The sequence below is a fragment of the Cryptomeria japonica genome, chromosome 11, assembly GCF_030272615.1.
Source record: "Cryptomeria japonica chromosome 11, Sugi_1.0, whole genome shotgun sequence".
NCBI lineage: Eukaryota > Viridiplantae > Streptophyta > Pinopsida > Cupressales > Cupressaceae > Cryptomeria > Cryptomeria japonica.
Genome location: NC_081415.1, coordinates 336788422 through 336860510, shown reverse-complemented (window position 1 = coordinate 336860510; position 72089 = coordinate 336788422).

The following is a 72089-nucleotide window of genomic DNA, read 5'->3' as shown; positions in this document are numbered from 1 at the left end:
ATCACTTCTAGGATCAAATTTACCAACATACTCATCTCTTCTAATATTGCATTTGCTTCCAAATATTCTAAAGTTTTTAAGAGTAGGAGTATTACCAAACCATAGTTCATAAGGGGTCTTACCGTTTTCACCTTTGATGTGAACTCTGTTGAAAGTGTAAACCGTTGTATTTACTGCTTCTCTCTAGTACACATGAGGTAGATTTGCTTCCAATATCATGCTTCTAGCTGCTTCCAGAATAGTTATGTTCTTCCTTTCCACAATTCCATTCTGCTGAGGTGTTTGGGGTGCTGATAGTTGTCTTTTGATTCCATTCACTTCACAGAATGTATTAAATTCCTTAGATGTAAATTCTCCTCCTTGATAAGATCTTAAACATTTGATTTTCTTACCTGTTTCATTCTCTACCATTGCCTTGTATAACTTGAATTTGCCAAAAGCCTCTGATTTCTCCCTAAGAAAAGTAACCCAACACATTCTAGAATAATCATCAATAATTAGCTTAAAATATCTATCTCCCTGTAGACTTCTTGTTCTTGCCGGACCACACAAGTCATTATGAATTAAATCAAGAACATTATTGGATTTCTCAGAAATACTCTTAAAATTTGTTCTAACTTTCTTTCCCATTTGACATTCCTTACATACCAAATTATAAGGTTTCACAATCTTAGGCAAATCCCTTACTGCCTTAGTTGAACTGATCTTTATAATGCAATCAAAATTTACATGATAGAGTCTCTTATGCCATAACCAACTTTCATCAATATGTGCAATCAAACATGTCTTATCACTGTTATTCAAATGAAAGATATTACCTTTAGTCTGATTACTGGTTGCAATCTCCAATCTAGTTTTGTTCATGATTTTGCATTTTCCATTCTGTAATTGTAACTTAAAACCTTTTTCAACTAATTTACCAACACTCAAAATATTATGCTTCAAACCTTCAACATAATAAACATTGTCAGTATTGTGCTTACCATCCAAAGATATAATGCCTTTTCCTTTGATTAAACAAGCTTTATCATCGCCAAATCTTACTAGACCTCCATTATATTCTTGAAAAGATAAAAATTTACTTTTATCACCAGTCATATGATGTGAACATCCACTATTAATAATCCATTCATCTTTTTTCTCAATTTTAGCTGCCAGGACCTGCTCTATCGGTGGGATAGTAGGTGTCGATTGATCTTCTTTTATTACAACAAATGCCCATCCATTGTCTGTCGATTCTTAATCAAAATCATTTGTAACTCCGTCATCAGTATAGTAACATGATTTATCTCTATTCTTCTTAAATATGTATCTCTGATATTCAGGGTTAGGCTTATATGTTCTTTTAGCTTCCTCTCTCAATGTTGCATGTCTATCAGGACATCTAGATGCTATATGACCAACCTTATTGCAATTAAAACATTTAAAAGGTGCTTTATCTTCATACTTACTTCCAACTGGACCTTTAGGCATCTTCCTTGCAAATAGTGCTTCAAGTTCTTCCAGTTCTTCATTTTCCCTCCTGCTATCTTCAAGTTCTTTTGCATAAAGTGTTTTCCAATAAGATTTGTCAAATGATGATGACGATGTTGTAGATGATGATGCTCTGAAGGCTAAATCAGTCTTAACTGTAGCAATAGGACCAAATTCCTCAAGCTCAAATGCTGAGAGTTTTCCAACCAAGGTATCTCTAGATATTGATGTATTAGGCATTGTTCTCAATTAATTAATAAAAGTTACTTTCATTTTGTAAGCTAGTGGAAAATCTCTTAAAACTTTAGAAACAATTTCATCTTCACTTAAGGATCCTCCACAATATTTTATTCCTAAAACAATTTCATTAACTCTTTCCATAAAACTAGAAATTCTTTCATCTTCTTCCATTTTCAAATTTTCATACCTGACCCGGTAACATTCCAGTTTTGCAATTTTGACAGTGGTATCACCTTCATTTAATGTTTCCAATTTATCACAAATAGATATAACAGTAGATCGGTCTGATGATCCCATGATTTTCTGATTTGATAATGCACTCAAAAGTGCTTCTCTTGCTTTGCAATCATTGTCCATGTCCTTAGCCAATGTCGGTGAATTAGGTTGATTCATAGTAGGACCAACATAGCCATTCTTTGTTTTGTAGGGCTATAAAAGAAAACATTAATATTCCTCACAGAAATAACAAGCAATGGTTTTTTGCTGACATGAATGATATTGAGAAAGGTGTCCTTACTGAATGGAATTTGTTTCACAAGGTTTGCAAATCTGACAATAAGATTAGGAGAGAAAATGTTGTTTGGAGATTTCTCAATTACAATTGGGTCAAGATAAATTTTGATGGGGCTACTAAAGGCAACCCTGGGAAGTCAAGAGGAGGAGGAGTCATCATAAATTTTCAAGGTGTCTACATGGCCGTTGTTGCTTCTCCCTTTGGAATTTTAAATAATCATGTTGCCGAAGCTCAGGCCATGTTGAAAAGTCTCCAGCTTGCTCAGGGCTTCAAATTGAAAAAAAATATGGTTGGAAGGGGATTCCCTCAATATCATTCAGGATCTTAAAAGTACTAGCTCCTCCTCTTGGAATATATTAAATATTATTGAAAGTGCCAAAAAGCTTTTAAATGATTATGATAGTATTCTCATATCCCACACTCTAAGGGAAGGTAATAAGGTTGTGGAACTTTTAGATAATGAAGGGGTCTATTTAGAGGAGGATGCTAATTATATTGGAGAAGCCCAATGTAAAAATAATGTTCGGGAGCAATTATTATTTGATCATGTTAATGGTTCAAGTTAAAATCATAATTACCTCCTTGGGTCCGGATATCAAAAATAGAGATTGGGGTTATGCGAAGTGTCAGTTAATGATTTTTTTTAGGCATAGTTATTATGATCACTGGTGTGACGAGGCTTATCATAATAAGTGTTGGATCTTTGTGACCATTATTATTAACCTTTTTAAATTCAAGGAAGGCACTCTGTTTTGTGAACCCTGTATTTTTCTCAAGAGCCTGCACTTAAGTCTAGGTCTACAGATTGTTAGTTATACTGTTGAAGACTTCGACCTACATTTCAACATGGGAGGTAACCTAAACCAAAATGAGCCCTCTGGTTGTGAGAACAAGAAAAGTGAGCAGAAAGTGTGGAGGAGGCTCCATAGACATGGATTTATAGATTACATGGAAAAGTTGCATGGAAGCAAAAAATCGGTGTCTCAATTAGGCTTTGCTAAAGGCTGGAATAACAACAGAGTTACTTTGTTTGGGGAGACTTGGAAGATTGATGAGGATTTGGTTGCAGAGGTGATGAGATTATAAAAGGAGGGCACCAAGTTCTACAAAGATCAAAAGTTTGCTGCTGAAGCCATTAAAAACTTCCCAAAAACTGATGATGAGAAGGCTCGCCTTGCCAAGAAAGATAATGTCTCTTACTACCTCCCTCATCAGGTAAAGTCCTTCTGGCAGAAGATGCTTAGGGTTTTAATGGAATTCCTGACTATTGATGGTAGATTTACAAAAGTTTATAATTATCACTTTGCTATTCTTAACCATTTCCATCATGGGGTTAATATTTCTTTGCCATTATACTTGGCTTCCTCCCTAAATGAGAGCTTGGCAGACCATGCCAAAAAACCAAAATCTAATCCCATAGCTCATCAAGGGCTTATTATTCTCATTTATGAACACCTGAAGAAAAAAACTAGGGTTAGCGAGGATGGTCATCTGGTGACAAATGCTCATATCTCAGATGGTCATAATGATTCTGAGTCTGATGATGATTTGTCAAACGTTCCTACCCTAAAAAAAGGGAGGGTTGATACTGATAAAGTGGACACAGATATGGAAGCTGGAATGGAGGAGGAATAGGGGAAGGAGGCTGATAATGAAGTGGAGAGTGAGAATGCTAGAGAAGAGGAGGAGGGGTTAAGAGATGTTTATGTTGAAAAGCCTGATTCTAACCCTATGGTCTCGGATAGCAGGAATGTTGTCCAGAATTCCACGGAGGAAGCTAACCCTAAATTTGTGAGCTCTGAGCAGGGAAGGGATATGATGGATTCCATTTTGAATGTAGCTGAAAATTGTACTTTGGAATCTTTCAATTTTTAGAAATGGGTTGTTGAAAATATAACCAGTATTCAAAGTAAACAGAGAGATCTAGAGGATAAGATTCACAATTTGATTAAGGATACTAATTCTGGGAAAAAGAGTGCAAAGGTGGAAACCAATGAAGTTGAGGATGAAGTTGAGATGCAAGACTGGTCGGAAAAAGAACTTATAAAAGGTGATTTGAAACATTTGGAGGATGTGATCATAATTATCAAAGATAAGGCTGAGGCTGACAATGATACCATCATCAATCGGGTTGCTAGAACTAAGAAGGCTTTGAAGAATTTTATGAATCACAGTCTTAAGGTCTTGAGGATCTCGTCTCAAAATATGAATGCCCTGGTGGATTGTTTGCAAAGGAAACAATAGAATAAAGATATGGTTATCATTGATGATATCCTGACCTCCATCTCTACCCCCCAAATTTCCAGGCGAAGGACCAGGCAGATGACCTGTGATTTAGAGACAAAGAAGAAAGACATTCAGCTGAAGTAGGAAAACAAAGATCTGAGAGAAGCTACAAAGGCTATGATGTTGTTGGTTAAGAATGTAGAGGAGTCCATAAAAGTTTTTATTTGATATGTAATGTTGGTTTTTGGTTGTCAGTCTCTTGCTGGCTCTGTGTTGTTTTGTTTCTAGCTGCTGGGTTTTCTGCTGGTCTTTTTGCATCTTTTCTGTTTTTGTCATGTCTTCTCTTATTTCTTTAATGCTTATCCTTCATTATGTAAGCAGGTTTCAGGTCCCTTAAAACCTGATTTTCCTTAATAAAAAACATAGCCATTCTTTGTAACTTCCCATATGTATCTTCCAATGCAATTTAGATGTGTCTCCATTCTGATATTCCATATACCATAGTTAGTTCCATCAAGTTTTGGACTGTCCTTCCTGAAAATGTTCGTTGCCATAGGATCTCCTCAAGCTGTTAGACTTCTACAAAAAGAGGACTTTTCTCTGATACCAATTGTTAGGAACCAAAAGGACAACTAAGAGGGGGGTGAATCTGTTGTCAATGAATTTCGATCCAATTTTAAATTAATCCAACTTAATACTTAAACCAAACTTAATGTCGGTTAACAGATTAGTAGTTTATATCAATACCCATGAAACTAAATGCATCAAACAAAAAGAGAAACAATATCCACAATACATAACATGTATATTTTTTATGTATAAACTCTATAAGGGGAAAAACCACGATGGGAAACCTTACCCACAATCAGATGATAGTGCTGCAGATAGTATGTGTATACAAATGGGGCCTACACATGTAGAAAGGCCAACAACCTAGAGCACATTGTTCAAATGGGAGTCGCAATGACTACAATAGGATGGTTAAATCCTAGAATAATGTACTACTTCAAGGTGCATCTGTAATGCTGGATTTAGTATCGGTTTAAGCTCTGATAAACACCTTCAAACAGTCCTTGAACTTTCAAATGATGTTTTCTTGATTTGTTCTATGATCTACTCATATGATCTTCAATATTCGCACATACCATGATCATACCATACCACAATTCCACACTTCATCTCACAAATGAGATCTTACATTTATACAAAACCTAAGACCAAATGCTAAGGTTGGCTCACTAAGAATATTATATTTAAATCAATTACAAAATAAGTCTTGATGCGATACAACATGTCAGCTCAATACATTTACAACAATATCCAATCAATAAATCATCTCCATAATGTGTCATGCTGATCTAGAATAGATAACGTATACTGGTCCATAACCTAGATCAATCTGCCGATAATAGTAAATATGTCAACCCAATTAGACTAATAACCAAAACACCAAAACAAAGTATACAAACCAAGTTTTTGACATAATAAAGTGATCTCCAGATGATAACAAGTCATCATCAGTGTCGGTGAACCATATAACCTGTTGGTGAGCATATACCAGTGACTATGCATAAGTCACTGACCTTGCCAGTGAACACAATGTGTCAGTTCAATAGTAAACCAATATAACCATAGTGCCAAATCAACAATGTAGATCTCCAGAAGGATAAGTGTTAAAATCAATGACAAAACCAATGCAACACATCTATAATACCAACAAATACCCCTTAACAGGTTCTAGTAAGGGGTTTTATGACATAATAGGACCTATGATGACATAATAGGACCTATTACATCATCATAGATCCTATTATGTCATTATTAGTCCTATTATGACATATTACCCTTTAACAAGTCCTACTAAGGGGTATAATGTCACAATAGGTCCTCTTAAGGGGTCTTATGACATAATAGGACCTGTTATGACATGACAGGTCCTCTTAAGGGGTTTTATTGCATTGTAGGACCTATTATGATATAATAGGTCCTATTATGTGATAATTGATCCTATTATGTCATAATAGGTCCTACTAAGGGGTCTCATGTCATAATAGGTCCTAGTAAGAGGTATAATGTCATAATAGGTCCTCCTAAGGGGTCTTATGACATAATAGGACCTATTATGACATATCGTATTATGACATTATAGGTCCTATTATGTCATAATAGGTCCGGTTATGACATAATACCCCTTAACAAGTCCTACTAAGGTGTATAAATTCATAACAGGTCCTCTTAAGGGGTTTTATGACACAATATGACCTATGATGTCATAATAGGACCTATGATGACATAATAGGACCTCTTATGTCATCATAGGTCCTATTATGTCATAATCAGTCATATTTTGACATAATACCTTTCAATAAGTCCTACTAAGGGGTATAATGTAATAATAGGTCCTCTTAAGGGGTCTTATGGCATAATAGGACCTATTATGACATGACAAGTCCTTTTAAGGGGTCTTATGACATTATAGGACCTATTATGACATAATAGATCCTATTATATGACAATTGATCCTATTATGTCATAATAGGTCCTAGTAAGAAGTATAATGTCATAATAGGTCCTCTTAATAGGACCTATTATGACTTAATAGGCCATATTATGTCATACAATAGGACCTATTATGACACAATAGGACCTCTTATGACATTATAGGTCCCATTACGTCAAAATTTATAAGATCTTCTAAAATCTAGAATTTGTATTATAACTCCTAGAGATTCAAAACCACTGTCAAACATCCTGCCAATAGATAGATGAAATATAACTTAAGGTATAAGAAAGGAAAAAGACAAAGGGAAATGTGACTTATACTTAAATGCTATATTTCATTTATATATAGTTTGTTTGTTTTTTTTTTTTAAATTAAAAAAATGTATATATAGTTTGTTTGTTTTAAAAAAAAAAATTAAAAAAAATAAAATAAAAAGGGAAATGGGATCCCATTTTATTTTTGAAATAGGATCCCATTTGCTAAATGTGTTTTTAATTATTTTAAAAAATGAAACAAGATCTCATTTCTAAAAATTTAAAACTTTGGTTCGGTTGTAGCTTCAGTTTTGGCTTGGGAAATGGCTTGGAGAGCCGACCCTTTGGCTTGGACTGGTTTGACCTGCAACTTGAAGGTCCAATCAGTGTTCATATAAAATAATGACTTCAAAAATATATCTGAACACCAAATTTTCAAAAAAAAATTAAATAATGAAAACCCATTATAGTAGAGACTGTCTAGATTCTAAATATGTAATTTTTTTAGAAAATGGATCAATCATTTTATTTTTAAAATAATTACCAATGAAAGAGGTCCATAAACTTGAAATAATAGGGTTTTTTAGTTTTTTAATAACTTTTTTGTCTCTAAGTTTTTTGGAAAAAAAATCACATGGCATCAAACTAGAGACAATTCTATACAGTTTAAAAAAAAATGTTAAGTTTAGGTCAAATTATGCTTGCCATACACAAGAAGTTTTCAAAACAATGATTATGCCCAATAAAAAATTAACAAAAAAAAATTATGCAGAAAAAAATTATAAAAAAATATACTCATCAAAGGTGGGTGAGTTACAGATCTTTTCCCAAAAGGATTTATAAAAATACTTTCATTTAGGTCAAATTATACTTGTCATACACGGGCAGGGTATGGTCCTGAAAAGTGACTTTTAAACTATAGGTTTTAGTAATGCCTATGCAAACTTCATTTTTAAGATCTAGGTATTTAAATAAATTACATATTTGGAAAGTAGACTTCGATCACTACATTTTCTATTACTGAATTTTTCCAAGATTCATTCTTTAAGTGCCTCAAATATCTAGGTCAAACAGGATGAAATTAAAAAAAAATAGAAAAAACTTCCACTTTTTGGCCAAAAAGTGGACACAACTTCTTGCAGGTACCCAATTAGGAAACACCAACAAGCATGTTAGAATAATCAGTAACAACTACACCAACACCACTTATCAAATCTTCATCTGTCAATGTCTGCAACTCAAGAAAACTCAAACAACAACAATTGTCATGAAGAAAGATAACTTGCGAAGCACCAAATCACACAAGACCATCCCAAGCAATATCCAAAAAACTCAAGTCAAGATTTGATCACACTAGAATATACCGAAGGAAATACTAAACTCTGCAAAGCACTGATCAAATAAACAAACCGCAAAACTAGATCATATGATCAATTAAGCTTCATGGATCACCAACACCAGTACAGAAGAATATAATGATACTGAGGATACTTCATACACCAAACCATAATTATAGTGAGCCAATCTGCAATCACCGGAACAGGAATATGTTGACATCGATAACAACAACATATCCTAGTAGCAACAATGTCCAACAATCTCCTCCTTTGGCATTGATGGCAACATATGAATGTGAAAAATAATCAATGCAAAAAAAGAAAAATCTCCAACAAACTCCCCCTAAGATTAGGAAGATAAAATAGCTTTTCACATGCATCTCTCCCCCTTTGAAAGAAATGCCAAAGACAAGAAAACCAAACTCTCCCCCTAAAACACATAACCAAACTACTCCACGAAATAAGCAACACCAACTCATCAATCTGAATAAAGAGATAAGACTGTGAAGTCCACCAGATTGATGCAACTCAATGCATCTAGTTCTTATCAGGAGGGGTGGATACCCCCAACTTGTCTCTCAAATATACAAATGTATATGTAGGCAAAGGCTTAGTGAAAATGTCAGCAATTTGTTCCTTCGTAGATACATACTCCAACTTTACTTTCTCTTCACTAACTTTATCCCTCAAGTAATGATATTTGATTGACACATGTTTAGTCTTTGAATGTTTCACTGGATTCTTTGACATGTTGATAGCACTGGAATTATCATAGTATATGGCAGTGGTCTCATCATAGATAAATCTAATATCCTTCAACATTTGCTTCATTAAAATCACTCGAGTGTAGCTACTAGAAGCAACAATATACTCAGCTTCAGTAGTAGATGAGGACACTGAGTCTTGTTTCTTAATAGCCCATGAAACCAATTTCTTACCCAAAAAAAGAGCACCACTAGATGTACTCTTCTGGTCATCAATATTGCCAACCCAATCATCATCAGTGTAAGCACATAACATTAAATCATCATTCCTCGGATACCACAAACCATAATCCACAGTTCCCTTCAAGTATCTAAATATCCTCTTCACAATAGTGATATGACTTTCTTTCGAATCAACTTGATATCTAGTAGCTATACACAAATCATGCATAATGTTTGGCCTAGTTTGAGTAAGATATAGTAGTTCACCAACCATAGACCTATACAAACTCTGATTAGCTTTCGAAGATTCATTAGATAATTTGCAGCCAGTCACCATAGGAGTTCCAACCGGTTTGAAGTCATCTAACCCAAACTTGTTCAATAATTCCTTCACATATTTAGTTTGAGATATAAAGATACCTTTTCCAGTCTGTGAAATCTGCAAACCTAAGAAAATTTCATCTCACCTATCATAGACATCTCAAATTCCTTCTGCATATCACCCAAAAGCTTCATGCTCAAGCCGTCATCACCTCCAAAGATAATATCATCAACAAAGACTTCAACAATTAAGAAGTTATCATTTCAATCTTAAAGTATAGAGTACTATCGGCAGTCCCTTTATTAAATCCTAATTTCAACAAGTACTTATCCATTCTATCATACCAATCTCTAGGGGCTTGTTTCAATCCATAAAGAGCTTTCTTTAGTTTACATACCATGTCTCCATCATCTGATAATGAAAATCCATCAATTTGCTCAATGTAGACTTCTTCCTCAAGATCACCATTCAAAAAGGCAAATTTGACATCCATCTAATATACCTTGAAATCTTTATAAGAAGCATATGCAAGCAACAGTCTAACAACTTCAAGTTTGGCCACCAAAGCAAAAGTCTCCTCATTCATAATCAATTCATTCTTTCTATGAATATCCTTTTCATACCAATCTTGCTTTATTTCTAAACACTTTACCTACTTCATTCAATTTATTCCTGAATACCCATTTAGTACCAATCACATTCTTATCTTTAGGTTTAGGCACAAGCTCCCATGTGTTATTCTTCTTGATTTGATCTAATTCTTCTTCCATAGCTCTCATCCAATTTTCATCTTTGCAAGCTTCATAAACATCTTTAGGTTCAATTTTAGAAATCAAACATACCTCTTCTGCAACTAACCTTCTTCTACTCATCACACCTTTATTTTTATCTCCAATAATTTGATTTTCTGAATAATTTAGTCTTACATACCTCATAATCTTCTGATTGTTTTGATTTTCAAGTTCCTGCACCTCTCCACCGACAACAACAACATCTGGATTAATAGTTTCTACCAGATTAACCTGCTTTGTCTCTTTAGTTTGAATAGGGTTTAGAACAATATGTTGACCATCATCATATCCACATGCTCTGATCTCTTTCCCAAGGTTTTCATAAGTAGTGCTATACACGCAGACATCATTTAAAGATTGAAGGAGGGTTTTTGTGAAGACAATCAGAACTACACCAGTACTGAATCCAGCATATGAAGATGCTATTTTGAGTAGTACATTCTTATTGGATTTAACCATCCAATTGTAGTCAGTGTGACTCCCATTTTGTGATTGAGCAGTGAGCTCTAGGCACTTGGCCTTTCTGCATGTGCAAACCCCATTTATGTACACTTACTATCTGCAGTAGTATCAACTGATTGTGGGTAAGGTTTCCCACCATGGTTTTTCCCCTTACAGGGTTTCCACGTACAAATATTGGTGTTATGTGTTGTGGATGACTTTGTCTTTATGTTTCATGCACTAATCCTTACTGGTATAGCAATTAACTGTTAAAACTATCTACTGACATATTGAACTGGTTTACCGGTATTAAGCATTAAGTTGGTTAAGTTGTTTTTGGTTTGAATTTATTTGACAACTGATTCACCCCCCCCTCTCAGTTGTCTCCAGGACCTAACATCATCCACCTTCACATTTGCACTTTCCACTATCTTTCTCAGTCTCTTATTGTAGCACTGGTAGGATTTTCTCTTTGTTGAATATCCCACAAAAATTCCTTCATCACTTCTCGCATCAAACTTTCCTATGTCATCATCTCTCTTGATATAATATTTGCTACCAAATACTCTGAAATATCTCATAGTTTGAACATGACCAAACCATAACTCATAAGGAGTCTTATCGATATTGTTATCACTGATTAAAAATGGGCTTTTCTTTTCCCATGATTGGCTATGGTTTGTTGAATTTTGAATAGGGTGCAGTTTCAAATGCTTCAGCTTTGTTCTAGACCTCAAGGGTTTAAGGGTTTTGATTATAGATCCTCTTGTGTTTGTTTTAAACCCTCTAATTTCTAATCTTTCGTTACTTTATTCACTTAAGTAATGGGTCGTGGGGTCATAGGAGGTGTCCCCCCTTGTTGTTTGCCTAGGCAGTTATGTTAATTAATCAAAAAATTTATGCCTTATATGTTTTTCTCCTAAAGTTGTCGGGCCTAGTAACTAGTGCGCATCTCGCGGATGGATCCACAACTCACATTATTTTGCTAGGCGAAGTTGCACGTAATTTAAAACCAGCAAAGTTGCGAAAACCACATGGAATGCCACATAGATGGTCCAGCTGGTTGTTAACAGCGAGTAAAATGGCGGCACGTGGCACAAGTCACAACAGTCAGCAGGTCAGGATTAAAGGCTAAAAGGTGGGCCCCAGAGGTGAGTCAGGTCGCAGATGGAGATGACGTGGTGGGTATAGCTATCAATAACTTACTGAAGCCCTGTGGTTTTCTTTCAGCATATAAAAAGGTGACAAGTCAGCTCCGAAGGTGACTGGACGCCAGGTGTTCACAGTGAGTCAGTGGGCCCACCCCTCCCGAGAGCCTTTTCAGATGATTAAAAGCCGATCAACTTAAGAGATGATCCGACGGCCCACGCTATTTTGCAAGGGTAAGATGCTCATTCTTTATACCCCACAAAATAGCGAGAGTGCACGAGAGCCATCCACGTGTCATGATGGCGGCCCTAGAGGATACAGCTGTTAAGGGTTTGTTGGGACCCCATGGTTTTTTCTCGGCCAATGCAAAAGTGACAAGTTAGCTCTGAAGGTGACTGGGCGCCAAGTGTTCATAGTGAGTCAGCGGGCCCACCCCTCCCAAAAGCCTTTTTAGATGATTAAAAGCCGATCAACTTAAGAGATGATCCGACGGCCCGCGCTATTTCGCAAGGGTAAGAAGCTCGTTCTTTATACCCCATGAAATAGCGAGAGTGCATGAGAGCCGTCCACGTGTCATGATGACACATGGTCTAAGAAGAAAGTGTGGGCCCGCCAAGGTGGAACCAGCAGTATAAAAGAAAGACACACGGCCAGTATCCAGTGGAATGCGAAGGAAATTTCAAGGCCAATGGTTGGGCACCACATGGTATCATATAGCCAATAGAGAAGCGGAACCCGGTGCGGAGCCAAAGTTGTTGGTTAATCTAACGCTCGATCAAGTTTCTTTTGATCGGATGGTCGGTGCTATTTCATAGGACTAAGCTGCCTGATAGTTATGCTTTGTGAAGTTGCAAAAGACCAAAATGAAACACTTGCAGGAACGTTGTGACCCGTTGGAGCGAAAAATATGAATTCTCGTATGAATTCAATTTTGAAGGGATGGCCGAAGCATGCAGAATCAATGTTTTAGTTAAGGCCCTGAGTACAATATTTGATTTCCTATCAACCGGGTGAAGATATCTTTTAAAGAATTTTGTAGAAGAGTAGATGCAGAGTTATTTTCTTTAGGTACAGAGCAAGTCAGTTCAGTTGCAGAGCAAATTCCTTCAAGCGAAGAACAGGTTCTCTCGTATTCTTGTATAGCAATTCCTGTGTAGTGTTTTAGATAAGATAATTGATTCATCACAAAATTGTTTAGGAGTGGTATTCATTTCTTACATTTTCAAAATGGCTCCTAAAAGAGAGTTTTCTGGCAAAGTTAACTATTCAGAAAGGAGTGTCTGTGATGATTTTTTAGAACAGTTGACGTTGTCAACTAATCAGGCTTCAAAGGCAAAAGAGTTAGTGCCCAAGGCTCCCCGTTTAAAGATAGGAGAAGGATTATATGACAAGAGTAACTGGTTGAGAGACCCACAGGTTGGATTGTCTGGGTTGGGGTTGTTTAAAGTTGGATTTGGAATGAGAAATTCTCCTACCCCACAAAATAGTATCTGGGAATTAGATGTCGGGAAATTAGTTGTCCCAGGGGTATTTATGGACACAGATTTGCTGACCCAAATTGCGCTCAACTATGATCCAGTCACAAGAAGCATTCAGGATGTAAATGGGAAAAGCCTTGTTGAGATTAATGTTGAAGAGTTCAGGATAGCTTTTGGGCTTAATGAGTTCACCAGTTTTCTAGAACCTATAAATTTCACATCATTAGCCCAAATTTACGGCGCACAAAGGAGTCATCTCAAGAATGGGCCTCTCAAGGAATTTTTTGTGAAAATAGGAGGGTTAACAGTTGTAGGACCCAACACACAAGAGCCCTTTTCATTAAGTATGTTCACCCTGAGGGCTAAAGGAATGTATTGGGCACTTTGCCAAGTTTTGGGAGAAGATGCTGAAGCAAATATGCCGAATCATTACTTGTTAATGATTGCTCAAATTTTGAATCCTTCTCTTGCAATTACATTTGATTATGCCTCTTATATTGCTGATGCTATTCATGGAGGGTTAATAGGAATCAAGAATGGAAAGGTGGATAGGCCTTTCAGATGGTACTCACTCCTAATGCATCTTTTTCTCTTCAAAGGTGGTGATTACTTTGCCAGTGGACTGGACCTTGTTAAGGAGAAGGAAGGAGAAAAAATGTCGGTACAATTATGGAGCACTATGTTGTCATGGGATAGAGAGGATGTCAGTTTTTTGAAGTTTGATAAATATTTTGCATCCAAGATAAGGACTCTCCTCTGCTCTGAGAACCCAAGAATCCCCAAAGTTCTTCTTGAATTCATAAAAACAAAAGAATTCATAGAGAACATAAAAATTATTCATAACTGGGTTGACATTTACTTGTATCCAGTCTCCACAGTTTTTAGAGTGTTTGGTTTCAGAGGCACCCCATTTTTGCTACCTTACCAGGTCGCTCTCAAAGTGGGAATTGCAGAGATCCTTAGACAAATTGGTGGCTTACAAGAGGCAGAGTTGACAGGCAGGGGTAAAGGGACTATTTTCCCTGCAGCTACCATAGCTCACCAATTTGTAATAACAAAAGGAGGCTAGAATTGCTTTGAGGATTTCCTCAAGCCTTATCATTTGTCCACTGCAGTGTCCAGGTGTGCTGATCCAGAAGACTTCTTCAATGGTATGTTTAGGAAGAAGGTAGCATGCAGAGGTAGGCCTCATCAATTCTAGTTTCCTGAAGACCTCATCAGAAATGAGTTTGATCTAGATGAGCAGGAGCTAAGGAAAGAGAAGTGGGTGGCTTATAAGAAAGCCTTGGATTTTGTGCATCAGTTTGATGCTAGCTATGACCCATTGTCTAGCTTTTTCCCACTGGAAGAGAAAATAAAGTTTTTGATTGTTTGCTTTGAAGATGTGATGCAGACACTGAAGGAGAAGAGGGAAGCTGTAATCAAGAGCAACCCTGAGAAGGCAAGAATGATCCTAAGTAGGTCAGCTTCTAGCAAGGCAATTCCTCATGGTGATTACACACTGCATAAGAAATCCAGCTATAGTGTGCCGATGCCTACAACAGGGGAGCCCTCTACCTCCAAAGGAAAGAGGAAGATACAAGATGTCATTGACATCCAAGAAAGCCCAAAGAAGCAAAGGGTGGGGAAAGAAGTGCAATCAGATACACCTTTGTATTCCCCATCCCAATCCCCTATCCATATAGGAAATGAGCAAGTAGCAGCTGAGCAACTCCTACAGCTAGGTAGTCTAGGGGAAATTGCATACACTTATGATGAAGTGGAGGAAGGAATGCCAAAAGAACCCATTACTACTGAAATGGATATCATTACCACTGAACTCAAAGGCCAGGAGTGGGATCCTAAGATAAAACAGGCAAGTAGTGCCTTTTTAGCTGATAACAATTTTGTCACATCAAAAGCATTTATGTAGTTTATATGGAAACAACACATAGATAAATATAATGCTAGATGTGAAATGAGAAAGGCTGAGCAGCCCAATAAAGATCCAGCCCTGGTGGAAGAGGAAATAAAGAAAGAGATGATGGAATAATTCAAAACCATCACCCCTGAGCAAGGAAGAGATATGGTAGCACAAGCTGGAGTGCTTATCTTACCCGAATGGGATATAGCAAATGCCCCAGTACTAGATGCAGTGAGAAAAGAGACTAAACCCATGGAGGGGATTACTTTCAATAAGGACAATGATGCACTCGTCATGTGGTCTCTCAAGAGAAATGAGAGTAAGAAAAGAAAAGACACCCTAGGGTCAAGTTACCTTGGTGGACTGATGGTGAAGAGAGTGCAGAGTACAGGGGTAGTGGAGGCTACTAGCACTGTGTTAGAGACTGCAAAATTTAGTGTTGCAGTAGCAAAGAAGGAAGCCAAAGAGAAAGAGGCCCTCCAAGTTAAGTTGGAAACAGTTTTGAAGGCCTATAACAATGCCAAGGAGGAGGTAAGAGGTAAGGATAACATCATTGCCAAGCTGCAGAGCCAGTTGACTGGACAATACCATCAAGGTGAGTCTTCAACACTGATGATTTCCTCTTCTCCTGCAAGACCTCCACCTACTAGCCCTATCATTGAGTTTCCACCATCTCCAGCACCCTCCAGCTCTCAAATGGTTGAAATTACTCCTCAAGAATTGGAAAACTTGAAACAGGCTCAAGCCTTATATGCAAAGAAGTATGAGGAGAGAGTAAGAGCTACAATTTCCTGTTTTGTAGATACAATAAATGCCTCATTGCTCTATAACAATGTAGGTAAAATTATGGATATATGGAATGAGCTCAGGAGAGACAAGGCCATTTTGACACCTATTTTTGATAAATGGAGGCCTAGGGAGCAAGATTTAGAGTTTATGTGTGTATCCTACGATGAGGCAAGGGCCAATCCCATCATCAAATCCACTTCTGATGTCACTAAAGTCTTAGTACAATTAGCAGAAGAGGTGGATAATGTGGATAGGAAGGTTAATTTGTGCAAGAAGGAGTACACTGATCAAGTTTTTGAGTTGCTCCCAAGACTTTTTGCTAGCCCGGATCAATTAAAGGACAAACAAATGTGGCTTAAGGAGATAGAAGCTAAACTGTCAGCAAGAGTTAAAGGAATTATTGATCTTGATGATGCTTCTTTCTTTGTTGTAACAATACAAGAGATAGAGAAAATTAAGTCACATTATGGTTTTCTCAATTCAGAAGTCAACAAAATGAGAAATTCTTGGAAAAGGTTGACTAAGACTAAAGATAAAGTGATTAATTTCTCATGGCCGACAGAAGAAGTGTATGGTGAGTGGACAACTAAATATGCCACCCATGATCCGGAACAGTCAGAGAGTGCCCCTGAAAAAGTAGAAGAGGTTACAACTGAACAGCTTGTTGAAGAAACTGCAGAGGCCGAAAAGAGCTTGTAACTATTTTTGCGAAAAGCTTGTAACCTCTTTATTTTGAAAGAAATGATTGTAACAAACTCTCCTCGAGAAGTCCAAAGCTTTGTGCATCCATGTTGTTATAAATGGATACCAGGACTAGGGGAAGGGGGATCGCAAAAGAATTGTAAGAAAACGCTGCAGAAATTTATCTGAGCTTTTCTAAGTCTAATGGAGAATACTCAAAATTTCTTGTAATATTTCTTGAACTAAATATCAATATACAGACCATCGGTTTTGAGTAAAGCTTTGTGTTGTCTTCAAGTGTGTTTACAAATTTCTTTACTGTTTCATTCTGAATAATCCAGGGTTATTCTATTTGAATGAGATTGCAAAGCAATTTTAGTAGAAGTGTTCGTTAGCTTTTCTCTTTAGGAGGGAAATTAAAGATGTGGGGATCACTCATACCAGTAAACTCTTTGGAAGAGACTTTGAATTTTGATGACCATAGCTTAGTTTGGAATGCTTGAATTCTTGTAGGTGTCAGGCATATACAAGGATTAATAGAAACCAAGCCAATGGGATGCATAGAGATGTTTTGTTTGAGGAGTATTATCTAAGTTTAGATGACTCTGTGACCTTGGATAAGGCACTGGTATTAATTGAAGTTGTTTATTGCATGTTTTGTTGATCGAAATACTGAATTTAAGTATAATTTCCATTCTTTGTTTTCAGTTGATTTCAAGGTGAATAGATTCACTGGTTTTCTGGACTGGTTTGCTGTGGGTTTATGTTTGAAAGTGTGAATTCAATTCACAAAGGTATACCCACCTGGGCTTTGAGTAAGTCCGAAGTGTAGAAGGTTCAATCAAACCTTGTCATATGTTGTCTTGAGAATTTCCTTATCTTTAATGTCTCTTCTGCACCGAGTTTAACCATATTATTCTAAAGATGTTAAAGGGAATCAGATTTTGAAGACAACAGGTATCACCTTTGATATGAACTCTATTAAATGTGTAAACAACAATGCTAATAGCTTCTCTCCAATATATCTCTAGAACATTCCCTTCAATCAACATAGTCCTTGCAGCATCCAAAATAGTCATGTTCTTCCTTTCAACAACTCCATTCTGATGAGGGGTTCTAGGAGCAGATAATTGTCTTCTAATCTCATGGTTCTCACATAATGAATCAAACTCTCTGAAACAAAATTCTCCACCTCTATCAAATCTCAGACATTTCACCTTCAATCCTGACTGAGTCTCAGCCTTTTCTTTGAATATCTTGAACTTGTCTAATGCTTTTTATTTTTCCTTCAAAAATACAACCCACATCATCCTAGAATAATCATCAATTAGCAACATAAAATATCTATCTCCCTGTACACTTCTAACATTTTTAGGTCCACATATGTCAGTATGCACAAGATCTAGCAATCTATTAGATGTATATTGCTTGATCTTGAAAGAAATTCTTGTTTCCTCACCCAATTGACATTATTTACACACCAGATTAGCAAGCTTAACAATTTTAGGCAGATCTCTAACAACTTAAATAGAATTGATCTTAATCATTGAATCAAAATTAACATGACACATTCTCCTATGCCAAAACCAACTTTCATCAATTTGAGAAATAAAACAACTTTTCTCACCAACACAAATACAAGGTCTCAAGCTTCTCCCAAATCTCATGTGTGGTCTAAAGTCCCATTACATTTGTCATTTCAGAATCAATCAAGGCACTCAAAAATGCTTCCTTCACTCTAATGTTGTGTTCAACTTCATTGATCTTATTTGCAGTAACTGGTCCATTCGAAGGAGCAGAATATGCATTTGTTGTAATCTTCCAATAATCTTCTCCAAGACATCTCAAATTCACTTGCATCCAGTTCTTCCATATAGAAAAGTTACTGCCATCAAATCTCAAACCAGGGAAAACTTTAAGAAACCCCCCCCTCGGACAAGGTGTAAAAACCTAGTGAAAGCTATATAATACTCGAGGACAATTTTAATTTTACTGGCGAAATTTTGCAGTTTACGGAGAAAAAATAATAATCTCCATTGGTGAATCATTCATGATCACTCAAAGTTTGTGAAAAATCCTGGCAAATTGTAATGTTTTTAAAACCAAAAAAATATTTGCATGGGCAAATTGTAATGTTTATAAAACCAGAAAAATATTTGCATTGGCGATTTCAACCTATTTTCAAACCATTAAAAAAAATATTGGCAATTTCAACCTATTTTCAAACCATAAAAAATAAAATATTGGTGATTTCAAGCTATTTTCAAACCATTAAAAAAAAATATTGGCGATTTCAAGATATTTTCAAACCATAAAAAAAATATTGGTGATTTCAACCTTTTTCCAAAACGTAAAAAAAAATATTGGCACCTCAACAATCCCCGTCAAGTCATTAAAGCATGTGGCACACAGTTGTCAACTATCTGCCTGAAAGACTTCCCATTAGAATATCTTGTGACCTAGCAACAAGCCCTTACAACTCTATCTCCAACTCGCAAGCTAAAAATGCTAAGCCTTCATAACCTCGAGATCTAGCGACGGAGGGAAACTGAACTGCCACTCGCCAATTCTCAACCACAAAATGTTAAGTCCTTGTCACCACAACAACTTGGAGATAGTGGTAACTTTAACCCTTGTTGCGTACTTGCCAACATAAAAATATTTATCTCTTAACCGCTAGCACTTCACTCGCAAGCTCGCGGCTTGATCAAGTCTTCAGACATTTAACTTTACGAGCTGGCGATAACCATAAAACTTAACCACAAACTGTCTAGTCGCTAGCTCGCGACCTAAAAATGCTAACATTAAAAAAACATGAGAGCTAGTGACAACTGTATGAAATGAGTTACTCACTAACTCTCATGGCTATAATGTATGACATCAGACCAACTCAAGACCTCGTGACCAAAGAATTTCATTAACAATCTCCAACTCGGTAACATAAAACGCTAACACCCAAAAAGCTAGAGACCTCGCCATGTAAACCCAAACCAACTTGTCGCCAGCTCGCAGCTTGATCACGTCTTCAAACATTTTACCTCGCGAGCTGGCGCTAACCATAAAACTTAACCACAAACTATCTGGTCGCTAGCTCGTGACCTAAAATGCTAACATTAAACAAACATGAGAGCTAGCGACAACTGTGGTGGCAAGCTAATATGTACGAGGAATTTTTAAGGCTTGGATGCCGACTCATTCCTGAGGGACTAGTTTGAAGGTTTCTCCTAAGTCGAGGTTGATTAGACAAGCGAGGATGAAAGTTTCAGAGGCATAAAAGGATTGGATAGCTTCTGAGGTAGAGATGGGAGATCACAGATTTCTCTAAGAAATCAGAGGTTTCTTGTTGTTAGGGATTCTGAAGCAGAATTTGTACAATCAAGGAGGAATAAAATCAGAACAAAATCATTCACACAAGACGAGCCTTAGTAGGATGTAGTGGATTTGATAGGCATGACTTCTAGATTCTAGAGTCATGTTGAAAAGCACCAAAACGATGATTTTTCACGTGAATGAGCATCACCAGATGAAGTGTTCAAAAGTTATAAATACAATGGAGTGGTGACTTAATTGGTAGAAGAGAAAAGAAACCTTTTTCATTTTCTGAGAGTGATTTTTTCCTCAGATCGGAAGATGATGTTTGAGCAGAATCATACATGGAGTTGTTGTATGCTCTATGATACCGGATGGTTGTTTTTTTTGTTTTCTCTTGTGTGAGTTTGTTTATTGTCAGAGGGGTTGTGAAAGTGAGAAGGATTGCCAGAGGGGGTGTGAAAGCCTTTTCTTATCAAGAAAGGCTACGCATGGCACATCCTCTACTTCTACTCCACCACAAGATGGTAGGGGGTTTAAAGAAGGAGCCCGCAGAGGAATGAAAGAAGGATTTTTTTGGGTGGGGAGTGAGAGCTAGTCATCTTTGTGACGATATGGAAGTTGCAACCCCTCCCCAACATATTACATTTACCCTAAATCTCTTGTTTCCACTTTCCTTGATCCTGGGCATGAAGGCTCGAGCTCCTCTTTCCATTTTCTCTATTCATGGGCATAAAGGCTAAAGCTCCTCCTCTATTTTAATTTTTTGGGGTGACCTTACTTCTTGCCAGGTCCCAGTATCCCTTCCGAGAAGGGAAATGATATGTTGGACAAAACGTAACATCTCACTTTCCATCTGAAGGCATCAGGGTGATAATGGCATGGCTCAAGCAGTTTTGCTTCTGAAATTTTTGATTCACGACCAATGCATGGATAAAGAATATTTTTGTAACAGAATTTTGCATATGGCCTTTTAGGCCTAATTGCTGAGAGTAAATGTTATGTTGACATGTGTCTCTTGGCTTGAAGCTTGTTGTTCCCTTTTCTTCTATAAAAAGGGAAATCAAGGCCATTAGAAGGGTTCCTTTTGGGGGGGTCTCTTGAGGGTTCCAAAATTATGGTGCCTTTGGGGTTCCTTTTTTGGTCCCAATAGTGATTCTAGACTCTAGGTGAAGGCACTAAAGGGAGCAAGTTGTATAGTCATTTATAGAGAAAATGAAAAGCATTTAGTGTCAAGCTTTGTGCAGGTTCTTGAAGGAGTTATATATAAAAAAATTTTGTGACAGAAGTAGTAAATTTATTCAATAGAAATTAAATTCTGATCTATTTCTCTCCGGTGTATAATTCTATCTCTTTCAAATGATCAGAATCATGAGTTTTTTCATTTGTTGCATTGTTATAGTGTATGTAATTTTTCATTTAATGCTTCCTATTATGCCCAAGAATGCAAAATTTCTATTAGTCTGGAATCATATTAAGGATTCACCCGAATCACCTCATTGTAATTGGTGGGCAGATTACTTAAGGGAAGAGGGTTTTGAGGTCCCAGAAAACTTGTCGAACATACTAATGGATAAGATACAGGAAATCTTTAATGTTCACAGTGGAATATATATATATATATAATGGCAAGGATACAAAGGTTGAGATACATGTTGATTATAGGTATGAGGAAATGCCAACTTTATAATTATGGAGGAGGGAAAACATGTACATGATAGTCATAGAACACCTCCATATATATTACATAAACATCCATAGCACATAAAATCATAAGAGTATTAAGAATGAAAGTATCAAACACCACAATAGATAGGAATACAACATAATTAGTAAAACATGCATGCAACTTAATTAAAGGGAATATCTTTTGAGGATCCAATTCCATGATAGATTTTATAGACAAATCACACTTTCATAATCAAAGGAAAACAAGAAAACATAATCACCCACAATGAATCAACTATTATAATTGGAAGGTCACTTCACCAAGACAACATCAAGACAACATACCAGTGCCTTATCCTAGGGCATAGAGTCACTTACAATTCAAAGATAACTTGATAATAAACTTCAATAAGATTTATTTGCAGATAAATAGGAATGAATATGCCATTACATACACAACCCAGATTCATACAAATGATATAATCATCAGATTTGTATTTAAAAAAATGATTCATACAAATGATTTAATCATCAGATTTGTATTCCATAATCCGCCTTGCAGACACATAAATTGAAAAACCCTTGACCATTTAATTCATAGTGAAAACATAAATTCAACACAAAGACAATTATGTGAAGATCTCAAACTACAAATGATATTGATATTATATTCATAATGATATCAGAAAGTAAATTCAAAATGTGATTCAGCTATGCACTTATCAAATTCTTGAACAGTTGAACTATTAATATATTACAATTGTATCAGAGTTTTCAACATCGATAAGAGTGGCCAACTAGCCCATCCCTCTAAAATTAATCTTGGAATCCTTTTATAAGATGAGGATGCAACAAGCTTAGAAATACTTTGAGGAATCTTGGGTAGCAACCTGACATTTCTTCTTTTTCTTTAGCATGGCTTGCCACCTGTCCACCTCTTTGTTTGTTGGCCAACTGAATGCCTTTACCTCTTCCAACTTTGTAACTGAATATGTTCATCTAGCATCTGTAACTGCCCTGGCCTCAACAATAAATTTTGCATGGTCAACCTCAACCTTGAATAGTGAATCAAGCATACCATTAAGGAAATTAGCATCAACCTGATCATCTATATGCTTGATTATTTATTCTTCCTCTAGAATCAAATCAAATTCACTGGTCCAATCAGAAACTAATTTCAATTCTCCATTACTACCATAAATTGAAGGCACCAATTTACTGTAACGTTCCCCAAATGTTTGCAATTTTTCATTTATAAGCACATCCTTCCCTGTGAAAAATGCATAAGTTGCATTCATTACCTCCACCATGTCTTTAGTGTCACTAATCTTGGGAGGGAACTCATCACTATACAACATTGCAGTATCTATCTTATCCATTAGTGTGCTTCTTCCTAACCAAACATTGAACAAAGGTCCAAGAAAAGTGATAGCCTCAGAGGATGTTTTACTTGCCTCTTTCAAAGAAATGTGTAAATCATGCACTACCATCAATTTTCCTTTCAATACATTAATCTTGTGTTTCAGAATTCCTGACACAACATAGATAGCCTTGACATTTTGTTCCTTTTCAAGCTTTTCAATTTTCTCTGTGTATTCCTCCATTTTTGTTGTCACATCAGCTGGTATTTCTTGTACTTGTTCTGTAATTTGTATTGGAGGGGGCTGATTTGCAATTTTTTCTTTCAACTCCACTAACTCTTCCTCCAGAGCACCCTTCTTCATCAGTGTCTCTTCATATTTTTTAGATAATGCAATCAATTGGTTATATGTTTCTGTGTATCTTCTTGACAAATCCTCTGTTTTTGATAAATTCATGAAAGAAACTTGAGTAAAAAATGAGGCAATCTTTGTGTCACTTGTGTTCTGCAAATTCCAGATCATTATGTCAGCTTTCTTTTCTACTTGGATATTTAGAAGGTGGGGCTTTTGAGTGGAAGGGGCCAAAGACCAAGTAGCAAGTGTCTTTGACTTATGATTAAATCCTGATCCTATTATTACATCTCCAATTTCAAATTCAGTTTTAAACATTGGGTCCTCTTGCTTCCTTATCTGATCAATAATAAAAATAGATGGATATCCCAGTCAGGCATCATAATCATACCAGTACTCTTAACCAATTGTCTTTCCTATTCCATAGATATTTGCTCCCTATCAGGATCATATTTCTGCAGTGCCTTGATGATCTCCTCTTTCTTTTCTACATTTCCTTCCTCTATGATTAGATTTTGTCTTAATTGATTTTGTTTCAACCTTGTCAAAAAACTTTTAAATTCATCTAACTCAATAAAGTCATCATCTTTCATGAACTCATTTGACAACATCACATGCTCATCAAAGCCTTGAGCAAGGGCTTCGTTTGTTTCTCCCTATTCTTCATTTTGCCCTGCTTCTCTGAGATGTGTCCTTATTTGATGAAAGTAGTGTCCTTGTTCTATAACAATTGCTCTAGCAGGGTCTCTTCTCACAATTGCACTGACCTCTTTGGTTTTTTGTTTCTTTGTAGGTGGCACTCGAGTAGATTGAACTTCATCCCCACTCTCTACATCATCAATAGACACAATAAGTGGCCTCTTGCCATGTGAAGAGTGTCCATCTTGGGGGTCTTGTTGCTGAGCATCCACTTCTAGAATTTTAGGCATTTGTTCCATCAGATTTTCATATAAACTCAGCATTCTGTTAATCCTCACTAGGTACGGGTTATTAGGGAAAAAACCTGAGAAATTAGGGTCAACAACCTTCAATTATGCTTCAACTCTCATCAAATTTTTCCATTTTCTTCTCCGTTCTTGTACTTCCTCTTTTCTCAGCAAATTTCTAACCACATCTTCATCATCCAATGGTTCATGGTCCTTTATTGTGGCCCAAGGTGTCATTTTTGGCAATGCACATTTAATAAATTGTTTAGGATCACAAAATCTAGACACAACATTAACCAACCTATACTGCTTAAGGAAATTGTTTACTTCATCAAAGGAATTTCTACCAATGGTAAAATCAGACACAACCCAAAGCCTAGGAAGAAAAGAACCCTTCCTGTGTCTGTCAAGGTATTCTTTTTCAACTAGGATCAATTGCCAAATAAACTCCATAAAAGCAATCCTAATTGGAATAGATTTTGGTAAAATATGGGGAGGTTGAGGACACCCATAGACTCTGATCACAATAAAGTTATCAAAAAATACAAATTCCCCCCAGTTATGTGAAATAGACCACTTTGGAACTTACTGGTAAGGTCTCAAAACTCTCTATATATTAATTTACAATCTTTCCCTATTTATTCCTAGCATTTCCATAATTGGAAAAACAATCCGATTTTCAAAGAAAAGGATAGAAGAATGGGGAGAACTACTATCCCAAACCTGGGTCCATCTTTTTATTGGCATTAAGACACCCAATTCTTATTTGAAAAGCTCCAATTCTTTATCCATGAACTCAACATTATAGAACAAGATTAAATGCATCGACAATGAATAATGCTTAAATGTAGTGCTAGGTGCACAACTCTGAATTTCAATTAGAGCATTATGAATGTGTTCAACCACATAGCCCACATAATCGTAATCTTTGTTAACATCTGGGTGTTGAATGTCCATAGCCATCATCAATAATTCAGTTGACACTGTTGAATCTCCATCAAAACCCAACACTCTGCATAATCCATAGATTGTACAATGCATATAATGGTGGAAAGGTGTGATGTCAAATGGTGGTTCGATACTATATGGAATTATAATCGATTTCCTATTCACCCTAGTCATGTATCTGGGCATTTCATGCTACTTGATAACACCTTTGTATTTGTCAAAACCTCTTCAATCTACTCCAAATATATTTCTGTACATGCAACACCAGTAATCTGGAAAGCTTCAATGAAGCTAGCTCTGTTAGTTGAAACTAGGGCAGACTGGTTCTTTCTTCTAATTACCCTAGATACTGGGCAATAGAGTTTGGCCAAATCTTTGTTCAAATCCACATCAATATACACATCTGGCACAATTAACTTTGCCATATTTAAATCCCAAGGGTTTGACATCGGGACACCCTTAACCCTATTATTCCATAAATAATGAAACAGAGCAGTACCAGTCATATGAAGCGTGGTCGGGTTTCTATATTGGCTCCATAAATCTTTCCATGCCAAATCATTTGTATTCAAAGAAACTGAAGTCCCTGGTAGAAAATCTTCAAATTCTTCTTTGTATTTCTTATCCTTATTTTCCTCAGTGACCGTGGGCTTGGAACCTCCACTTGTCGTGGCCTTGGGCTTGGAACCTCCAGTTCTACTCATCGCCTTACTCATTTTAGCTGCAGGAGAAAAACTTAACCAATTTTCTGAAATTTTTCCACACCCAACACTCTGAATTCTCCAACATTGCTGCAGAGCTCAATTCACTAGATTACCTCAAAGATAGAATGCATTAATGCAATTATACAAAATCTCAGCTTGATCATGCAATTTATGGTATTTGGACACTGTCACGTCTCTCATTAATTGACACCCTTGCATGAACTAGCTACTGTGGCATTAATTAAAAGCTGAAGTACTGGAGTGAAATTTGAATTCATGCCCTTCTATTTGATTGGCGATAGCCATTCAAAACTTTTGCAGAACCCTTCAAACAAGTCCACGTGTCAATCCCCATCTTTAATCGCACACTTGCAACCGGTTATAACAATTTGGAAAGTAACCGGCGAGTTAGCGACAATGCTACCAAATCCTCTTAATCGCAAGCTCGCAACCCCTTTTACGAATCCTTAAAGAATCTCGCAAGTGAGAGACAACCATTGATCTTCATCAAGCCCTTTAGTCGCAACCTCGCAACAACATTTGTAATATTCTTTCTTTACCTGTGAGCTGATGACCACTGCAAATCTAACAAAACAACTTATTTCATCGCAAGCACACAACTCAAAACTTAACTTGACTTAAACCCTTGCGATCCCATGAAAACAAGACACTTAACCACCATCGCATTCTCGCAACACTTTTTGACTTAAGAATTACAAACTTGCGAGCATGCGATGACCAAAAAATTAGACCAAAACTTACCTATCGCCAAATCGCAACATAAAATGCTAAACAAATTCAAAACTTGTGAGCAAGCGATGAAACCAACTAAGCAGTGATACTAACCACATCGCATGATCAAAAATTAAAATGACTTAACTGCGAACACCTCGTGACCTTGCGATAACATAAAATCACACCCAGTCGCAACCTCACAACATAAAATGGTCAAGTGCAAAACATCTTGCGAGGTAGCGACAACCAAAATCTCCCAATACTCGCAAGCTCGCGACTTAAACTGATATTATGATAAAGGACCTGCAAGCTGGCGATAATCATAAAATCTCAAACTATTTATCTCTTGAATGCAGCGACCCAACGAGAACCAACAAAAATTGATGTTTTATGTTAATTACCTTCATAAACAAGCACGAGCAGTGGCACACAGACCATTAATGACTTACTCACTAACTCTCGCAACTATAATGCATGGCATCAGACCAACTCGAGACCTCACAACCAAAGCAATTTCATTAACAATCTCCAACTCACTAACATAAAATGCTAACACCCAAAAAACTAGAGACCTCACGATTTAAACCCAAACCAACACTCGCTAACTCGCCACTTAAATTGTTAAACATGAAATTTATCTGCGAGTTAGAGATGAAACATTAAACATGTCTCATTGTTTCACCAACCATTTGACCACACTTGATGTTGACATGGACAAATAAAGAGAGGACAACTCAGGTTTTCAACGCATGACAACTTCGGTTTACTAGCCAACTAAGATAAAAAAACTACCACAAAACCCTAATTGCCATGAACATCATGTTAAGCATTTAATGTAGAATAGTAGAAAGGTTCTAACAGTTATGAAATATGAATAATTTAATGGATCTTGTGACACAAATTGTTGCATTTCATGTTCAACATAATGTGGAATCAATTTAGTAATTTACTAACAATTCAATTGTTTACTAATAATTCAGAAACTAAATTCTAATTGTTTACTAATAATTCAAATTCACAATTAAAAATATGAAATAAGTATCCGTTCTGATTGACAAATTCAAGGAATACAATATCAAAAATCATCAATGACAACTATAGTATTGCAAATTGTAATATGACTCAAGAACTATAGTATAAATACCTATAAATTGACTGCTAATTCACTTCAGTGACTCAGTCTGAGGCTTCTATATCCCAAATGGACTCAAGATCTGGAAACTGACTAGTACTAACAAGTTCATCTTCATTTTGAGTCGGGTATTCAAAAATTTATTCATCTTCATGCTGACTATGAGTTAGTGATCCATCATTTGTCTTAGCACTGCCACTAGCAGTAGCACCACCAGCTTTTAAAGTGTTGCACAACCCTCATCTTTCATGGATGGAATTCCAGATTGCTAGTGCCCTATCATATGGAAAATATCTAACATTATACTGAGTTACAAACAACCTCAAGCAAGTTTCCAAATTTTTGTCTAATTCATTTATGATCTTTGATTTCAAAAGCCCTAATGCACTGAAAACACTCTCATCTTCCACCGACCCCAATATCATTGTTTGACATAAATCAGCAAGTTTGAAATATTCTGGTATTACAATACGCAATACTTCACTTTGATCTATCCTTTTCCAAAGCCTTGTGATTTATCCAAGTTCAAATGGATTCTCCAAGTCAACCAACTAATGTTTCATACACAATGCAAAGCATTTACATTTTTTTTTAAGATGATCTGAATTTAAAATTCCTTCTATTGGTTTTCCATTTCAAAATGCATCTTTTGAAAATTTCAATATCAATTCCTCTAGTTTTTTATGAAACACCTTTGCATCATTTGGATTATCTCCAATCGAATGCCAAAATTGAGGATACACACAACCCATGGCTTCAAGTATTTCTTCTCAAGGGAATCTTTCACGAATCTTAGTTGAAAGTTCATATGCAATAGACTTCAAATTATCACTAACAGATTTAACAATCCTGTCAAAATATTCTTTTTTAATTGGTAGTGCTCTGCCTCACTTTCCCATCTTAGATTGGTGCATTGGTATCTAAAATCCTTTTACAAAGACACATAACTCATTTTTTGTATTGAAATATAAAAAAATTTCAGCATGATTCAAATCTGTAATTATCTACCACCTAAAAAATTTTGGGCTTCGCCTTGTTAGATCTGAATATAGACCATCCAGGCCCAAGCATGTCATTTTACATAGAGTGCTATACTCATTGATATACATAGTTTTGTCTTAGGCTTTCCTAACAAGTTTGTTCATTGAATCCAACATGGGGAGAAGACAAGCTAAAGTTAACAGAGTCTCTATATCACTTAACTTATGTAAGAGATCAGGATCTTTGTCTACTGTGAGGTGTTGCTCATACATTAGACTGATCAAGGATTGATATTCTGTTAGAACTCATTCCGCTAGTCCATGCAAGGAGATCCATTTGGTCTCAACATCCTTGAGAAGCTTGTTTCTTGTTGTTACTCCCTCAGCAAAAATTTGAAATTCTGCAAAACATTTAGGACTTCGGCAGAAGTATGAGTGGAACTCGTGGACTAGATCTTCAACTTTTGACACTATAGGGAAATTGCTTACAATTTTATATGCTAAATCCATTCGATGGGCCATGCAGTGAATGCCAACCACGTATGGTGCAATACTAGTTTGTAATCTTGCACAAAGACCAGTCCTTTGACCTTGCATTACTGCAGCTCCATCAGCTCCAACACACACCAACTTCTTGGCAATTGTCAATTCATCCATACCAACAATTTCATTCAAAGCTTTCTTAACTTCCACATATAATTTTTTTTTGTTGAATTACCCCTCATTTTATGAACATAGAGTAGATGAGCTTAGTGGACATGTTCTTTTATGGTATACACATGCATACAGACCCAAGCAGTGTTATCTACCGTAGTAACTTCATCTATGGATAATGAAATGAATTTTGACTCTTTTACACTCTCCAGTAAATTTTTCTTTTCCACCTCAACGAGACAGTTTGCCATTTCCCATCCAGCGTTTATTGACCAATGTGACATAGGATAGTGAGGAATATTCAAAAAAGATAATAAATTACTATATTCTGGCCCTCTTGACAGAATATGAAAAATAACACTCATCTGAACAGTCTTTGCCAGGTTTGCATCTTTCGCTACATGTTCAAGCCCAGCCTTGATTGTATTTCCAAATCCACTATTACCAATCAGTGTCATTTTGTGGTTATTCTCTTCATATTCCGCGACATACTTAACATGAAGACACTCTTCCTTTTATTTCCATCTTACTACTGGTGTTTCCTTTTCATCTATGATCTATTTTTCATAAACCTTACCAATATGTTTTTCTATGGTGTCAAGCTTTAGCTGCATCTTCTTCTTCTCTCTTTTAGTTTTCCAGCTACAAATCTTACACATGCATTTTGTTGGTTGTTCATCATTGTTTTGGACTGGTTCAATGAATGGGTACTTTGTTACCCAACCAATCTTAAAACTCCTTGTCATCTCCCACTCCCACCCTAGTTTTACTTTCCTTTTTCTTTTCTTCCTACCAACATCATCTTCAGTACTAGCATTTGCATCCGAGTGAATTATCTCATTGTGTGCATCCCTTAGAACATCTTCTGTTGTGTCGATATTTTCATCCTCATTTGATGCATTTAACTCAATGACAATCCCACCTTGTGGTGGTGGTGACCTACTATGAATGACTTCTGCAACTGCAAAAGTTGATGGACCAGAAACTTTGTCAATTCCAAAGTAAAACTTTATGGTAGTATCTTTAAGTTTTGGGCATTTTGATGGCCTCCCAATCCCTTCAGTTTCACCACCCTAAGGATTCTTACCCTTGTCTAACATCCCAATCCCTTCACCACCCTAAGGAGTCTCAGTCTCACCCTTGTCTGACATCTCAATCCCTTAACCACCCTGAGGAGTCTCACCCATATCTGACTGTGACATCTTGAGTCTTTACCTCTCACTACGAATTAAAAGTTAAAACTAATACTATCAAGTATGAAGAAATGATCACTCACCTTTATGCCTTCTCAATTCTCTGAATCAGGAATCAGGAATGCATGGGCCTATGTTGCAGGATTGTAACTCTGGCCCTCCACCCTACAATGAACTTCAACATTCCAACTCAAATTATGGAATGCAAATCAAGAGCTCCCAAATTTACTAATCAGACATGAACAAATTGTAAGAAAGAGTGTTTCAAACTTTCAATTGTATTTATATCGATCCATGATTGCATTTTTGGTGAATTGTGCGGGCATTTCAAAATGCATCTTGATTTAAGCGGGGCGAAATGGGTCTTCGAATGCTTATAATGTTTTAATTGATATTGGCAAATTTGGCTGACGCATCCAATGAACATTTAATTTACCATTGTCGAATTAGGTCCTGGGTACATGGTCATTTTACTATTTCTGGCAAATAACGGAGGTGATCTAATACCCACGTCTGAGTGATTCCAGGTGAATATTACGGGCATGCACGTCAAACGATGTGTGGTCAATGGCAAAGCTAGAATACAGAATTTTGGGCGATTTGACCACTATGTTGCCCCAAACTATTTGCCATTTCCTCAAAACAAAATGCGGAATTTGCCAATTGGCGAAGATTCACCACTAAAAAACTCTCTATCTCAGACTCTCCTTCTTAAATATAACACTTCCAGTTCCAGTTGCCATCCTGGATCTCCTCAAGTGATTAAGCTTCTTCTAGAGGATCTAGCTCTGATACCTATTATTAGAAGCAATGGAGGAAAACTAGGGGGGGGGGTGAATCAGTTTTGACCTTAACCACAAAAATGGATCTGATAAACTGTAGCAATAACAGAGATAAGAAAAATGCCAGCACAACACACCACCAAGATTTTGATGTGGAAAACCTATGATACTTTGCAGTAGTATGTGAAAATATTATAATGGGGAATGCACATTCATTCAGGCACACTGCCTAGAGCTCACCGCTCAATGATAGTGACCTGGAAGGCTACAACCCTTAGGGAAGTCTCATTGACTTACAACAAGATTCAAACTACAATCTAGAAGAAATGAATTGCAATAATAGCATTTCCAAATGCCTAATGTTAGTTCTAGTTAAGTACAATTGCCTTCTCTACAATACCAATCTCTCGTTAATGCACTACACCAAAAGATTAAACCTTACTCGCACATACACCACTCTTTGATAATGTAGATACAACCTTGATACCAAAATTACATGATAATATCATCTATTTATACAATTCATCAACCTTGACAACAAGGTCGACTAAACCCTCAACTCACAATTACAAAATTACATCACATGATACAAAGATCGACCACTAGACCAATATAATGATTTACATGACATAAAATGGGCTTAATTCAAATTTTTAAGCTCACAACACCACCGAAAATTATGCCAAGATCAATCACAACACGCTACACCACCAGGAAAACCACATAACATGAAGAGTATCACCAGTTCAACAAAATCACCAAAAACTTGCACAACGATCAATGCGGATCATCAGGACAAATAGGACACAATTAGGAAACACCAACAAGCATGTTAGAATCATTAGCAACAGTTTCACAAACACCACTTATCAAATCTTCATTTGTCAATATCTGCAACTCAAGAACACTCAAACAATAGCAATTGTCACAAAGAAAGATAACTTGGAAAGCACCTAATCGCAAACCATATGAAATGAAGATACACAAGACCATCCCAAGAAATATCCCAAAAAATCAAGTCAAGATATGATCACACCGAAATATACCAGAGGAAATACTGAACTCTGCAAAGCATTGATTAGATAAAAAAACTGCAAAATTGGATCATATGATTAATTAAGATTCCTAGATCACCAACACCAGTAAAAAATAATATAATGATACTAAAGATACTCCATACACAAAACCATAATCATAGTGAGCCAATTTGCAATCATCGGAGAAGGAATATGTTGACATCAATGACAACAACATATCCTAGCAGCAATAATGTCCAACAGTGTCTGCATTCTTTGAGAGTGTTGTATGTGCAAACAAGCAAATTTATCTTTTAGAAGTGTGGAGAAGAGAAAAGAAGTTTTGCAAAGAAGACAATGCGCTTAACCGGAACTGTGATCAAGCATTTGGAGATTCTATTATTTTAGTTCATGTAATCCAAATTGTTGTTCGATATTTGTAAGGTAGTGTTCTTTCCTAGGGTTGTAGCCCTTTTTTTTTTGAGAAGTGAGCTCTAGGTAATGATCTTGAATGCATGTGCATTCCCCATTGTAATACACATACTACTATAGAGTATTATCATATTGTGGGTAGGATACCACCATGGTTTTTTACTTGACTGGGTTTTCCATGTCAAAAATTTGTTTTATGTGTGCTGTTGATGTGGTGTTTATCTTTTTTGTTGATGTTCTTGATCAAATCTTAAGTTGAGGTTAATTTGTTTAAGTTTGGTGAAAACTGATTCATCCCCCCCTCTCAGTTTTCCTACATTGTTGTTTCCAACATGATCATCTTTCCTTCTCTCCCAATGATGTTGGTCTTGACACTAATAATGTGGTGAACCTTGTTGATAAAACCAAAACTCCTAAAGACATGCATTACATTTGATCCTAGTGAGACTATTAAAGCACCAGATGAACCACTTTATATAACAACTAAAATCAAAGGCATACCTTCTCGAGGAGTGATTATTGATCTAGCTTGCATGGTTAATGTGATAATTAAATAATTTCTTTAAACTTTGCAATTGAATCATGTGACATATGATAAAACTGATGTGATAAAGTTTCTTATGGCTTATCTTGTCCTATTATTGGTTCTATCACACTTCCTATTGATGTTGGCACTAAATTATTAGATGTTGTTTTTGCTATCATTCCTACATCTGATCAATTTTGTGTGAAGTTGGGACATCCTTGGCTCTCTTCCATGAAAGTGATCGCTTTTACTATTTTTAAGTGTTTGAAATTTCCTTGTGATGGTAAAATCATAACTAATAATCATAGCATATATCAACCTACAATGAGGAATGAATATATTTGTCTTGATTATTTTTGGTCCAAACAATTCCAACCTCTTCAACCTAGAAGTGATGCTCTCTTTAAATCATATCAAAAATGAAAAAATGAGATGATTTTATCCTTGAGTAAACCTATAAATCCAACACTTAGCCTTCCTCTTGATGCTCATATACCTCTTTTTGAGGATAAGATTATTCTTCCTCCCAAGGAAATATATAATCTTCTTCCCAAAGAGGAACCTATTTCTTCTCCTAAAGATAAGACTATCTTTACTTCTAAGGAAAGCGATATTATTTTTCCTAAGGATCCATTCCTTCTCCTAAGGATGAGTTTATTATTCCTCCCAAAGGTAGAAAATATCCTCCTCCTAAGCATCAACCAAAGAATAAACATATCATTCCTCCTAAGGATATACCTATTCCTCCTCCTCATTATGGACCCAATCTCCTTACCACACCTCCCATTCCTCCTTTATATGGTGTGGTTCCACCTCCTAAATATTACAAAGGGAAGCGACCAACCTCTCCTATTTCTCAACCTAAAAGACCTTCTCCTATGCATCCTTCTTTCAAAGAAGAAAATAAGCCTATACTTGATTAACCTAAACCTTCACAACCTTTCGCTAAAGCCAAAAGAAATCGTCATGCGAGAGAATGCTGATGGAGATGTTGTGCGAGAGCTCATGAAATTTATTCCCAAACCATCTCTTCACCCAAGAAACCAACCCTTGATATAATTCCATTTTATCAACCTTCTCCTAACCAAGATGTTCAACCTAATTCTTCAAGGTGCAAAATGCTAAAGACAAATAATGGTTCAAGTTTTATTCCTATTAGAGCTCCTATTTTTGTTAATCTTGATGAAAAAATTGGTGAGAATGTTGTTAATGATGAAAATGTTGATCCTAATATTTTTTATGATGAATATGAACATGTTAATATTGACAATGATTTATCTGACAAATTTTCAAAATCATTAATCCTAGCTCCTAGTAACAGACAAAGTGATCCACCATTAGAGCATGGTCCTTGTTTGGAACTTGTGATAGCTTCATCTTCTATTCTCGATGTTGCTCCTCTTGCATGTTGTCCACCTTCCTGAAATAGTAATGAGAAACATCAGGGGGTGGATGACATTCTTGATTAGCTCCATTAGCACTATAGATTATCTCTCTCTCTCCTCACTTTCTTCTATTTCTCTCTCATATTTGTCTCTAGTGTTGTCTACTTGAGAACGATGCAAAAGTTGATATCTCTTTTGGTCTCTCCCATGTTGACTCAAAAGACATGTGTGTTCTCTTCTTCCATGGTGGTTTCCTTTCTTTGGAGGATGAGGACAATTCTATGCATATATATACACATGATATACATTGGTTATCATAAAAAGTATACTGACTCCAAAGATAACCGAAACCGCCTCATGTTTTGTGATCATTATCCTTTGATTTGTCCTCTCTTGGGGGCTAATTTTTGTGATAATGTGCTTGTCCTTTTGGATGTATCCTACATTAAAGAAATTTATCTCAATTAGGTGTACACAATCTCTTTAATGTAGGGGCATGCACTCCGCTCAATTATTCTCTCTCTTTTATATCTTGATACTTAAAGTTACAGTGAACTTTAACTTTTTCTCTGTAATTTTTGGTATATTTCTTTTCATGAATCATAGTAAGAGAACCTTACTAGTTTTTAGTCATGGTTCTCTCTCTCTCAAGATCTTCCCTTTTACCTTATCATTGAAGTTGTAACATCCTAAAGTCTATTGGGGGCTTATTCTATCTTGTCTCCTTCATGACTTGGTGAAAGTTTTTCAATCTGAACCCTATGTACTTTACCGAGAGTATGATTGGCTTCATACTCTCACTAGAGTGGGGGCTAAATGTAGCATCCTAAAAATTCACCCCTTTTAAATTTTGATCGCATTGGATCCTTACCTTAGCGTTTGTGCCCCTTGGCCTTCTTGGGACTTGATTATGCTCATGCCCCTTTCAAATTGCATCATTTTTTGATATTTTGCATTCATTTGGCACTTGTCTCTTGTCCCAAAATAGGGCAGGACAAGGGTATCATGCCCTATTCCTCAATAGGACCATGGTTAACGCCATGGTCCCCCTCATTTTTGGGTTCCTTTTAACCCTTTTTCACATTTAAAAATTGAGTGGGAATTCACTCTCTATGTCGGCCCATGTAAGAAAATCAATGTTTTCTCAATGGGCAAGTATATAAAGAGGATTTTCCCCTTCATTTAAACAACTAAGACATTTATCAAGCATCCATAAAATATACATGAGATCAAGCATCCAAGAATTCAAGAGAAATTGCACATTTTTAGTCTTCCTTAAAGCCTTGGAGCAGCAATGAAGTCAAGATTAAAGCATTGAAGTGGAGATCTACATCCTATTTCATGAAACCATAATTCCATGTGGGAGGCAAGCAAAACTTCACAAGGGGGTATCATCATTCAATTTTCAGTCATAATTCTTCATCTCCCTCAAAAGGAAAACCTTTTCTTACAATCATTTCAATTTCATGGTTAATTCCAAATATAGGGTTTGACCTAAGGCAATCCCCTATTCCCAACCTATTTCCCTTTCTTTCTGTGTGTAGGAAACAAGTACATAGTTGTACTCTTTAGAATAAGCTTCATTCATAGAGATGAATCAACCCTTTTCGATGCATGAAAAGTTTGGAGGATTGTGGTGCCGCGTCCTGGTCCTAGCTATTTAGGATCTTTTTCAAGGGTCAGATTTGAATTAGCGTATACTGCTCAATTCCAAGTGCTTAGCTCGATCCCATATCTGTAGCTCACTGTTTTCATAGTTTTACCTTCATTTTTCAGCACTTTACCCTAATTCAACATTTAAACTTACAAAGGAGAGTAAAACCACACAATCAATTAATCAATCCATTTAGTATTCAGTCCTTAATCTGATTTGTGACTAAATCTAGTGGATTTCCTTCCCTCTTTTCAATGTAATGGGTTTTTAAGAAAAATTGATTTGGTGATTTCTCCCTTCTATGTTGCAAATTGCCAAATCCAATTTTGACCATTACAGTTAGTACCTTAAATAATCTTAATAAGGATAAAGGTGTATGTCCTTACATAGTTAAACTTATAAATAAAGGTGGATATGTTTCTCCTAAAGCATCATATCATCTAATATTGAATCCATATCTTATAATATGATTATTGGAGGTCATCCCCTCAAAGTGGTTTGCTATGATTCTATTTTTTGTATTTATTTCTAAGAAATATCATAACAAGTATTATTAGAGCTATGATTTGGGCCAAGAATTGTTTTTCCACAAAAACTTCTAAAGCAGTGTGAATTTGGCATACATATATTAGATAAGCCCTCACAAAAAAATCAAACTTCCAAGGTATGTTTTTAGAAAGTTAATGAGACTATTATTCTTCCAAAATATGCTTTATAGGCCACAAATTCAAGACTTTTTTATAATAATTTAATAATTGAAAAGTTTCTAAAAAATTAGATAAGGTTGGTTCTTTGTAGTTTATTTTTAGACAAAATAATTCCTTTAATTTAGTGGTCAGAGTTTAGTCAAAATTTTCATAAATTTGTTCTATAGACAACAATTTTGAGTTTTTTAATTTAAATTACATTTTTGGAAAGCTTATAAAAAATTAGGCAGGGTTTGTTTTTAAAATTTGATTTTATACACAAAACATATTCCTTAATTGATAGTCAAAGTTTGGTCCAAACTTAAACATAAAATTATCTCATGTCAAATACTTCCCTACCTCAATAAATCTTAAAATAAAAACAAAGTGAAGTCATGTCATCCTTAGGATTAGAGGACTTTTCTATACATACAAAATCCAAAGATCCGTTTTATTTTCAACCACCTAAAATCAAGGAAAGAATTCCACAAGGACATGAAATGAAAATACATTTTAATATATATTAAAGATAAGATGCTTGACCCATTTGTAAAATATTTAAATAAGGCTTTAAAGATGTTTAGAAAATAATAATTATCAAAATTAAAGTCCTAATGAAACCACCAAGGATTGTACAACCACAATAAACCAAATCCAAAGATAGGAGAATATTTCTAAGGTCAATAATAATACCTACCAAGAATAGACATTCATAAATTTGATGGTAGAAATACAATTTCATGGATAAGACGAGTGACAATAATATAAATTTCAAATTATACCAAATAATTTCATGGTTGACATAGGCTTGCAATATTTTGAATTAGGACCTTACCAATGGTACCGATGGAAGATGAGTCATAAACAAGGATAATTATTTAGTTGGCAAGAATTCAATAAAATATTAGCAACCTTACATGAACAACAATATATTGGAAGCTATTTTACCCAGCTAAAAAATTTAAAACAATTCAAATCTTTAGTTGAATAGAATGTCGAGCATTTGAGGTTGGCACTTCAATCTCTTGAAGACATACATTCCCTACAAAGGAGGAAAACTGAACCATTTCAAAGGGTGGTCAAACCCCTCAAGGACTCAATAACCTTCTCTCCAATCTGAGCAAACCTTTGGGGTTACCTAATCTTTAAGTTTTCTCACTGGGATGAAAAAGTGTATAAAATTATATGATGCTAAAATATAAACATATAGACCACAAAAGCTAAAAATACAAGTTATAAGGACCACATGGACAGCTCTATACGCTCTCTATCTAGGATGTATATGCGGGTTGAGGATGATAGTGGGATGTGATAGAATCTTGTACGAACAAGGTACAAAATATGTACTAGAAAGCTGACAAACAATAATACTTAATTTTTGGGTGCTAAATATGATAAAAGTACTAAACAATTAACTAACAGAATGAAACAAATTGACAAAAAGATGAGGGGAACAAAGAAATACTCACAGAGGGTCCAACAATGAAGCTTCCAACATCATTTGTCTTAGTCCTAATTAAATTTACACACAAATGAATGAGGGAAAAATGTTGGATGGATTTGATTTAGATGTTTTCCATAGTCAAACCCCCTACTTTGGCATTCCCACCTCCATGGACAATCAAGATTGATAAATTGGAGAAATAAAATGATAACAAATATATAGTAAGTGATATGCTAAACTAGAGACAATAAAATTAAACAATGCAATGAACTAGAGAGGATAAAATTCCCTTCAACACTAGGAAACTGAGCACATGTTGGGGTGAGACAAAAGATGAAGCTTTATTGTTTGTAGTAATGGAAGTTGATAATTTATGGACAATGCAAGAGAAAAAAAGGTTGTGAGTGTTGATAAAAAGTATTTTAAGAGATAATAAAAAGAGAGCCAAAGAGATATAAATGAAGCTAAAGTGGAAAGTAAAGCAAGTTGGTAATTGTCTTGACTTCAATGGATGTCAAAGGAGGCATTACACTGCTAAAATTAGCAAGTGTAACATATCAATGACCACCTTCAATTAGAATATTTTCAAATGAATGTGTGACGTGTGGACGTATCCATGATTCATAGGAATCCATGAATAAACCAATCCAAATGGTTTGGAGATTGTGTAAGGTAGATGGTGAAGTAGGTTGAGTAGGTACATCAAGGGGAAGTCTGATCATTGTCTTTGATTCAGCTAAAGTGAAGACATTATGTAACATAGAATTGCATGGGGTGCAATTTATGACACTATATTTTTTCCCCACTTTAGCAAGCATATCAAAAGGAGATCCAAATTTTATTAGAAAGAGAATTAAACTAAAACAAAAAGGGGAAGAAGAGTCTCTATACACATGTAGTTGCCCTTAGGTAACAAACTTGAGTTGGAACTTTGTGGAGTAATGTTGGGCATACAAACATGTTAGATAAAAAGAAAAAGTTTGGATACCAAAATGATTAATGATCATACACAAATTACAAGATAACAATCATCATGATAGAAGATTTTTGAGATTATGCTAGTATGAGTAGCAAGTTGTGGTATGCTAGATAGCCTTACAATTAGTCAACATGTGAATGCTACAAACTATGTTGTTGGTTAACCACATAAAAGATGCAAAGATTAATTTTATATAACATTTTGTAGTTTGGCTCCCACACAAGGCAACAAATGGGATAAAAGATCAACGATAAATATGCAATAAAATATTTGAGATAAATATGAAAGGAATAAAAATATGATAGCCTCCTCTTATAATTAGTTCTATTACACAAAGAGGACAATTTATTTTTAGGAGAAGAGATGTTGTGTCATGTCAACACAGTGATATGTCTCCATGTGCTACCTTGCAACAGATAACACATGCTACCCACAACATAAACAAAAACACATAAATTGATAGGGGGATTCAATTATTCTATGTCAGAAGAATTAATAGTAGTAAATTTAAATTATCTATATGGTTGCATATTAATTAAATAGATAAAATAAAAATTTAGGTTAACATGGAAAAATGCCTAAAAGTCCCCAATGCTTTGCATTGTCCCCCAAATGTCGAAAGGTAAAATACAACAAAAATAAGGATGAGGAAAATAGAGGAAGTGTATGACACATATCATACCCTATATCCAAGTACCTACAAAGTAACTTAGGTCCTTTGGGAGAGCACAACATATAAGGACAAGCACAGGAGAACACAAAACATGCATACTATAATCTAAAAGATAAGATGAGTACTTGTCTAGAAATCCTCCACAATCAAATCATTGTCCTCCCAATCTTGATCAAAAGGAGAGGGAGAATGATACCGAAGAGGGAAAATAATAAAGGAACTACTAGGCATCTCACTAGCATCAAGAGACAAGGATGAGGCTGCCTTGAAATTCTCATCCAACAACTCTTATGAGGCAATAGTCAATGATCATGTGTTCATATTGTTGGCAATGTCAAGATTTCCTCCAAAGAGTCAAACATATACATCCTCGAAGAAGAGGCAACTGAATCAAATGAAAGCTACAAGACAAGAGCTACATAATTGATCTTCAAAAGAGGGGCAATAACAAACTCTAGAGAAGGTGGTGCCTCCTCAACAACAAGAATAGAAGTAGACTAAGAAGTCATAGGAATTTATTTTTGATGACAAAACTCAGGAAGAGTGCCCTACTCAAACTTACGCTTAGGTGGATAATGTGAGGGATCCACATCAATCATGGAAAGTTTGAGGACCCTATGATAGTTGTGATGAAAACGTGGAGATGAAGTGAGAGGACTAAAAAATGCTACATTGGACACCAATTATTTATGCAACATGTTTATAGGTTGGGAAAATAGAGGGATATCAAGTAGGGAGGTGATAAGTAGTTGCTTTAAGGAGGGAGTGCAATGAATGCCTCTACCTCTTAAGGTCAAACTCATCAATAATTGTTGAATTGGTGCAAATAAATATGAAGGATAGAGTAAAAACATATGTCGAGCTAACAGGAGCAACAAAAACAGGAGTGGGAATAGATGCAAAGGTAGTATAAGCAAACACCAAAGACTCAGTCTCAACCTTCAAATTAGCCTCATGTTCCTTATCCATGCCCATTGAAGACACTTACAGTCATGTGCAAGATGGTTTCAATGTAGATGGGGGATAGGAAGGGAATCCTAATAAGACTCTATAACATACTTCTCCATAGGAGAGGTCATTGGTGTCATTACTAGGAGAGAAGGACAAATCAATGAAGTAGGAGGTGCTACTATAGCAAGCACTAGAGGCTCAATTACAAACACCTTTCTCATTTAGCTCTACAAGTATTAAAAGGAGATAGGAGGAGCCCTCAGAGGCTGGGATACATGTTCCAAAGGAGAAGGGTGAGCATGGGAAAAACACTTACCCTTTCCATACAAAATAGGGCAAGAGATATCTACAAGGATAAACATCTCAAACAAAGGATGTGCCTTAGACTTTGGCAGTGTGGGTGCCTTTCCTTTGTCTATGCCAAGCACAATGGCAGGAATAAAAGACATTATTGGAGGCTACAAGGTCCTTAGTGGGAGGTCTACCCAGAGGAATATTATTGTCTTTAACCCTTGACGAAGAGGGAGCAAAAGATTAACCACACTATAATGCAAGAGAAAACAAAGTCGAGGAGAATGATAGATGCAAAGGGAGTCAAAGACACAAATGGTTGGATTAATCTATATTTTAATTCCTCAATCTTATACTTGTTTAATATGCCTTATATAATAGATTTCTATGAACAAGCATAGGTCCAACCAGAGAAGGCCAAATATGATCAAGAGAAAAGACCCCACGAGACACTAGTGGATAATATCTAGTATCTTGGATAGTGTATCTGGTTGATCCATAACAACCAACTAGGGAATAACCAACTATAGATGAAATAGATCAGATTTAGGGATGACAAAAATTGTACTAGATACTACCTTGGGTCCCATGAGGACCCTCAAGGTAGTGCAATCCATGGGTGGAATAGAGAATCCATCATGTGTACAGTTGGTAGCACGAAACTTGTCATAATTTTATTGATGAAGGTTGTTGATGAAGAGGAATTCCTCTATTATTACATCAACTTTTCATGATGGATAAACCATAACACCTTTAATAGTGTCACCATTGAGTTTAGCAGGAACGTAGAGAGGATTATGATTTCCACTATATGACAAGTTAAAAGGTGTGAATCATATATCCGTACTCTTATTACTTTGACTTGGGGGATAAATATGAGAGATGGTGACCATATTTACATAAGGTCAATTACTTAATGGTAAGAGAGGATAATGCAAAGATAAAATTTGATGAATGTAACAAAAATGGGTTAGTGTATATCTACAATTTACTATTTTTTTAATACTTTTTCTTCTTATCTCTGACTTGGATGGTGCCATTGTCTATATGGTCTTGGATTGTGTCTCAGATGCATACAACATCCAATATCATGACCATTCACATGGTGATACTGGAAGAACTTAGAACCATCATACCAACAAGGGTATGGTTTGTTTTCTAAAAGAGGTCTTATCTTAGTTACAATCACCAGGATATCTTTCAACAACTTTGTAACATAATTAAGTAAGAATCAAATAGATTAGTGAATACTTGACTGTGTTGAGGCTCTTATGTTATTTTCTCAGTTGCCTAAGGAATTGTGATTACATTAGCTACAAATTTAATGTTTTGAGACCCACCTAAGGAAGACACACCTCCAAAGGTATCAACACAAGAATTTGGAGTAGGATCTCCCAATTGAACCAATGCATGCTAATAATAAATGAGAGTATTGCAAAGTTTAGATAAATCGGGATATTTATTCAAGGAGAGATTCTCCCTTAATGCCGACTATAGACAACCACTAAATTTCCTCTAAAGGTAACCATCTAGTAGGGTGTTAGTAACTAGATTTTCCTCTCTAAAATAACACAAAAATGACTCATCATTGCCCAAGATGAAAGACAAGTCAAAAACTAATAGTTGGAGAAATTCCTATAAGATTAGAAACTTTCCTCTAAATTTTAGAGGTACAACTCCCTCTTATGATATAATTTGGTTATTTTTGAGGTGTTATTTTTACTAGAAAGCAAGAAAGGCAGAAATTTTAACTAGAAATATCTAAGGGGGTTCCAACAAAAACACAATCGAATAGAATACAAAGACACTACCCTAAAATATTAAGATTTGTAGAACCAGGACATTACTACTCCATTCATTCAAAGCTATATATGTACAATAATGTGTTCATAAAAATTCAACATATAACAAGAAAGATAATCCAAAAGTGTAGTATTTCAACATAAGAAGAATATAATAATTGACTTGGCTCGTTAATGGGCCTTCCAAGGGTAATCATGTTTAGTCCATAGAAAGAGTTGTTTCATGGAGCCCTTCGGAACAAGGTTAGACAAAGGTCAACTTCGATGGTGCGATTGATGGTATGATGAATCAATAAGGATCCAAACAACTACTAAGAGGGAGGGGGGTGAATCATAGATAGAAAACTGACTAAACTTTCACCAACCTCTAAAACAATCTCACAAGTCAATCTTAGAACTAACTGGTTCAAACACTGAACTACAAACTGCAATATCATTGATAGTTTACCGGTTTGACTGGCATACCAGAATAACAATTAAAATTTTGAAACTCCCAAAACATTTAACAAAAACATTCAAAATATTTTACTAACAGGAGTAAAATAACGTTTCAGATTACTACCTATCAACTTATCATAACTAAGTGGATTTAATAGTTAAGCAAATTAACCATATCAAACATAACCACAAAAAACATTCACCACTTGACACAATGACTTTTGACGTGGAATCCCAAATGGGAAAAACCACGATGGGGATGAATACCCATAAGTATTCTGAAATCTTCGGAAGTTCACCTTGTTAGGAGCCAAACCTATTAAAGCTTTACAAAAAATCTTGTTAAGAACAAATCCTGTTATGAACCACCAGGTTAAGGGATTGACTATAATGCCCTGTTAGAAGCAATACCCTATTAGGAGTAACCTCGATAGAGGATTTGAAATCCAAGCTAATGGATCACCTGGTTAGAGGATTTAGATAACACTAATCCTATTAAAGCTTACCCGGTTAAGGGATTTGACTGTTATAATTGTTAGAGAACAACGGGGGTTTGTTGATCTGGTAAATAGAACTACTCTTCTTGATTAGATCCTTTTCATGCTTCTATTTTCCTTCACACATACTATAGATACAACTTCTAGTTTGGCAACCAATCACACTTACACTTAACCAAAATTGCCAACGCTACAATAAAATAACTCATCGACCTTATAAGAAAAACAATAGGTCGGTAACACATCACAAACCTAAGATCTGATAGAGATTACAAACAAATCAGTTCAAGTATGACCATTTGATTACATAGAAATCATTGCACATTATTCAAATCAACCTTGATCGCTTCTTAATCACCGCTTCATCGAACCCTGCAACTCATCATGCGGTTTCCTCTTCATGCAATGTACTCACTCATTCCCAATATAAAACCGTTATCTCTACGTGCCAAAAACAATTTGAAACTCTTCACATACAACATGCATATGTGGGATAATCATTAGCATTCTTCATTTTATCATAAACCAATGTAACTGATTCACCAAGCTCTATCAGTTAGGGTTTGACACATCAACAGGTAGGGTTATTAGTTAATCTCACTGCTTCTTAAGTAATACCAGTTTCCTTCAATATCTCACCAGTTACAATTGACATCAATGACAACACAATAGTTCATCAATGCAATCTTCAATCAAATACCAACAACATCTCGGGGCAATCTGAGACCATCAAGTGCTGGTTGAATTTCTTGTGATGACACTAGAAAGATACTGACAAAAGGGTTTGAAAACTTGGGAAAAGGTTCAAACAATGCGACCGAAGCTAAAGAAGCTTTGTTGGCCATCCAATTGGAAAGATCAGTAGGAGCCTCCAATGTTCACCTTGAAGGAGACTCACAAATTATAATTCATGCTATTCTTAAGGGCCGAGTTGAACATTGAAAATTTGACAAAGACATTCAATACATAAGACAAAGCCTAAACACTTTTCAAAAATTTAGGATTTCACATATTAGGAGAGAGGGTAATCAGGGGGTTGATGCATTTTCCAACCATGCATTCAACATCCAAGAAGGAAGAATTAAAATTATGAGACTTGAAGCTAACGGTCAATTCATAGAGGAATTTTGATTTCAAATTTCTCATGGTAACGACTCTTGCCTTATATAGTATGATAAGAAGTGTTTGAAACCATTAATGCTAGGGAACATAGAGGGGGGACAACAAAGTTATTACTGTGAGATTACTTGGCTGACAAATATTATTTAAACATCTTTCCATATTTTGTTAAAGTGCGCAAAGTAATGGCTACATTTTCCAAAGGCGCCAGTCGAGGTTTCCCCAGGATATCATACAAAGGCAACAACACTTTTGAATCAAGTGACAGGATAATTTGGCATCCAAGTGTGATTATTAAATCTAGAGTTCATTAATGAACATTGTAGTGTTGGAATTTCGGCCCTTCCAAGTTGGTATCTTTTCTTCACACGCAAGAATTAAATGTCTTCAGTTGGAAGAAAGTTAGGGTTTTAGAAGTCAAGTATTTTGGAGCGATAAGGTGATAAAGGTGACCATTCTTGAAACTAATTGGTGTTCTTTGAGAAACACAACATTCCTATATGAAATATGGAAGCTAACTTTTCCCTCACCACTGCTAAGTTGATGGTGTCATTCTGGGACCTAATGAACGTCTTCAAATTTGAAGATAGGGAGTTTTTTATAAGGGTGAAGATTGTTATGGGGGAGTACTTTAAGGCCACATTCAAATATCAGTGCAATGTCAATATTGCATCAATGTTTACGACATGGTGTTTTGAGTTGGAGAAGAAGGTGGTTGTCTACTTGCTGGTGGAAAGTTGTGTGCATGAGGAGTGAAGTGGTGGCTTTGAGCTACATGGAAATTACAAGGGATGGATAAGGTTTCTTCATCCCAAGGGGTTTATGGATCCATGTGGGTGAATGTGCACCACTTATGCACACTTTCTCATATGGAGCTTGACAAAAAATAAGGAACTGAGGTGGGATTTGCCCCAATTTGGTATGGCAGGTTTACAGGACTATATAAAAGAGTCTGAAGAAAATAATTTTTGTTGGGAGCTCAAGAAATGGGGTCCTCACAATGAGCATACCCTTGCAACCCTTGGTGTATCCTCCTCCAAACGTAAGCATGGAAGAACAAAGGGTGCCAAGAAGAAGACCGACCACACCCTTTGGATTGGATTCTCCCCGAAGTCATGCAGGAATGAGGACTAACCGTCGGATGATTCTCCTCATGGGGAACCCTCTCGAGACAAAGGCAAGGTTGTTGTGATTACAAATTAATGGGTGGTGGTTATAGTTTTTTGGGTCTGGTTTAAACATAACATCTATATAGGCTAACATAGTTCTCTGTCAGTTTTGTATATTTATATTGGATGATCTCTGGAATTTCTCTGATAGGAAATACTTGGTTTTGAAACTTTCTCTAGGGGTGGTGCAAAAGGCTTCATTTTGAACCACAATTTTATAACTTTTTCAATTTTTATTAATAAAAAATAGAACTATTCATTGACAAAAAAAAGGAATAGCATAATTCACCAACTGTAACTCAAATTTTATGATCCATGAAGGTGCATGTAGATTTATTTTTATAAATATCCATTCAAAAATTGTTAAAAAGTTCATAAACTTGTGCAAGAAAAATTACATCTAAATCCTGACTCCTATCTGACATATATAGACCACAATTGGTAACCATTTTTTTTTAAATAAAAGTCTTTGAAATTGATCGTTCCATGAAAAGAACCGAATAGTTACTCAAGATAAAACAGAATTAGCTTATGAGAGCCTAACTCCATATCACCTAAACTAGCCATAGGTCTAGAGGGCAACACTACTAATTAATAGGAGGAATAGGGTTTCTTCCCACTATGATTGCTAGTTGGAGCTATACATCATGCATTTTTTCCTTGTCTTCTTCCTCTAACACTTGTTGGAATCACCGTTGTCATTACACCAAAAGATCAAGCTATCAACGAATGAGATGGTGGCCAAAGACAAGGATCCATGGGAGGTGGGAGGAAGCACATGTTGTGAATCCCAAAGGAGGTGCTGACCAAGTCAACAAAAAAGGGGGTTTTGATAGAAACATAATCAAATAGAATGCAAAGACTGTAACCTAAAATATTAAGATTTGTAGAACATACAATAATGCTTCCTTATTTTAAAGTGTTGGTTGAAAATTTTGCAAACTTGTGAGGTTTACAAAATGGTGATTTCAACCACATTATGTGAGATTGAATCTCTCCTAATTATAAGTGACGGTTCCCCCTTACAGATTACTCTAGATACCTCAAAACAAAACTCTAATTACTAATCCTATTTTAAGCTTGGATGTTACTTCATCTCATTCTATTTTTCAAAATGTACGTTTATCATTTTCTCTTTTCAAAAAGGATATTAAAATTGAGAGTAATAATAACAAGGAGAAAATTTTCTATGAAAGCTCAAAGTATTTTGTTGCTTCCTGGGATGAGAAACTAATGGTGAAGCTCAAAGTCTTCAATACACTATTATCTTATCAACCTTCATCTAATAAATTTTGTAGCCCAAAACAATCTTTCTTTGAAATACCAAAATAAATACCAAAGTCTTTATAAGGTTATTTTTCATACAACTTAATAAACTGAAACTTAAATTCATATACTTGCTACAAGATAACAATGTAAAGCTCAAAGTGCTTATGATTCTATACTCTAACAAGTTCTATTTTACCAATTCTAAAATGTAGCACAAAGTCTATACAACCAAATTTGTTTTACTCTTTCAAAATATTTATATAAGATTGCTTTTACTAAATCAATTCAATTACCATAACAATAATGACATAAGAACACTCTCACCATAGAATACAATGAACTCGACACAAAGTTTGAGTGCCAAAGATTTTGTCTTTATTGATGAATTTTAAAATTCACAAATGAACTCGAAGTTTCACTTTTTATTTTACTTCGATAGAGTATAGTTGCATAAAGATAAAAGATGATATTTACAATGAGCACCTCATATTTATAGAGGGGAGCCTATGAGAAAAAAAAAAAAGGGAAAGTTGCAACTAATTTTGACTTATGCAGCAATAGAGTCCTATTTTATTTTGGACTTGTGTTGTTCTTACATGTCATTTCATATGTACAAAAAGACACTAGAAAGCATGGAGAAATTAACTATATGGAGACACATCTTCATTATCATCATCCTTCTTCAAAAAACCTTCATATTATTGCAAGGTAGAATGTATTTCAGAGTCATCTAGTCCTAGTGTGTGGAATTTGGTTTCTGGAGTGGAGTGTATTACTGATTTGAAGAATTCCCAGAGTTCTAAATAGACCAAAAATAGCAAATGAGGGTTACTTTGGTGTAATTCGGGTTATAACTCCGATTTACACCAAAAGGGTGAGTTTGGTAAAATTTGGGGTTGTAACACCAATTTAAACCAAAAGGGTGACTTTGGTGTAATTCAGGTTTATAAACCCTATTTACACCCAAAAATAAAAACTAACTCCTAAAAAGACAATTTATCAATCTTTTAGATTGACAAATTGAGATGCAAATCAGGATGATTTATGAAGAGCTTGACTAAACATGAGGGGTTTTGACAAGTGCCTCGACATGCATGCTTGGAGGGTGGGGGCTATGAAACAAACAAATTTTGTAGGGGTTATCCCATGTTTTTGTCGAGGCTAAAATCAATGCTAACAACTGGCTCTGACTGGGGAACTTCCTTTGGGAATTCTTTGAAATGATTGAAAGGAAAAGAATCTAGAACTCAAGTGCCTTCATCTATCCATTAGGTAAAAAATTCAAACAAAAAAATATTTTGAAGACAAAAAGGATGACGCAATTGACTTCAACAAAACACAACTCAAATTTGTGCAACTACACATATTGGAAAGGAAAACTAACCTATCCTAGATTGACAAACAATGAAAACTTCTTCAAATGAAACCTTTAACTAGTAATCCAAAGTATCTACCCTTCTTCAACAAGATAGAATGTGTTACATGATCATAAGAAACCACATGCAGATGAAGTATGAACAATTGTACCATAATTTGATGTACCATTCCCTGAAAGAGATGAACAAATGCACTTCCCTCCTCAAGTTGGTCATGTGTACTGCTACTCCAAAGTGAATCAATGAACTAAGGTTTCCTTTTCTCAACTGTAAATGCATCTTTGGCCTCACTCTCAACTATATCTTTATGTTCAAGAATAAGTACAACCTTTGACATCTTATTGACTTCCAACCTAGCTAGATGACTTATAGGACAACCCCTTGATAGGACAAAATCAAAACTATTCTTGTTGGTTCCACTTCTATGAACTAGTTTTCCAACCATATCCTCATGTTGAGTGAAATGAGTTTCCTCACGTGATTTGAATGAAAATATGGTTGCATAGCTCACTTCTTCATGTTGTTCACAAACTTTAGATTTAGGAGATACTGAGTTGTCATCAATACTTGAGAAAAACTCCTCTATTATGTTTGTGAAAAGGTATTCATCAAGTTCTCTAGTAGTTCTCTCGTGCATTATATGTTCAAGTTCATGACCTTGAAAAATAGGTGTATTCTCTTCCCCTTACAAAAATATTCTAAGCAAGTCGTACCCAAATATTACTTCTAATTATGTTGCGAGGAATCAAAACAAGCTTCCTTCACCACTAGAAACGCTTGCACTTGAGGAACCACCAACAAATGCAGCAGCGAGAAGCTCTAAATCTGAACAAAGTGATATTTCTAATCTCTTCCAAGAGAAGAAAGAAAATATAGTTGGTGAATCACATACTTGGTCAGTGCATTATGAAGAAGTTGTTGGATAAGAAGAAGAGATTATGCAGGATACCATTGGGAATAAACGATAAGAGGGTGAAGGCCACTTTTTAAAGGTGTTGGTAAATGTGGACCATCATATCATGAGATGTGAAAATATGGATATGGAGGAAGTTATTAGTGAAGTGTACGTGAGATTAAATCTCTCCTAGTTATAAGGGAAGGCTCCCCCTTTGTTTAGTACTTTTATCTACTTAGAAGAAAACTCTAACTAATAATCCTAATCTAAACTTGGGTGATACATCATCTTATTCTCTCTTATAGAATAGATGTTATTCTTTTCTCTTTTTTTAGAAAAGAAGTTACAATTAAGAGCAATAATGATTTACGACCTCTAAGTTACTATGGAATAACTCAAAGTACACTAATGAAATATACAAATAACAAGAAACAAAGTATCTATGAAATCACAAAGTCTTCCATTTCTTCCTCGAGATGAGAAAATAGTGTTGAATATTTGGGCAATTGAGGGGGCGAGGTGAATAAGTTGATAACTTAAATCAATTTCTTTTATTATTTTCACATCTAGACCAACTAACAGAATTAGTTGAGACGGATATAGCATGAAAACATAAACATACAATAGATCACACAATGAACACCAGCTATGATGTGGAAAACCAAAGGAAAAAACCACGGAGAATGTTAGTTCTCAATATAAAACATTGGTTAAGGTGACATTGGTCATTTTTACACAGGGTGACTCAGTACTAGAATGATCACTGCATGAGGGCTCACTGCCCAGAAAAAGACACGTTGTCAAAGAAAAAGAGAAAGAATGAAATAATCCACCACTGAAGCACAATCTACAAAACCTGAACTACTTTCGGTTCCTCAATACCAACACACTCTCACATATCACCAACAATCAAATCTTTCCTTTCCAGTCTCCTATATTTTCAATAACAATGTCACACTTTTTCCATATTAACATAATTAGATCATCCTCATATATATACTATCTCCGAGAAGCATAATCTTCCAATTCGGCCAAGACAAAGATCTAAAATAGGTCAAAACTAAACATTCTAGTGGTGGGAAGGAATGAGAAGTATACCATACCACAACACACATCAACAGTCAAATCAACACGTTACAATCATTAAAAATTCCAAACCCAAATCAAGATTCACATACTACACCAACGTTGCTACACATCCTTGAATTCTAGACTTAATCCAGATTTGAACATAATTTCCCAAAACATCAAAAATAAGAATGGAACCACGATAAACATGAATACCATCAATCAATACCATATCCGATAACCAAAAATATCCAGATCTATCAATAACACATATGATATATCAACACATCTTTCAAAGCATCAAAGATTCTGGGAACACATATTCTAGATTACCAATACCAAGAACATCAATGACAACCAAACATAATCATCAATAACATATCTGTAACAATCTCCCCCTTTTCATTGATGGCAACATCCATCAACAACAAACATATGATATTCTCTGCACAATTTTGCATTAACTCAACAACAATCTGAATCTCTCAATATCTCATAATCTCTCCCCCTTTGACATCAAGGACAAAGGGGGGCATAACTCTCCCTAAGAGGAATCACCCGAGCATTAGTCTAGATAAAAATATGCAAGTTGTTCATTGGACCAATCCACAAACAAATGTACATTAATTCACACTAGGAAGGGGTAATACCCCTAACTTCTAGTGAAGATACTCAAAAGTATCTTTACACAATGCCTTCGTGAAGATATCTAAAATCTACTCTTTTGTAGATACATACTCAAGCTTTACTTTATTATCCAACACCTTTTCTCTCATGAAGTGATAGCGAATGGATATGCTCTTTGTTTTGGAACGTTGTACCAAATTCTTAGAAATGTTTATTGCACTATTGTTATCACATAATAGAGATAGATTCATTGAATGTTACACCAATATCCTTCAAAGTAAGCTTCATCCATAAAATATGTGTGCAACATGAAGATGTTGTAATGTATTTTGCTTTAGCTGTAGATAAAGACACAACATCCTACTTCTTGACCAAACAACTAAATGGGAGCTGAGAAAGAATGCTCCACCACTTGTACTTTTCTTATAATCAACACTTCTGGCCCAATCTACATCAGTATAAGGTGTCAGGGAGAAATATGAGTTTCTAGGGTACCACAAACAAAATTCCCTTGATCCCTTTTGATATCTAAAAATTCTTTTTACTACAACAACATGTGATTCTTTCGATTATTGTTGAAATCTAGCCGCCAAACAAACTGCATACATGATATCCGGTCTGGTAGTAGTCAAATATAATAGTCCTCCAATCATTGATATGTACTAACTTGCATCTGCTTTAAAGGACTTATCATTCTTTGCTAATTTGCATCTGGTGGTAATAGGTGTACACCTCGATTTGGAGTTCTCTAACCCAAACTTCTTCAACAATTCGTTGATGTATTTAGACTGAGAAATGAAAATTCCTTTATCATTGTGATTTACTTGCAAACCAAGAAATAAATTTAACTCTCTAATCATAGACATCTCAAATTCCTTCTACATCTCATTAGCAAATTTTCTGCACATACTTTCATTTCCTCCAAAAACTATATAATCAACATACACTACAACAATAAAGATTTTACCTAAATTAGTTTTGACATATAAATTATTGTTAGTCGAACCCTTCTAAAAACCTTGATCAATCAAGTATTTATCTAGCCTTCCATACCAAGATCTAGGTGCTTGTTTCAATTTATATAGGGCCTTCTTCAATCTGCAAACAATGTTCGGATCATATTTCAACTTAAATCCTTCCAATTGTTCAATACAAATTTCTTCTCTCAACTCTCCATTTAAAAATGTTGATTTCACATCCATCTGATAAACTTTGAAATCCTTAAAAGCCGCAAAAGCCAAAAACACTATGATTGCCTCCATTCAAGCAACCCGGGCATATGTCTCCTCAAAATCAATGCCTTCAATCTGAATATAAAATTTCCAAATCAGCCTTGATTTATTTCTAACAACCTTTCCATCTTCATCTAGCTTGTTTTGAAATACCCACTTTGTTCTAATCACATTCTTATTTGTCAGTCTGTTAACTAATTCCCATGTCTCATTCTCTCAATCTGATCCAACTCTTCTTTCATTTCCTTCATCCAATTCTGGTCATTCAAATCTTCCTCTATTGTTTTTGGTTTTGTCTTTGAAAGTAAACATAAAAGGACTTGTTCTTGAGCTTCTTGGCTTCTTGTGATGATACCTTTGTTTTTATCTCCAATAATCTGATCTACTGAGTGATTCTTCTGAACATATCTTGGGATCTTAGATTTAGATGTTGAAGCTTCATTTTCTTCTTCCCCTTCTCTGATCTTTTATTCTCTTTTTCCCGTCATTGGTTTATTAGACTCATATCCTGCCAATTTGTCAGACTCTTTAGAAATGTCATCATCAACCTCCACATTTTCACTTTCAACAATATTGTTCATCCTTTTGTTGTAACACCAGTATGCCTTGCTCCTTGTAGAGTATCTCAGGAATATTCCTTCATCAACTCTTCTATGAAATTTTCCAAGATTATCCTCATCTCTCTGGATGTAGTGCTTGCTTCCAAATATCTTGAAATATTTCATTGTCAGAGTTCTACCATGCTATAATTCATAAGATGTCTTTCCATGTCTTTTATGGTATAGAATTTTGTCAAGAGTATAGATTTCAATATGAATTGATTCTCTCCAATAGACTTCTGAGAGTTCTACTCCTTTGATCATTGTTCTGGCTTCCTCTTGAATTGTTCAGTTCATATTTTTAACTAAACCATTATATTGAGGTGTTCTTGGGGTAGACAACTATCTTCTAATACTATGCTTCTCAAAAAAATTATTAAACTCATCAGAATTAAATTCTCCTCCTCTGTCAAACCTCAAACACTTAATTGTTTTGTTCGGCCTTGAATATTTTAAATTTCTCTAATGCTTCTGACCTCTCTCCCAAAAATGCAACCCATGAAATTATAGAATAATCATCAATCAACAACATGAAATACTTCTCACCTTGTATACTCCTTGTTTTGGTTGGACTGTATAGATCATTATGCACTAAATCCAACAATCTAGTGGATGAATGCTCCTTTCCTTTGTAATTTCCTTTTGTCTATTTTCCAACTTGACATTCTCTACAAATGTTTTTTTATCTATTTTGGTTAGTGTCGATAAATCTCTTACTGCACTTGATGAACTAATCTTCACCAAGTTGTCAAAATTGATATGACACATCCTTTGGTGCTAGAGCCAGCTATCATTGATCTAAGATAACAAACAATGCTTCATAAATTCTTGAAGAAGAGACATGTTTCCACCATTCCTTTTCCCTACTATAATAAAAAAATTGGATCCTTTCTGGATCTCACAACCATCATCCTGAAAAACAACATTGTAACCATTTTTGCACATCTATCCAACACTCAAAAGATATGATGCAAACCCTTCATATAGTAAACATTGTCATTGTTATTCTTTCCATCAAAATAAATAGAACCAATTCCCATAATTTGTGTTGTCATATCATATCCAAACCTAATAGAACCACCATCATACTTATCAAGTTTCACAAACTTACTTTTGTCACTAGTCATATGATTTGATCATCCACTATCAATCAGCCATTCATTTCTATCTCTTCTAGAATGTAAAGCAATAGAAACAGTCTTAGGAATATCAATCTTAGGTACATATCTCTCTAACAAAAACAAACAATCACCATCTTCATAATCTGATTTATCATCTGAAATATCAGCATCATCTTTGACATAAAAGGCTCTCTTATTATATTTTCCTTTACCTTCTCTATATTTTTGTCATGAACTCTTTTCTGAACACCTAATAGCAATATGACCAATCTTTCCACATCTAGAGAATTTAAGTGGTAACAAACCTTTGTATTTTCTAGTGCCTTTCTCTAGTTTCCTGATGAAGTTTTCTTCCATGTCATCTGGAATTTCATCTTTAAGATCTTCCTTAAAGGATTTAAAGGAAGATCCAGTCTTAGATTTGTCTCTTCCAAACCTCCTTATCTTAAATGCTGATAGAAGAACCATAAAGTTTCTCTCTAGTAAACGTTTTTGAATCATACATTTCTTCACTGTAGATTTTGGGTAGGGACATCAAGATCTTCTCAATGATGTCTTCATCAATCAAGGTGCCACCAAGTTCTCTAATTTCATTTACCATACTATCAACCTTCTGAAAGTAGCTAGTTATGTCCTCTCCTTCTATTTTCAAGTTCACATATCTGTGTTTACCTGTTAGCTTCTTTGATAATTTGTCTTTATCATTTTCTTCATAGATATCTCTCAACTTTTGCCAAACCTCATAAGCAGTATTCAATGAAATAACCTTTGTCAATTCAGTCTTAGATAAAGTACTAAATATAACATACCTTGCATTTTGATTATCTTCATAGGCTTGAATCTCATCAAGAGTAGTATGACCATTTTCTGGTTGAACATACTTAGTTTCCACTTCTTTCCAAGTATTGTATCACAAAGAGATTAGGTATACTCTCATATTCACTTTCCAGAAACTATAGTCATATCCTTCAAAGATAGGAATAGTTGAATATTCGAGCAATATGAGAGGGGGGCGAATAAGTTGATAACTTAAATCAATTTATTTTAATCTTTTCACATCTAGACCAATTAATACAATTAACCGAGATAGATAAAGCATGAAAACATAAACATGCAATAGATCACACAAGGAACACAAGATATAACGTGGAAAACCTAAGAAGGGAAAACCCATGAAGAATATTAGTTCTCAATATAAAACACTAGTTAAGATGATATTGGTTAAGGTAATTTTTACAAAGGGTAGCTCACTTCCAGAATGCTCATTGTAGGAGGGCTCACTACCCAGAAAAAGGCTCACTATTGAAGAAAAAGAGAAAGAAACAAATAATCTACCACTAAAACACAATCTACAAAACCTAGACTACTTCTAGTACCTCAATACCAAAACACTCTCACATATCACCAACAGTCAAATCTTTCCTTTGCAGTCTCGGATATCTTCAATAACAATGTCACACTTTTTCCATATTAACACAATCAGATCATCCTCATATATATATTATCTCTAGTAAGCATAATCTTCCAAGTGGGCCAGGACAGAGATCTAAAATAGGTCAACACTAAACATTCTAGTGGTGGGGATGAATGAGAATTAGACCATACCACAACACACATCAACAATCAGATATACAGGTTACAATCATTACAAATTGTGGACCCAAATCAAGATTCACATGCTACACCAAAGTCGCTACACATCCTCAAATTCTGGACTTAATCTGGACCCAAACATTATTGCCCAGAACATCAAAAATAAGAATGGAACCACAATACACATGAATACCATCGATCAATACCATATCTAATAACTAGAAATATCCAGATCTATTAACGCATCTAATCTATCAATACATCGTCCAAAGCATCAAAGATTATGGGAACATATATTTCAGATTACCAATACCAAGAACATTAATGACAACCAAACATAATCATCAACATATCTGCAACAAATAGCACCTAAGCTCAAAGTCGTCAAAGCACTATAATCCTATCAACCTTTTTACAATAAATTTTGTAGCCCAAAAATAAATTTCCAAGATAAAAAAACAAAGCACAAAATCTTTGTATTGATGCCCACTTACAATTTTATAAATTTTTAATTAAGAAAACAAAGTAAAGCTCAAAGTCTTTAAATGGTTATCTACATACCAGTTCTACTTTACAAATGCTAAAATGTAACACAAAGTTTACAAACAAAATTTGTTCTACTTTTTAACAATACTTCTCCATAATTCTTTTTCTCAATCGAACGATATTGTTCAATAAGAATAACATAAAAAAAAGTATCACCGTAGACTACAATGAATTCAACATAAAGTCTGAATGCCAAAAATGTTCTCTTATTTGATCAAGTTTGTAAAATAACAATATGAACTCAAAGTTTCGCTTTGCTCTTCACTTCGACAGAGTTTTGTTGCATAGAATCAAAGATGATAATTACAATGAGCACCCTCATATGTATATGAGAGGGGGAAATAGATAATCTAGGAAAGCTATAACAAACTATGAATAAGTAAAAAATGAGTCCTACTTAACTTAGAACTTGTGCATATAAATACAAAATGACACCTGAAGTGTCGAATGCTAACTATAAAAATGCACCTACATCTTAAGAAAATGTAAAACTACTAAGTGTCATTTGACACTCCATTATGATCTTGTTTCATTAATTCCTCGGACTTCCATAGGGAAATCATAATTTGTTCTTCATCAAGTTCTTGAGTATATATCTCCCAAATTTGAAGTTTGTGAACAACATGAAGAAGCAAGCTATGCAAGAACATTTTCACTTGAATCACATGAAGAAAATTATTTCACTCAACATGAGGATATGGTTGAGAATTAAGTAGTTCATAGAAGGGGAATTGATAAGAATAAATCTGATTTTGCTCTATCAAGGGGATGTCCTATAAGACATCTAGCTTGGTTGGAAGTCAACAAGAAATAAAAGGTCATACTTGTTCATGAACATGAAGATATAGTTGAGGGTGAGCCCAAAGATGCATTTACAGTTGAGTAGGGGAAATCTTGGTTCATTGATTCACTTTGAAGCAGTAGTACATATGACAAACTTGAGGAGGCAAGTGCATTTTTCATCTCTTTCAGGGAATGGTACATCAAATTTTGATACAACTGTTCATGCTTCATCTTCATGTGGTTTCTTATGATCATGTAACACATTTTATCTTGTTGAAGAAGGGTAGCTACTTTGGATTACCAATTAATAGTTTCTTTTAAAGAAGTTTCTAGTGTTGGTTAGTGTAGGATAGGTTAGTTTCCATTTCCAATAAGTGCAGTTGCACAAATTTGAGTTGTGTTTTGTTGAAATTGGTTACATCATCCTTTTTGTTTGTCAATATATTTTGTTGTTTGACTCTGTAAACCAATGGATGGATGAAGGCACTTAGAGTCCCGAATTCTTCTCCCTTCAATAATTTCAAAGAATGACCAAAGGAAGTTCCCTAGTCAAAGCCAGTTGTTATCACCAATTTCAAACTCAACAAAAACATGGAAAATTTGTCCATTTCATATCCCACACCCTTCGAGCATGCATCTCGAGGAACTTGTCAAACCTCCTCATGTGTAGTCAAGATCTTGAGAAATCGTCTTGATTTGAGTCTCAATTTGTCAATATAAATATTGATAGATTGTCTTTTTAGGAGTTACTTTTTTTTTTGGTGTAAATTGGGTTAATAAACCCAAATTACACCAAAGTCACCCTTTTGGTGTAAATTGGAGTTATAATCTTGAATTATACCAAAGTCACCCTTTTGGTGTAAATCAGAGTTATAACCCCAAATTACACCAAAGTAACCTTGATTTGTAATTTTTATCTATTTAGTCTAACTCTAAGGTTTCTTCAAATCGATACTACACTCCACTCCAAACGTCAAATTCCACACACTAGGACCAAATGACTCTAAAATATAGGCTAACTTGCAAAAATATGAAGATTGTCTTAAGAAGGATGATGATAATGAAGATGTGTCTCCAAACACTTAGTTATTTTCTCCATGTTTTCTAGTGTCTTATTGTACATATGAAATGACATGTAACAACAACACAAGTCCAAAGTCAAATAGGACTCTATTGTTGAATAAGTCAAAATTAGTTGCAACTTTCCCTCATTTTTCTCATAAGCTCCCCTCTATAAATATGAGGGTTCTCATTGTAAGTATCATCTTTTATCTTTATGAAACTACACTTTACTAAAGTAAAAAGCAAAGTGAAACTTTGAGTTCTTTTGCAATTTTACAAATTCAATCAATAAATTCAACATCTTTGGCACTTAGACTTTGTGTTGAGTTCATTGTGTTCTATGGTGAGAGTGTTCTTATGTCATTCTTGTTATGGTGATTGAATTGATTGAGTAAAAGTAGTCTTGTATGAATATTGTGAAAGAGTAGAGCAAATTTGGTTGTGTAGACTTTGTGCTACATTTTGGAATTTGTAGAATAGAACTTGTTGGAGTATAGAATCATAAAGACTTTGAGATTTTACTTGTTCTCTTGTAGCAAGTATATGAATTTAAGTTTCAACTTATTAAGTTGTATGAAAACTAGCATTATAAAGACTTTGGGATTTATTTTGGTATTTTAGACAAAGATTGTTTTGGGCTACAAAAGTTATTGGAAAAAGGTTGATAAGATAAGAGTGTGCTGAAGACTTTGAGTTTCACCATTATTTTCTCATTGTGGGAAGCAACATAAGACTTTGATCTTTCATAGAAACTTTGCTTCTTGTTATTTGTATATTTCGTTAGTACTCTCTTAGGTTGTTTCTCAATAATTTAGAAGTTTGTTGGTAATTATTGTTCTCAATTGAAATATCCTTTCTAAAAAGAGAAAAGGATAAATGTCCATTCTGAAAAAAGAGAATGTGATGAAGTAACAACCAAGATTAAAATAAGATTAGTAATTAGTTTTGTTTTGAGATACTTAGATTAATAAGAAAAGGGGGAGCCTCCCCTTATAAATAGGAGAGATTCAATCTCACATAATGTGGCTAAAATCACCATTTTGTAAACCTCACAAGTTTGCAAAATTTTCAGTCAACACAAAATTAAATATTCATAATAATGTACACATGTAAATTTCAATTTACATTCAACAAGAAATACAATCCAAATGTGTAGTATTTTTAACATAACAAGAATAACATAATTCACCAATCATAACTTAAAGTTTATGATCCATGAAATTGCATTCAAATTTCTTAATATAAATATGCATTCAAAAAGAGTTAAAAAGTTCAAAAACTCATGAAAAAAAAACTATATCTAAATCCTAAATCTTGTCTGACATATATAGATCATAATTGGTAACCGTCTTTTTAAAATAACAGTCTTTGAGAGTGACAGTTCCAAGAAAAGAACTAAATAGTTACTCAAGATAAAATAAAAATAGATTCTGAGAGCCTAACTCCATATCAACTAAACTAGTCATAGGTCTAGAAGGAAACACTATCAATTAACAAGAGGAACGAGGTTTTTTCCTGCTACGATTTCTAGTTGAAGTTGGGCATCATGTATTTTGGCCTTTTCTTCTTCCTCCTCTAACACTAAGATATCTCCCATCTATTCTATGAAGTTTTCTTTTACATTTCCAAGTCAAAGTAGTTAATCTAGAAAAAATATCCTCTTGTGGGTCTTCAACCAATTCTGGGTTGGGCTAAATTACAGGGGCAACACCTTCTCTTGAGAGAACCATTTTTCTCCATGTAGATTTGGGTTGATAACTATTTATGTACTCACCCTGCTATAGACTTCTCCAATGTGCCAAATTAATTTGCCTTCAGTATGGGATTTCTAGCTGCAAAAAATTATCTTTGTAAAAGAAGATTGTACACGTCGGCTCATCTCCCCTCTCATTCCAGAATGGATATTATCCTTCTATATTTAGTGTAACTGATATTTTCCCTCCACACAACCATGTCTAACTAAGCAACTATATCTTCCTAATCTCTTTGAATCCAATTAAAATCAAGTTGGGCTATTGGAATTTGATCTTCATGCAAAAGCACCATATTGTATTACAATGGGAGAATAACCCATATCAAGCACTAGTCAAAGAAATTTTGAAATGGAAATAATTAAGATTCTTGAGTTCCTATTCTTTCAATGGACATGACAATTTGTCAATTTACTATTTCTCTGGCTAATCCCTAAAGAAAAAAAGAATTTGGAAAATTGTCGCCTTTCAATTATGTACAGGGTCATCAATTCATTAAATTTTGGTGGCGAGAATTAATATCATTCTTCTTCAAAAATTGTGTCAATAAATTTACATGCTTTATCCACCTAATCTGTCATTAAGGAGATATACTTCCTAGAGCTTTGATTAGATTGTGTCTCAAAAAAATTAAAAAAACTCCATGTAGTCGGGTGATTACAAAGGTTCACAATCATTTGCATGAAGTTCAAAGAATTACCAACCTAGACAACGTCAACTTGGGTGACAAGACACACTAAAATTCTAAATGCAGTTGAGTGATTAGAAAATTTAGGAATCATTTCAAGGAAAATAGTGCAAAGAAGTTATCTTTAGAGGATGATCAATTAATTAGATATTTTTAGAACTTTAGAGTTGGTGCTTGAGTTTGGAAGTACCCTGACTACCCGACTATATAGACCTTGACACTATTTATGACCGACAATACTATTTCAACTTAAAGGGAGGTCGGGGGATCAGTGATTTCCAACACTTTAAAACCATAATAATTAGACATGAAAACCCATGACTTATCCACCAAGTTATTTGAAAATGGTTAAAGGGCTTAAATTGAGAGTCGACTTTTGATAAAGATGATCAAAATTTTAAAACAAGGGGTAACATAGGGCATAAGAGATATTGGTAGATATATATTGGTACCTCGATATGAAACCAATCAATTTATCATTCAATCATTTACAATGAACAAGATAATTGTGGTTACCTTGCTACCAATGTTAGCCTAAAACTATTTAAGAAATGCATACATCAATTGATCAAAAGTTTGAACTGAATAATCTGATAAAGAACTACACCATTCCAACACACTCCTTTTAAGAGGCCAAGAGAATAGTTTAAGCAGAACATGATCCTAGCCATGAAAATTACTACATAGATTAAGGAAATAATCTATGTGAAAATGAGGATCTCCATCACCATCATATTAATGTTAACATTAAGGATATGCAGTGCAAGTGGGTTGTGGCAGTAATATGGTGGGAGAGAGGGTTGATTAGAAATATTGGTAAGATTGAAAAGTTGTTGTGGAAGTTGTCCCATCTTTTACAATATGATGTTAAGGAAAAATATTAATTAGAGAAGGTTGAGGCAGATTATGATGCCAACATAAATACTAGCATTATCACCAACACCAACGTGAGGGCTAGTACCAATTCTATCACTATTACCAGGATAGGTGTTGACACCAAAAACATGACCTATGGAAGTAGTAGTAGGATTAGTATACCCCAAGTGAGTTTGAGAGACATTAATGCCTCCAATGGTGTTACTAGATAGAGGAATAATTATAAGACCTATATCCACTGTATGAACTAGCACCCTAGGCATAACAACACCAATTTGAGGACCGCAGGTGTCAGAGTGAGTCCCTTGAAGCTTTAGTACAACATGATACCTTAATATCATACATAATTCCCTAAGAACCTCTAGACTCTTATCATCTAGCATGAGAATTTATCTCAAATTGCTAAGATAGTGTTCACCCAAGCGAGGACATTCTCATAATTTACAAAACCTTCAAAATCCTTTAGGTTCTCCTTAAGGGAATGAATTTGATCAAATGGAACCATCAAAGTAGACTCATTATCCATAGGAGGAGACCCCAGTGGAGCATTCATTGAAGTATTATTTTGAGAGTTAGGTTGAGAACCAGATGTAGTAGAACTTCTCAAACCTAAACCCGAAGGAAGAGATTGAGGAGAAAAAGGATCATCGAGATTGATCATCCCCAAGAATATTGGACTATGTCTCATAGGACTATATTGATGATGGGGAGCTCTAGGTCTAGAATTCATCATCATCACAATCCTTGAAGCAATTTGGTTCATAAACCTCATAGATGAGTTGCACGACATTCCAACAACCTCAAGAATGAGCAACAGATAAACTAGATGAAAGCATTGATTGTTCTAAATTTAAGAAATTTTTCACAAAAAGTTTATAACAAGTAACAATTGATAGGTGAGTTCATGTTGGGTTCACCAAAATGTGGAAGAAAATTTAACTGCTAAGAAGGGTGGTCAAACCCCTCAAGGACTCAACAACATTCTCTCCACTTTGAGAAAATATTTGAGATTCCCTAACCTCTAAGTTTTCTCACTAGGATGAAAAAGTGTATAAAACTATATGATACTAAAATAAAAAACATTTTGGGCCACAAAAGTTGAAAGTACAAGGTATAAGGAGCACATGGACAACTTTGTATGCTCTTTGTTTAGGTCATATGCATGGGTTGATTATGACAATATAGTGTGCAAGTATCCTATATGGACAAGGTACAAAAAATATACCAAAAATATTTTGAATAATAGTACTTAATTTTTGGGTACTAAATATGATAAAAATCCTCAATAGGAAACATACATAATAAAATTAATTGACAAAAAGATCTAGATTCATGATAGTGACTAACATCTCTACTTTTCCACATAGATGGGTTAGAAATAGAAGCTTTAAATGTTGATTCAGATTTCTGAACACTACCATCATAACCATTTAATTCAAAAGCAGTAAGCTTACCAATGATGGAGTAAAGGGTTACCTTGGTTTTGTCAATATATTTTAGCTCTTGAATGGCTATGACTCAGATAGCATAGACTGGTAGCAGAGTTCCCAAAACCTTACTAACTATTGTGGCATCATCCATTTTACCACTAGCACTCTTGATCTCACTAACTATATCTTTTATCCTCTGACCATACTGTTGGATATTCTCACCTTCATCCATCTGCATGTCATCAAAATTACCTCTTAGACTCTCTTCCTTGGCAATCTTCACATGCTCATCACCGCTATAAATCTCTTCAATTTTCTTCCATACCTCATATGTAGTCTCTAGACCATGAGCATCAACATATTCAGCATCAGATAGAGAACTGATAATAGCCTCCAATGCTTGATTGTTTTCTTTTTGCTCTTTCTTCTGATTATCAATCATAATCCCACTAGCTGCAACATATTGAGTGTTAACATGTTCCCAGTATTGATTTCCATGACTCTTGATATAAATTTTCATTCTATCACTCCATATCGTATAGTTCTCTCTATTAAACTTCGAACCTTCCTTCATCATGTCCCACAAGATCTTTACCTCAAGTTGTTAGGCTTAGACCTTAGAGGACCTAAGAAAGGCTCTGATACCAATTGATGGTATGATGAAAGAACAAGGATCCAGTCAACTACTGAGAGGGGGGAGTGAATCAGTAGATAGAAAAACTGATAAACTTTCACCTTTCTCAGAAATAACCTCTCAAGTAAACTTAGAACTATAAATGCAATATCTTTGTCAACATAAACTAGTTGACTGTTACAACAGATAACAGTAAACAAATTGAAACTCACAATCATCCAAATACTTTTACTTGACATAAGTAAAACTTCATTTCAGATTGTTACCAGTTAACATAACTTATCAAAGTGAAATAAGTAGTTAAGCAATTCAACCATAGAAACCTAACCACAAAAACATTCACCACTTGACACAATATTTTTGATGTGGAAACCCCAATAGGAAAAACCACAGTGAGATGAGACTCACAAGATAACTATGTAAACTCTTCAGAAGTTTTCCCTATTAGGAGCCAAGCCTGTTAAATCTTTTACAAAAAGTCCTGATTAGAACAGATCTTGTTAGGGACCACTCGGTTAAGGGATTGACTATAATGCCTTGTTAGAATCAATACCCTGTGAGGAGTAACATTTGTAAATGATTTAGAATCCAAGCTAATGGATCACCTTGAGGATTTGAATAACACCAATCTTGTTAGAGCTTACCCGGTTAAGGGATTTAACTATTGTAATTGTTAGAAAACAACATGAGTTTTCTTATTTGTTTGAATGGCACTTCTTGCTTGTTCAGATCCTTTTCATGCTCCTATCTACCTTTACTCAAACTGTAGATACATCATTTGGTTCAACAACCACACATTGGATTCAACTTTGCCAACACTTCAACTTAAACAACTCATCGACCTTATAAACAAATCAATTAGGTCGGTAACACAACAAAAACCATATTCACATAGAGATTACAAACAAGTCAGTTCAACTATGACCGTTGGATTACATAACAATCTCTACACATCATTCAAGAAAGCCTCAACTGCTCCTTGATCACCACTTCATCGAGCTCAGTAACTCATCACATGCTTTGCATTACATGAAATATACTTGCTCATTCCCTAAACAAAAAACATTAACTCAACGTGCCAGAAACTCTTTGAAACTCTCTTCACACAATATGCATACGTGTCATAATCATTACCACTCATCATCATATCATAAAACAATATAACCAATTCACCAGACTTAATCGGTTAGGGTTTACCGGCTCAACTCTCCAATACTTAGCAATACCGATTCACTCCACAAACTTACCTACCGGTTATAGTTCCTTTCACTTAAATCTTCCCACCGGTCACAAAACAACATTATCATAATAACATTACCAATTTAATTGACATCAATGACAACATAACAAATCATTAATGCAATGTTCATGCAAGTGCCAACAATCTCCCCCTTTGGCATTGATGGCAATACAAATATCAATACCTTTGATTGCTATGATTGTGAATAGGAATCTTGGTTTACATTTTACCATGTACTCTCCTTATCTTCAGTTTGTCATTGGTTTTGTTCCACATAATCAAATAATTCTTCTCCCCCTTTGACAACAATGCCAAATTGAAAGTAAAACATGCAATGTCAAACTCATTGTTCAGTATCAACAATCTGCAACTTGATGCTCCCCCTGTGGAATAACTCCACTTCTACACCAATCCTGCTGTAAAATTTTGCAAATTAGCTCTGGGAATTATGTAATCTACATCATGCTCAATTGACCTTATGAAGGGGTATAACCCCTAGCTAACTTCTAAGATACTCAAAAGTGGTCTTAGGTAGAGGTTTAGTAAAGATATTGCAAGCTGCTCCTTGGTAGAAACATGCTCCAAGATCACATCTTTACTCTGCACTTTTTCCCTCAAGAAATGATACTTCAATTCGATGTGCTTGGTTCATGCGTGAAAGACAGGGTTCTTTGAAATATTAATGGCACTGGTATTGTCACATAAGATCTTTATAGGTTCAATAAACTTCATCTTGAAACCTTCCAAAATGTGCCTCATCCAGGTAGCCTAGGTACAATTCATATAAGAAGAAATGTACTTACCTTCAACAGTAGACTATGAAATATAACTCTGCTTTTTTCTACTCCATGAAACAAGTCTTCCTCCTAGAAAGAATTCTCCACCAGTTGTACTTTTTTGGTCATCAACATTACCTACCCAATCTACATCTATGTACACCTTCAAGTCAAAGTTTCCTTCATATGGATAACATAATCCATAGTCAACAGTACCTTTCAAATATTTGAAAATCCTCTTGGTTGCTATCAAATGTGTTTCCTTAAGATTCTTCTGAAATCTTGCAACTAGACCAACCACATGAGCTATATCTGGTCTATTGTGAACAACATAGTGCAATTTTCTAATCATTGACCTGTACTCCTTCTCATCAACAGATATGGCCTCATCTTCCTTAGACAATTTAAAACCTGTAACCATTGGTGTCCCAACTAGTTTACAGTCACTCATACCAAATGTCTTTAATACTTCTTTCACATATTTAGACCATATGATGAAAATGCCACTCTTTATTTTGTGTATTTGCAAACCTATGAAAAAAATTCTCTCTCCAACTAGAGACATTTCAAACTCACTTTTCATTTCATTTTCAAAGTCATTGTTCATTTCATCATTTCTTCCAAATATGATATTATCCACAAATACTTCACTAACTAGTATCTTATCTCCTTCAAATTTGAGATATATATTACTATCTTCATTAGGTGTGAATGAATCCTTTCATACCATGCTCTTAGTGCTTGTTATAACCCATATAGTGCCTTATGCAACTTACATACCATGTCCTTCTTATCTGTTAAAGAATAACCATCTGGCTGCTCAATGTATACTTCTTCTTCTAGTATTCCATTTAAAAATGTAGATTTCACATCCATCTGATATACTTTGAGTCCCTTATGAGCTGCAAAAGCCAGTAAAGTTCTGACACCTTCCAGTGTAGTCACTAGTGCAAAAGTCTCAACAGAATATTCTCCTTCTTCTTGTGCATAACCTTTGAAAACCAATCTAGCTTTGTTATGAACAACAACACCATCTTCATTCAGCTTGTTCCTGAAAACACAATTAGTACCTATTACATTTTTATTCATTGATCGGGGTACTAGAGTCCATGTGTTTTTTTTCTCAATTTGTTCAAGTTCCTCCTCCATAGCTTTAATCCAATGATCATCGCCAAATGCTTCCTTAGCAGTTCTAGGCTCAATAGTGGAGATCATGCAAGAATTTTCTCTGATTGTTCTTCTGGTTAGCACTCCAGCATCCTTATCTCCAATAATTTGTTCAGGATTGTGATTGAGTCTCACATACCTTGGAATAACATGATCATTATCTTTAGGTTCATTGTCTTCATTATCATCATCTTTTTCTGAGTCTACCTGTTCCGGTTGAACTAGTACAACAACACTCTTTACCGATTTCAGGTTTCACAGGTTCTGGTTCCAAAAAAAATACAAGGAGCTTCATCCTTTTTCTCCAAACTATTTTCCCCTGAGACTTCAGGATACTCATCCACTCGAACATCAACACTCTATAATTCTCTATGTCCGGTTGTTATAGCATTTGTATGTCTTACTCTCGGTGGAATAACTAAGAAATATACCTTCATCACTTTTAGCCTCAAACTTGCTAATATAGTCACCTCTCTTAATAAAACATTTGCTACCAAATATCTTGAAATAACCAACATTAGGTGATTTACCATACCAGTATTCATAAGGAGTCTTTTCCTTACCTCTTTTTACCAAAGTCTTGTTCATTGTGTAGATAGTTGTGCTGACAGCTTCTCTCTAGAATTTTTTCACTACACCTCCTTGTATCAACATTGTCCTAGCAGCTTCAACAACTGACCAGTTGTTTCTCTCTGCAATACCATTCTACTGTGGTGTCCTTGGTGCAGAAAGATATCATTTGATACCATTTTCTTCATAATATCTAGTGAATTCTCCACCTTGATCTGTCCTCAGACACTTTATCTTCTTTCCACTCTCCTTTTCAGCTAAGGCCCTGAATGCCTTAAACTTACCAAACGCCTCTGTTTTATCTTTCAAGAATGTGACCCACATCATCCTTGAGCAATCATCAGTGAAGATCATGAAATATCTATCACCTTGAATACTTTTAGTCCTTATTGGTCCACATAGGTCTGTATGAACCAAATCTAATAGATGCTCTACTCAAAAATACTTGCTCTTGAAAGTTGAGGATGTCATCTTTCCCAATTGACATTCCTTACAAAGAGCATTAACCGGTTTGTCCAACTGAGGCAAACCTCTCACTGTCTTTGACTTACTCACTTTAACAATGTTATCAAAATTCAAATGACAAAATCTCCTATGCCAAAGCCAACTATCGTCTATTTTAGCAATTAAACAATTGCTGACTTTTAGGATTCAGGTGAAATAGATTACCTTTAGTCTGCTTGCCGGTTGCAATCAGTTCAACTTTGCTCCCATAGATTTTGCACATACCGTTCTTAAACTCCAATGGGTATCCTATGTCATTGAGTTGAGAAACACTCAAAAGATTGTGCTTTGGACCTTCAACCTAGTAGACATCATCTTCACTACTCTTTCCATTAAGAGAAATAGTTCCCCTACCTTTAACCATGTAGGTTGATTCATTAGCAAATCTTACAACTCCGTCATCAAATTCCTTCAAAGAAAGAAATTTTCTCTAGTCACTAGTCATGTGATGTGAGAAACCACTATCAATGATCCAATCATCAGAATTATCCATGCAAGAAACTAAAGATTTCTCATCAGATGTCTCCTCTTTAATGGCTACAAAGACAATGTCTTCATTAGCATCACCATCAGATTCCTCATCAGTGATACCACCATCAACTACAATAATACAATCTCTTTTTCCTTTTCCCTTGTACTTCTTGAACTTCTCTCGCTTGTGCTCATTATCACTATTAGGACAGTTAGCAGGTATGTGTCCAACCTTGTTGCATGCAAAACATTTCAAAGGTAATTTACCTGTATATTTACTGGTACCTCTGGGCAACCGCTTGGCCAACACTGCTTCAAGCTCAAGCAAACTATCTTCATCATCAATTTCTTAGTTGGATCTAGATTCATGATAGTGACTAACATCTCTACTTTTCCTCATAGATGGGTTAGAAACAGAAGCTCTAAATGTTGATTCAGATTTATAAACACTACCATCATAACCATTTAATTCAATAGCAGTAATCTTACCAACGATGGAGTCAAGGGTTACCTTGGTTTTGTCAATATATTTTATCTCCTGAATGGCTGCAACTTGGATAGCATAGACCAGTAGCAGGGTTCTCAAAACCTTACTAACTATTGTGGCATCATTCATTTTACCACTAGCACTCTTGATCTCACCAACTATCTCTTTTATCCTCTAACCATACTGTTGGATATTCTCACCTTCAGCCATCTGCATGTCATCAAACTTCCCTCTTAGACTCTCTTCCTTAGCAATCTTCACATGTTCATCACCACTATAAATCTCTTCAAATTTCTTCCATACCTCATATACAGTCTTTAGACCATGAACATCAACATATTCAGCATCAAATAGAGAACTGATAATAGCCTCTAGTGCTTGATTGTTTTCTTTTTGCTCTTTCTTCTGATCATCAGTCATATCCCACTAGGTGCAACATATTGAGTGTTAACATGTTCCCAGTATTGATTTCCATGACTCTTGATATAAATTTTCATTCTATCACTCCATATCCTATAGTTCTCTCTATTAAACTTCGAACCTTCCTTCTTCATCATGTCCCACTAGATCTTTACCTCAAGTTTTTAGGCTTAGACCTTAAAGGACCAGAGAAAGGCTCTGATACCAATTGATGGTATGATGAAAGAACAAGGATCCGTTCAACTACTAAGAGGGGGGATGAATCAGTAGATAGAAAAAATGATAAACTTTCACCTTTCTCAGAAATAACCTCTCAAGTAAACTTAGAATTATAAATGCAATATCTCTATCAAGATAAACTGTTTGATTATTACAACAGATAATAGTAAACAACTTGAAACTCACAATCATCCAAATACTTTTACTTGACATAAGTAAAACTTCATTTCAGATTGTTACCAGGTAACATAACTTATCAAAGTGAAATAAGTAGTTAAGCAATTAAACCATAGAAACATAACCACAAAAACATTCACCACTTGACACAATATTTTTGACATGGAAACCCAAATGGGAAAAACCACAGTGAGATGAGACTCACAAGATAACTATCTGAACTCTTCTAAAGTTTGTCATGTTAGGAGCCAAGCCTATTAAAACTTTCACAAAAAGTCTTGTTAAGAACAGATCCTATTAGGGACCACCCGGTTAAGGGATGTACTATAATTCCTTGTTAGAAGCAATACCTTGTGAGGAGTAACCTTTGTAAAGTATTTAGAATCCAACCTAATGGATCGCCTTGTTAAAGGATTTGAATAACACCAATCTTGTTAGAGCTTACCCGGTTAAGGGATTTAACTAATGTAATTGTTAGAAAACAACAGGAGTTTGTTGATCTATTTGAATATCACCTCACTTGCTTGTTCAAATCCTTTTCATGCTCCTATCTGCCTTTAATCAAACTGTAGATACATCATCTGGTTCAGCAACCACACACTCAATTCAACTTTGCCAACACTTCAACTGAAATAACTTATCGACCTTATAAACAAATCAATTAGGCTGGTAACACAACACAAACCTAATTCACATAGAGATTACAAACAAGTCAGTTCAAGTATGACCATTGGATTACATAAAAATCTCTACACATCATTCAAGAAAGCCTCGACTGCTCCTTGATCACTGCTTCATCGAGCTCAATAACTCATCATGCGCTTTGCATTACATGCAATATACTTTCTCATTCCCTAGACAAAAAACATTAACTCAACACGCCAAAAACTCTTTGAAACTCTCTTCATACAATATGCATATGTTTCATAATCATTACCACTCATCATCAAATCATAAACCAATATAACCAATTCACCAAACTTAATCAGTTAGGGTTTATCAAAACAACCAGGAGGGTTTACCAGTTCAACTCTCCAATACTTAGCAATATCGATTCACTCCACAAACTTAGCTACCAGTTACAGTTCCTTTCACTTAGCTCTTCCTACTGATTGCAAAACAACATTATCACAATAACATTACCGGTTTAATTGACATCAATGACAACATAACAAATCATTAATTCAATATTCATGCAAATGCCAACAACTCATACTTCACACACTATACTCTCGCATCTACCACTTCACATCATACATTGCACACACTTATACTCTTCTTCTATCTCACTTTCACACACACACACTTCTCACACACCTGCTAAAATGAAATTACATAATACATAAATACATATATATACCAAAAATATTATACATTGAAATGATATGTCGGCCAAGAACAAGTAATGTGTTGCTCGAAACAACACGTTATCCAATAAATCCTTAACCAAAAAACAAAGTTGGCCTCCACAAGATCTCCTATACACTAACTTTACACATTTTATTTACCAATGCATATACCTTAATCACTGAAACAAAATAGGGGTTTAATAGACCCATGAGCACAAAAATCCAAGAACAACAACTCCTAACTCCAAAATATAGATACCACATATGTCAGAACATAAAACATGATAGATATAGCCGATATAACTTACATGACAGATGCTGGAACAC